The sequence below is a fragment of the Phragmites australis genome, chromosome 21 (genome assembly GCF_958298935.1).
Source record: "Phragmites australis chromosome 21, lpPhrAust1.1, whole genome shotgun sequence".
Classification (NCBI taxonomy): Eukaryota; Viridiplantae; Streptophyta; class Magnoliopsida; order Poales; family Poaceae; genus Phragmites; species Phragmites australis.
The window spans coordinates 15,500,402-15,572,490 of NC_084941.1; the positions used below are offsets into that span (position 1 = coordinate 15,500,402).

The following is a 72,089-nucleotide window of genomic DNA, read 5'->3' on the forward strand; positions in this document are numbered from 1 at the left end:
AGTCGAGGACGACTCCAATTCAAGTGGGGGAGGATGATGAGGACATCACTCCCTCGGATACATACAATGATCCTCCATTGAACTTTCAAGGTCCAATCACAAGAGCTCGCACACGACAATTAAATTTAGAGGTGAGCTCGTTCCTAAGCAACTCTTTATATAATTTTGAGAATAGATTACTACCTAATGATTATGTGTTGTTTAGGAATCATGGAGAGGACAAGGAAACACATAGAGGAAGGCTTGGAGGCGTGGAGGAGCAGCTAGGACGTCCAACAACAGCAGGAGGTCCAGTCCAACTCGAGTCCGAATCAGCCTCGGCCTCTAGGACCAGCGAGCAATAAAACGGACGTCCAGGACGCATCCGGACTCCGTTTTCGACGATTCACATATGGTTGGAAAGATAATTTCATAAGGAAACCAATGGAGTTGGTTTGAGGTCCAAATTCCTTCTGAGTCAACGGGAAACGTCGAAACAAGTCAGCGTCCAGAATCTGTCCCGGTGCTGCGTCACCGTTTTTGGTCCGTTGGGCCATGTATCGTGTTGGAGTCCATTAGGGACGCGTCTAGGGGTCCTTGGCCGACCCTAATCCTTTATATACAGTAGCCGCCGCCCTAATTAGGGTTGGGTTTTGCTTAGATTATTCTGTCAAGAACAGTTTCGCCGTTTCGTCGGTTTGTGAGACCCCAACTCGTGAGATTAATCATTCATCTGCAATTTGGTTGCATTCTTCCTTGTTCTTGCTTGTGTTCTTCGATTCGCAGACAAGGATTTTAGCCTTCTTGGCGAGGTCAACCGTGCAACGCCGGTTGACAACCAGAGGAGACGTGGTGCTGCGATTGCGGGGTTTCGGATCGTGTTGTTCGGAAGCCGGATCGACTTGTGTCTCGTTTCCACCAAATCGAGAGTTACCAAAACCTTTCGGAAGATCGGGAACCCTTGTTCATATTAAATGGGCTCAACGACGATACACGGCCCAACGGACCAAAAACGGTGACGCAGCACCGGGACAGATTCTGGATGCTGACTTGTTTCGACGTTTCCCGTTGACTCAAAAGCAATTTGGACCTCAAACCAATGCCATTGGTTTCCTTATGAAATTATCTTTCCAACCATATGTGAATCGTCGAAAACGGAGTCCGGATGCGTCCTGGGCGTCCGTTTTACTGCTCGCTGGTCCTGGAGGTCGAGACTGATTCGGACTCGAGTTGGACTGGACCTCCTGCTGTTGTTAGACGTCCTAGCTGCTCCTCCACGCCTCCAAGCCTTCCTCTATGTGTCTCCTTGTCCTCTCCATGATTCCTAAGCAACACATAATCATTAGGTAGTAATCTATTCTCAAAATTATATAAAGAGTTGTTTAGGAACGAGCTCACCTCTAAATTTAATTGTCGTGCGCGAGCTCTTGTGATTGGACCTTGAAAGTTCAATGGAGGATCATTGTATGTATCCGAGGGAGTGATGTCCTCATCATCGGGGCTAGGGCTTGGTTAGGGACTTAGTATGATGCTAAAATAGTAGTATAGGAGGAGAAGTAGGGGTCCTCACCTTGCTTTGATGGTGGAAGAAGGAGGATTCGCGAAGAAGACGACGTAGCACATCACGGGCGGCGGCGGCGGCGGCTCCAGCGAACGGTGGTGCTCCGGCGATGCACAGATAGGACAGCAGCGACTTCTAGGGCTTGGGGGCGTGGAATAGGGGTAGAAGACGGCGTGCAACTCATATATATAGGGCTAGGGGCGGCTGGATGAGGTGGAGTCCAAACCGAACACGAATCAGATTCGAGTTCGAGTCGGTTTCTTTTTTCGCAGCTCTCTATTCCGAGGATGATATCTCCATTGTCCGGACACCAAATTGGACATTTCTTGATTCTAAATTGTAGTACTCGAAAAGATATATAACTTTGGTAGTCATTAGAACTTCTGAAAATGCCATATTGAATTCCAAAAATACACCACAAGATAAACTGTTTGAACTCGGACTTCTCTACGCAGCACTGATTTCGGGGGCCATAACTCCTAGCTCTATTATCCAAAAGAGGACTTCCATAGGTTCAAATCGAAGCTCCCGACGCGAACTACAACTTTGGTATTTTCAAGATTTGCATTTGAGGCCGTTTTGAAATCCGAATCATCATGAGAAGATGTGGCTGTCCAGGACTCCGCGAAAATTTACAGATTTCGTGGATCCTGTGTTGGGCCATCTAGAAGACTTGGCTAAGGGTTTGGACTTGAGCAAGATTGAGCCCAAAGATACTTTAGATATATCTAGGGTTTAGAAAAGAAACTTTTGCACAGAAATTTCAATAAGGTTTGAATTTGAATTGAGTTTGGAGTGAATTTGAGAGAAACCAAAAGATAAGGTTGAACAAGAATAGGAGTAGATAAGGAATTTGAATTTGGATTTGGGTAGAATTTGAGAAAGAGGAGAGATTGACTTTAAACAAGGATTTCAATAAGATTTGAATTGAACTAGAGAAGGACCAGGAATGATCAAAGATTGAATAGATGATGAATTCAAAGACTTTGAATTCCAACCATTAAGATCCTTAACTTATTCACTACTGAGTTTTGTAAAAACCTTTTCAATATCTTTTTCACTCAAAACACCAAGGAGAAAGAAAAGAATAAGAACTCTAATGCATTTACCTGGCTTCTAACAAAACTCAGCATGCAATGCACAGAAAATAATAACCTATATTGATTGATTGATTAAGAAAATAGGTTTTAAACCTATACTACTGTTGAAGCTATTCAATAATCTTAGAAAATTTTAGAAATTTGAGAAATATGAAAATCAGGGTGTTACAGTATCCAAAACTATCTACAACCCCAAACCGGGTGCAATGTAGAAGCATACCAGAAACGCATTGGTTAATGATCTCGCGGAAACATTCAATAACCTCAGGAAGTATTGCATGATGCTCAACCCCAAAAGGTGCACGTTCAGTGTGCCATCCGGCAAGCTTCTCAGCTTCCTGGTGTCAAGTCGAGGCATTGAGACCAACACGCGCAAAATTGAGGCTCTCGACCGAATGCGGTCACTTCAAATACTGAAGGAGGTTCAGAAACTGACAGGTTGCATCGCTACTCTTAGTTGGTTCATCTCTAGGATGGGCGAGCGAGGAATGCCTTTCTTCAGGTTGTTGAAGAAACAAGACCGATTCGAGTGGATAGAGGAAGCGGAACGTGCCTTCCAGGACTTAAAAAGGTACCTATCTTCCCCATTGATTCTTACGCCGCCTAACGAAAAAGAGGTCTTTTTGTATATTGCAGCTACACCTCAAGTCGTAAGCACGATACTGGCGGTCGAATGGGGGTGCCCCGAGAAAAAGGCCAAAGTTCAAAAACCTATTTATTACGTAGCGAGATTCTACATGATGCTAAGTTACGATACCCACAAGTACAGAAGCTGATATATGGAATCTTGATGTCTTCCCAGAAATTACGGCACTACTTTCAAGCGCACATGATCATGGTCTTAACAATGTATCTGCTGAGGGATGTAATACATAATCGGGAAGCTACTGGATGAATTGTGCAATGGGCAGTAGAACTAAATGAGTTCGACATACGCTACGCACCATGCACAAGCATGAAATCTAGAGTGTTAGTAGATTTCATCGCTGAATGGACAAGCATTGAGGAAAAAAGGTCAAACATGGTTGAAGATCACTGGATGCTCTTTTTCGATAGATCGCTCACGCTCCAGGGCTTGGGGGCTGGTATTGTGCTCAAATCTCCAACGGGCGACAAACTCAGGTACGTTGTTCAGTTAGACTTTAAAGGCTCTAATAATGTTACAAAATATGAAGGACTGGTAAACAGGCTTCGCATAGCTGCATCACTCGGGATTAAATGACTTCTTGTGAAAGAAGACTCACAGCTAGTCGTACACCAAGTTCAAAAGGAGTACTAGTGCTTGGACGACAACATGGCGACTTACTTACTCGAGGTACGGAAGCTCGAGCAAAAGTTCGAAGGGTTAGAAGTGACGCAGATCAGAAGGAGTGATAACTCTGGTGCGGATGAACTTGCTAGACTCGCTTTTTCTCGAGCACTGGTACCCGTTGGGGTCTTTGTTGAGAAACTACTTAAACCATCTATCTCAATAGTTCAACAAATGGATGTTGCCCAACCCGACCAGCAGTTTGGTCAAGTCAACGAGGCAAAACCCATCGACACGGATGCTGCACTACTCGAATGCAACCCAACTTGGATGACTCTGTACCAAGCCTATCTCGAGGGTTCAGACATCCGTGATGATGATGCGTTTGTAGAGAAAATTGCTCGTAAAACTAAGCTCTACATTTTGGTAGACGACAAGCTCTACTGAAAGGGGAGTAACAAAATCTTGATGAAGTGCATCACTCAGGAAGAGGGCAATAAATATTGCTCAATATCCATGGAGGCACGTGTGGTAATCATGCGTCTTCTTGCACCTTGGTCGGAAAAATTTTCCACCAGGGATTCTATTGGCTGCCTGCCCTCTAGGATGCTTCCGAGCTAGTCAAAATGTGTGAAACCTGCCAATTTTTTGGAAGGCAGACCACTCGACCAGCCCAAACTCGGTAAACAATCCCTCTTTCTTGGCCTTTCTCCGTCTGGGCTTGGATATCCTAGGACCATTCTCAAGGGCCTAAGGTGGCTACAAGTTCCTATTCGTGGCTATCGACACGTTCACAAAGTGGATAGAGGCCGAACTCGTAGGAAAGATAACCGCAGAAGAGGCCAAGAAATTCATGAGGAGTGTAATTACTCAATTCGGCATTCCGCATTGGATAATTACAGATAACTAAAGATAGTTCAGGACCAGAACCTTTATTGCATTCTTTGAAGAATTCAGCATTAAAACTTGTTTCGCCTCAGTAGCTCACCCGCAGAGTAATGGTCAAGTTGAGAATGCTAATGGCATAGTCTTGCAGGGTATCAAAATGCGGGTCTTCGATAGGCTAAAGGCTTACTCGAAATGCTGGGTAAAAGAGCTTCCCTTGGTACTATGGGCCGTTCATACGTCGACCAATAGGGCCACAGGTGAAACTCCTTTCTTCTTGGTTTATGGAGCGGAAGCGGTGCTCCCGACTGAGTTATAGTTTGAATCACCTCGAGTGGAAAGTTACTCTAAAGAAGGGCAGGAGCACTTACGAGTGGACGACATAAATTTTCTCGAGGAGTACCGAGATCGAGCATCTAATCAAGTGGCTAAGTATCAGTAGGCATTTCATAGATATCAAAGCTAGAGAATTCGACCTAGGCAACTCGCTGCTGGAGACCTCGTCTTACAGAAAGTGCAGAAATAGGCCCAGCGCCACCAGTTATCGCCTAAGTGGGAAGGACCATACATAATAGTCGAGGTCACTTGACCTGGGTCGATAAGGCTATCTACTACAAACAGCAAGATACTCAAGCACTCATGGAACATCGACCAACTCTGAAAGTTTTATTCATAGAAAAGATAGGTTACAGGTAAGTTGATTGCATTCGATTCAGTTGGCTACTCGATTACATAGTTTTTCTCATTCACGCTAATCTGTGTGGCTAGTGCAAAATTGACACAAAGGATCAGCTTAGGTCTTTCAAAAGAACCTTATTCACCCTTGAACAAGTCAAGGAACCTTTTATACTCCTCCCTCAAGTGGCAGTTGATCATTCCAGGGACCGGCCGCTGACCAGCATAAGGACCAGGGAATGTGGCCTAGGTGAAGACCTGCTAGAGCTACTGGCCGACGCTGGTGATTCCGAGTGGTCTCCTGCATGATGCGAAGGCGATTTGGTGGTTGTCAACAGAGAAGACGACAGTGCCTTCCTAGCTAGTGATGACCTGAAGGCCCCACCGCTGAAGACCTTGATGGCGGCTTGGTCGATGGTCCAATCAAGATCACCACCATCCTCAATCCTCCTCGTGTGGAGTGTATGCCGTTTGGCTTGAAGCATAGGTCTTGATGTAATGGCGAACACGCTGAGTGAGGGGACAACAATTATCTGCGGTGGGCGCTTCTTCCCTCTCTTTCTTAGGCCTACCACTCGAGTCCTCATCGTCGAAGGAAACGATGATGATTTTGGGAGGGACCATGGCGAGAGGCCAAGGGGAAAGGACTTCTGGGATTCGTTCATGAGGTGGAGATGGAGTGGAGGCCATGGCTTCAAAGCTATACAAATCCTAGAAGGCAACGGGCAAAGAAAACAAAGGGGGCAATATGAAAGACAGACAACTTCGAGTCCCTCTATTTATAGCAGGGGAAACAGGTCTTATTGTATAAACGCAATCGTCAGGATCTGAAACGATGGCATCACCTCGGGCGCGTAGCACGTTCATGAAGTCAAGATGTCATTATGGCTTGTCTCATCTCTGCAAAGAGGGATGGACGGTCATTATGACGCGTCAATTCAAGATTGAGGTGAAAACGAGCACAAACGTGAGTGGGTTTTTAATGCCAACCTACCCAGCGGTTCAAGCTCACTCGATATTCACATCATGGTTAAAACAATAATGCTCGAGATCTTGCACTCTCGAGTATTCAGTTGAGGATGGTGTGTTGATGCATATGCTCTACTCTCCGTATTGATTGCCACATCAAACAGAGAGTCGGGGGCTACATTGCATACCTTCGATGCTGGAACTTTACTCTTTGTTCGACTACATTATTGACCAACAGTACAGGTATGTCCTTTTTTACCCTCCAATCGAGTAATTTCTTCCTCAACCAAAGAGTCAAGGGCTACATCATAATACCATGTTTTTTGCAAAATTTTATCTGGCTCTGCACCGATCACAATAAATAGAACCAACAGAGACATGTGTTGGGACGATGACGGACAATTATACCTCAGGAGGCATAACGGCAAAGAGATTGTCAGACATCTCATGCCTAACAGCCAAAAGGGTTCTGGAATCCTAGTCTGCCTCACGTGTGCTATCTATCGAGTTCATATTTATGTGCTGATTGAATGCGCAAGTTGATAAAAGTTCAAAGAAAATCCGATATGCTCTAAGCTCTGTATTAGTCTTTTTCCTTACTATTACGGTCTTCTCGAGTACTCGAGGGCCGCACATCTAATGACTTTTCTAGCTATGATTTTAGGTATCACAGATATACCATTGATCGATCTCGAGAATAACGATAGCACGTTCTGATCGGTTTTGCATTTATTCATGCTAAACACTATTTCATAGACAAGGAAGTAGTAGTGGTAGCATACTAGACAGGAAAAATATCAGCAATGCCTCTAGTACAATTATCAAACAAGAAGAAACCTATTACATATTTAAGGGAAAAGCTTAGGAGATATCCACCTACAAGAACACCACTTAAAATTCCCTTTAAGGGATTTGACCATCCAGACAACAGTGTTGGGGTGCAAAACCTCGAGCACCAAGTATTCATCCCAGTTGAAAGCTGGACTTGTCCGACGGAAGCCTAGAGTTTGACTAGGGATTGTAATCCCTGGTACTGGAGGGACAACCTCAGAAGTCAAGCCCAACAGAACTTTCCAGTCGAGAGGCTCCCAAATGTCATCATTAAAAGCATGAATGGAAACTGGCGTCTGAGCATTGTGTTCAACAAGATCATCAATTTGGTTGCCCCAAGATTTCAAGAAAAACACGCGAGTCTTGTCCAAGATAAGTCAAGTGCCCCCCAGACCAGGCTGCTAGAGTTTGAACTCCAGCATCGACTATTCCAATGCTACAATGACTCCAGATGGATCCCCTGAAGCAACCCCATCTAGGAAATCAGTAATGCACCACCATAATTTTCTACTAGAGATTTGGAACGAGCACAGTGGACCATCAACAAGAAACACATGCACACCCTCTGTCATCTGAAGATGAAAACATGGCATCCTTGGGCAAACGATGACGAATAGTTTCCCGTCCTTCCGCACCACACATCCCTCCAGGCTTACGCAAAACGCATTACAAGAGAGTGGTGGAAGGTCAGAGAACCATCCTGTCACTAGGTTAATTACTCTACCCTTGATCTGGCACCCTCTCTCGATGATGATCAAGAGCCCGCTTGAGGCCCCGACTATCTCCCAACTGTCACCGACTAAACCACGGAAACGAAGATCGAAAATTGCTTCGCTCCCCAAATGATGCACCCTGATCAAGCCATCATTGTGCACAAATGGTCCTTTCAAGATCCATGGTGCAAACTTTGCCACCCTGTGCACTTCACACAAAGAAGTGCAGACACAGTAGAAGAAAGCGAAATCTTCTGGATGCAGCAGCTTGTTGGAGACGATATCTAGTACTCCCAATGGTAGAGTAGCCCAATCAGGATTCTCGGCCATGAGACTTAGGGAGGGCGACAAAAATCCTTGAACAAAAGTGGATGATGTCGAAAAACTTTGGAGAGGAGACCTAAAGACAAGGTTTGGCAAAGGCGGAAAAGATGAAGGTCTCTGAGTAGAACGTGAACAATGGTGGATGACATCGAAGGGTAGGGTTGCAATGGATGTCACGAGAGTAGGACGATAGAGCTTTCTACTTATATAAATAGGCCCTGCCTCAAGGTATGACATGGAAGACGTTTTGGCTTCAGAAAAGGAAGATTTACCGTCTCTTCGACAACAACACCCTTTTTTACCATGCTTCGAGTGGTGTGAAAAGTGGTATGATGATGATGTGCGAATCTTTGCATGCCCTTCTGCCCGCATTAAATGCGCCTACACCCATCGTTTCAAATTTCGAAAGGTTTTTTTAACTCTACTCGTAGTCGAGTGTTGATCAGTTGAGTTATTTGGTCTTTTCCTTCATGTCTCGAGTGCGGTTAGCCGCAAAGCGCTCATCCCGACTGAGTTTCCACTCGATACTTGAGGAAGGACCCACCTATGCTCAATTTCTTCGATCTTGAGACTGATTCACTTTACTCGACCAAGCTTAAACTTGGCGGTACTCGAGTGAGTACTTATGGGAACCTTTCCTCCTGAGTAGAGTTAGGGGGCTACTATCAAATATCTAACTATGGGGTATATGCGCATAAGGAATATATCATATAGGGACAAGGTATGTACAACACGTATTAAGAAGGTTTCGATTAGTTACCTAACTCGATACGATTAGTACTCCAAATAGATTTATCTACTTGGACGTCAAGGAAGACAACTCCGTATCGACCATGGCTAGATAGGAGTTGGTACCTCACCCCTATATAAGGCAAAAAGGCTTTGGGGGGAGGGGGGAAGAGAACAGGACACAAGGAAAACACAAAAGAGAAAGGGAACTCGAGGCAAGCATCCAGATCCTAGCAGAGAAGACACTCGACGACCTTAGCTTTAGGTTAGATCAGATCTGAGATACTCTCTGTAATAGATCTAGCCCCATTGCTTGTACTCGAGATCATCAATATATGACAGCAACACCACAACAGGACGTAGGGTATTACTCCAATCGGAGGCCCGAACCTGTATACATCGATTGTCCCGTCTCATGATTAATCCCTACAGTCGAAGGTACCCAGTCAATTTATGGACACATTGTCAAGAACTAATCTTCGACAACAGCCTCTTCATCCTCAATAATATCACAACCCAACATAGTAATTTGTAGCCATGAAAGGCTAACTAGACAAAGCAATATGGGCAATAGATTGTCAGATAAACTAAAGTGCCGACCTATTGGTTATATGTATCACCCAACAACACATCAAGGTTGTTATCTCTTGAAAAGGCATGTGAAAAATTTCTTGCTTCTTTCGAGAGAACCAGATAATAGGAACTTAAGTTTTAATTACTGTTTCTTATATTCTCATTGCTGTCTCTTAGGTTTTGATTGGAATTGAAGTTTTGTGTTTATTGAGGAATATGTCTATTTTGTTTTTTGTGTCTAAGACCTATAATTAGTACTATATAAGTTAGATGTATTGTACACATCAGACGAAGCAATGGTTTAACCAACTTAATTCTTAATCTATTTGCGAGTAATTAGTACTATATAAGTTAATAAAAACTTCCTTTACCAGAAAAATATATATGAGATATCAGATTTGTTCTTTCAATTTAGCGTTCGTTGCATGCATGGATGCACCCCTTTCGCTATATGAAGATTTCATACTCAAGAAGCCTATAAATAACCTGACTCAGCTGCGTCCACACATATGGCGACTGTCTGTCTGTGTTTTACCTCTTCTTTCGCTGAGTACTACCGATTCAAATTAACAGATACACCACTCTTTCCCACAGACTAACACTGAGCCTGTGCTTGTGCCTCTATATTCGCTTCTCTCCATTCAGGAGAAACACAAAATGAAGGTTTTCATGGAGAAGCTGATGCTCTCATTGTTGTGGGTAGCTCTGTGTTGTTGTAAAGAGTATAGGGCCCTCCACCGGGATGGTCTGCGACGAACAGTTTTGTCATTATCCGGTTTCATTTTCTAGCCCAGGCCCAACGCGTGACCAGTCGGCGCCAGCGCAACCACGATACTGGCCTTCGTAGGATTTGCTGTGACCAGCTCTTACTGGTCGTGGGGCAGTAGTCGTCTAAGTAAGTCAAACCTCATTTAATGTTGCTACTCATGTCGTTTTCCTTCTCCATGTAGTTCACCCCGGCTGAGGCGGCATGGTCGGTGCAGGGCTACCGTGTCCCATCCAACAACATTAATTGTTACAGGATGGGCTCGCAGACGCAACAGGGGGCGTGGAAGTCGCATGTGGGAAACTAGCGATGTGACTGTGCAGGCCAGATGACCCTGGTGCAGCAAGCAAAGACGTGTCCGATGGATGGTACGGGTATTACAGTGCTCTAGGGCAGGCACAACGCATATGTATCCTGTAATGATGGCCTATGTAGGTCCTGTAGGTAGCATGGGTCTATTTGATGGGCCCACATGTAAAACTCCTTTCCTCCGAGGCCATAAGGGGAAGAGAGTCCGCCTTGGGGAAACGTGCAGAAAAAGACAAAGAAAAAATCATGCTCAATGAGATGAATACACAGGATGTAGGGCTATTACCCTAAGGAGGCCTGAACCTTGATGAACTCTAGTGTTCTTAGATTAGCACAGAACACATCCCCAGTACACAGATCACGCACTCGTCGTCCCCGGAATCACTGTCAGAGATTAACCCTCGACATTTGGCACGCCAGGTAGGGGAGCGCGTTTTCAAGTTCTGGTAAGTGATGTTAATTTATTTTGGGCTACCCATATTTGAATCCCGGACGACCAGCGAGTCCCGCTCTGAGGATCCAAGTCACTACGAGGTATTCTTCATGGGATACGACCCAGACAAAACTGATATGTTCCAGATTCAGGAAATTGGATCAGGATCCGAAGGCTTTGGGATTCGACGAAGAGCAGGAGAGGCATCCATGTTCCTTTCATCAACAGGGGCTCATGGACCACAAACCCTAGGGGAACCGGCCTCATCAACAACACCCCCACCCGGAAGAGCTCTCATCGTGGTTGGACGGCCAACAACCCATCCCTATGGTGCAAAATGAAACCATCGGCTAGGTATGATCCGATCAGGTAAAAGAGTACCCAGAAACTAATCGGGTGTATTGTTTCTTCGAGCAGGTTCAATCCAAGGATGAACAGAAGGGTCCACACTTTGCACTTCTTACATGGGTAACAACCACTTCCCGTTGGATACAAGGATCTCAGAAAGATAACCCTCTCCTTCCCCAGCACAGACCACCCATCGATAGGTAGAGTGAATCCTTGTCCTATCTTGCAGGATTTCAAAACGGTATTGGTTGCTAAGCAAGGCACGATTCCTTCGACCAAGAATGAACAAGCACAGGACCATGCATAGTAAGGTACATGGTTGAATTCTGTTTTTCCAATTATTAAATGCATAGCAGAGTAGGAGGGCCTCTTAACTGGAACTCGAGCATCACCAGCGTGGGGGAAAAAATGCTTACTAGCGATGAGGTACTCGCTACTAGGTGTATCCCTGATACCAAGGGGTTTTTAGTGCTCAGACTAGACAATGGCGACAAACCACGAAGTGAGAAAGCTAGAGCGATGCACCATTGACCAGGAAGTAACGCACGTCCCTCGCAAGGACTACCTCCTTGGCCGATGGGCTGGTCCATCTAGCCTCTTCTTGTGAACCCGCCCCGGTCGAAGCCTTTGAAAAAAGATTCACACGACCACCCACTACGGTCTCGAGCCAACATGGAAGGGATGCTCCATATGGAAACGGAATACCAGAGGTGACACCTTTGGAGGCAACGCCTCCCTCGGTGTCTTTGACCTCGGGTGGCCATCATGTGGTCGCCCTGCTCGATTCAGGTATGACCTGGTTTGATCAGATCTCTAACTAACTTCAGAATCAAGTAACCCCTGGCGATGATGTGTCAGTAGAAAGGGTCATAGATGCACGTTTTCCCGATCTTCCAAAGGTAATACTATAAGTCGATTGGTGGAGTCTTGACGTGATGATCCAAAGGCTCTGACTAGGATAGATCGAGAACCCTCGCAACCACTACACCACTACTTCGTGGTTATCAACCATGTCAAGACGTAGTTGACCTCAACAAGAAGGCTTTTCCTGCAAGCGAATCGAGAAAACAAGAAAGAACAGGTAGATGCAATATGAATATTGCTAATTACTAATAAAGTGCTTGAGTTGGGTTTCCACAAACCGAACAAGCGGTGAAACTGTATAAAACTGAATAATCTAAGTCAAACCCGAGCGTAAACTATGATGGCTACTGTGTATATATAGAGGGACATGAGGAAGTCGACCTAGGGTTGTGCAACCATGAAAAGAGGCGTGCACAACCTGGACTCTGACCTGGACATGATTACAAGACCCAACTAGGTCCAAAATGGTGGCGCATCACCTTATTTGTTTTATTTTGACTAAACTATAAGGAATATTTGGTTGAGTTCTTATCCATTGGAAAGAACTCGTTGTAAGCTTTCTAGAATGTTTAAGATTGCCTAAAACAGACTTCGTATGAGAGACTTATACCTGTTTTACTGACGTGTTGTCCTGGGACTCGATCACAACCACGACTGTGACCTCAACCATAGCCACAACTAGAGCTCAGCCTCAAGTCCGAGTAGACTTGGCCTTCAAAGGATGATGTTTGGGTAAGGTTGTGGTGTTTCTCCCATGTTCCTAAGCAACAAAACAACACAAAACTTAGTAGTATTTTATTCTCTACGAAGAAAATATGAACAAGAAGGAACAAATTTACCATGTGTGTATCCGAGGGAGCCATGGGCTCATCATTCATGCGAGCAGACCGTGAGAATCCTCCTTGGTAGAGGGATGCCTCTATGACCAAGAAAGCAATGACTCTTTACTAAAATACATCGCTCAGGATGGGGGGAGTACATCATTCCGCAACATCCTCCAGGATGCTTTTGATCAGGTGAAACGGTGCGAGTCGTGCCAGTACCACGACCGAAATACCAAGCTACCAGGCCAAGCACTACAACCCATACCACTCTCTCGGCCTTTTGCTATCTGGGGGCTCGACATCATGGGACCGTTCCCTAAAACCCTAGGCATTTCTAAAGTCCTACGCATGGCAATCGACAAAATTCATGAAGTAGATCGAAACCGAGCCCATTAGGGAGATCACCGTCATAGCAGCGATTAAAGTCCATACAAGCACTGGTAGTGTGGCTTGGCACAAATACAAACAATGAAACCCTATTAGCTAATCAGTGGTCGCACACTGGTCAACTCGGATGGCCAGCCAGTGGGCCCGACCAGATGGCCTGGCGAAGACAATGATGAAAACTCGAGCGAAGAGTTTTGTGTGCGTGCTCTGTGGCTCGAGCAGCTAGGTCCTAATAGGGCCTCAGGCATGGTTGCGACCACCAAGCGCCAGGCTGAATGCGGGTCGTTGGTGACCCTCAGTTTCCCAGCCTCACAGGGTCAGATTGTGCCAGGGTGGTCAGCCACAAATTACATAACTCACAAAGAACCAGCTCTATGTATAAGGCTGCTCGGTGATGAGCATGTTTGTCTATTTTTCATGACCTTCTAGATGAGCGTGAAACATGATTTGTAAGTATTTCAAATCCAAAAAACTAAGCTTTTTGTGTTGCAGGACTTCATGGACAAGTACGATATTGCTCCAAATTGTAAGCGTTTCCGTTTCAAGAATTTGACTGCCTGGTCGGCCATTTCTTCCACCGACCAAACAGTGGGGGGCTAAAACTATTAGGATATGTGATTTGTCTTCTTACAGTAAGGCTTAAGGTCTGTTTAGCTCACTCGCTCATATGAATGGGACGTGATCCAAAATTGACTGCTCGCATGCTGCCAGGGGAAAGATGCCCGAGGGTTAATGACCATGATTCCGCAGGCCCTAGCTCAGGTCAAGCACTGGTCGCCATCGAAAGGCTTGTGGTACTAGAGGTCATCCTTAGTGCTCGGAACCTTGCTAAGCGAGCGGGCCGACGCAATCCTCCCTGGGCACTATGAGCACTCTGAGGATACTCGCCGCCCAATCATAGAAAAAATCCACATAAAGATAAGCATCCTTCATTACAAAGCAAAAACCCAGATAAAGCCCGAGGGATATTTCCAAATGACCTTAGGACATTCCTCCTAGTACCCAAAAATACCCATAAGAGGGTCGAACCAGACAGTCCAAAGGAAGAAATGAACGGCATACAAAAATAAGTTGGCATACGCGTCGAGCTCCTCCGTGGCCATCCGAGTACCTTCCAAACCAGCATCGACTACCAGTAAGAGGTCCACATCAGGGAAGTGGTCACAAATGCAGGCAAGGGCAAGGCAGGTGCTGAAAACTCCAACCTCAAAAAAGTGGTCACCGACGGTCTTGCGAATTCTCTACTCAAGGCCACGTGCCTCCTTGGAGGCTAACAGAAACCAATCAGTACGACCGGTCACAATGTTCCCACGTGTCGGGCGAACCTGAACATCGATGGACCGAAGCAATGAGTCAAAGGGAGTAAAGGCCCCGCTGAGTTGGTTATAGAATGTCACTCGCTGCTCGTCACTCTCCTTGGTCATCTGTTCTAGGTCTTTCCGAGCCACGAACAAATCCTCCCAACAACGGCGAAGGCAGTCGTAGAATTCCTCTCTGCAAGACGCTTTCCCTGGTCACCCGCACTAGATCTTTCTGCGCCACGAGTAGTTCCTCCTGGTAGGCTCATCAAGAAACAGGTCATAAGTCACACAGGAGTTAGTTGGTCGAGTCTTTCATGGGTAACTTGGGACCAGCATGTGGCTCAGGTGGTCGGAATAACACACCTTGAAGATCGCTCGACATACTCGCTTTCTCGATCGCAATCCCCAGCTCACATTCGGTTGCCGCCCCTAAAATGCGCTGGTCGGCGGGATCATCCTTGGGGATGGTTGGGGGTCCGCGAAGAGCTTGGGGGCTAGTCGGCGTAAATGGGGGATTGGTACAGGCGGATGGTTCGGACACTCCAGGAACTCTATGACCACAAATGACACAAACTCATCAGAGAGCGAAAAGCGGGACTGGGGGCTTGATTCAAATATATTACAGAACAAAAGATATGATCAAAGTTTTAACTCACCAGTGCCTTCCACCCGGAAGGCAGAAGTCATGTGGTCCACCATCCCTTGACACTCCGGCTATAGTCTCTCCTCAGCTTCAGGTCTGGTGACCATGACTCCCTCCTAGATAAGGTCAAGGTTGATAGGAGCTTGCAACCCCATCATGGAGACAAAAGCCACAACTCCCAATGGCCAGCCCGGACTGCACCCTAGCCGTATAGAAAAACTGGAAGAGCTCAAGGCACGACTCGATCCCATTGAAGTTTTCACACATATGAGCTTCTCAACATGATGATGGAGATGGGTTGAGATGGAGGTGGCAGATATCCTAGAATGAGATGACAGTGCAGAAGAACTCAGAAAAGGAGGGGACGAGATCCGCCAGAAAGAACGAGGTGAAGATTACGATCTCTCCCTGGCGTAGAGTAGGGACCTCCCCCCAGGGTGATATCCCGAAGATATGCACGCGGACGTAGGCAATTATTGTAAATTTGCTTCAGATTCGCGGCGGTGCACATGGACTTGGGGAAGTTAGGCTCCTTTCCAGTGCGTGGCTCCATGGGAGCACAACCATGGTTTTGACAAGAAATACGGGGGGAGATTGAGGGCAATGGGCTTTGGCGCAAGAGCTTTAGAGTGCGAAGGGGTTTCCGGGGGTTCTGCCTTTCGATTTGTAAGATTGACTAGGTTTTGCCACCTCGAATTCCAAGGGCCGCTTGGTGAACCAAAATTCCCTCGAAGTCCTATGGCTGTCAAGGTTTCTCTCTCCCACGATCCTCTCTATGGATGGTTAACCTCCCCTTAGGATACGATTTCCTAAGCTAGCGATGGTGGTGGACCATGTCGCCAACCACTCCCTAGACAAAGCTCTTGTTCACTAGGGACCCAAGTGGTACGACCAGGTCTAACCACGTATTATGAAAAGCAGCTCAGATCACCATATCCGTGAGGGAGCTTGGGGGCTACCGTCGATGTAAAGAGTATAGGGGTCCCCACCGTGGTGGCCCGCGAGGACCGATTTTGTCATAATCCACTTTTGTTCTCTAGCCCATGCCCATCGCGACTAGTCAGTGCCAGTGCGACCACGCCACTGGCCTTCACACGATTTCTCGTGACCAGCCTTTACTGGTCAAGGTGCAGGTACTTGTCTAAGCCAATCAAAACTCATTTAATGTCGCTACTCACATCGTTCGTTCCCCAGGCAGTTGCAAGCACGCGCTGGAAACCGGCGATGGGACTGTGCAGACCGGATGACCCGGGCACGACAAGCGAAGACGTGTCCGATGGATGGGACGAGCATTGCAGTGCTCTAGAGTAGGCACAACGCATACGTATCCTATAATGATAGCATATGTAGATCATCTAGGTAGGCATGGATGTATTTGATAGGCCCACGTGTAAGACTCCTTTTCTCCTAGACTATAAGGGGAATGGAGTCCGTCTTGGGGAAATGGGTGGAAAATACAAAGAAAAAACCATACTCAATGAGAAGAATACACAGGATGTAGGGCTATTACCCCAAGGGGGGTTTGAACCTAGATAAACTCTGGTATTCTTAGATTAGCACAGGAACATCCCCCAAAACATAGATAACACACCTGTCGTCCGATACACCCCGAAATCAATATCAAGGATTAACCCTCGACACTCCGTTTCAAGGTTAGTCTATTTAAGTCGGTTGCTGTTCTGAGCGAATTGTTTCCCAATGGCAGAAGAATTCGTGTTCCCCTCCTATTTTCATTACGTGTAAATTTTCATGAGCAACCTGCTGATGTATGTCTTTCTGATGTAGGTTGCATGGTCCATTCCATAGAATATGACCACACAGCAAGCATAGAGACAAGTGTTGTTTCTTGGAAAAAAAAAAGGTTTTATGGGTCAAGATAGCCCCAATGTCTTTTTTTGCATGTTAATCCCTTTAAGAGTTGTATAGATGTAACTAAATTGCCGATGGGCAACTAAAAAAGGAATACTTATAGTCTTCCCACTGCTTGATAAAAGGGGACATTCCCTCATTTCCAATCCGGAGCATTTTAATCTTAAGTTTTCATGAATGCCCCTCGCCGGCAATAGAAACCATATCTAGCCAAGTTTTAGTAGCTTACCTGTTCATACGTAGCGCCGGTTTCTCATATACCTTGAATGCCAACCAATAATTTGTCGCAAAATTTTATATAACATCTACAAACAAAATATACCAATGTGCATTTTTAAGAATTACATGAAGATCACTTCTGCATCAGAAATTTGAGAAACATTGTATTTGAATTTTTCAGCTGAATCCTTGTATAATTTAAGATTGAATTTTTTTCTTGTAATTTACATGTTTAATTTTTTAGCATAAGCCAGTTAACCATCCAATTTTAGTTTCAGGTCGTTTAGATTTCTGTTTTCAGCCGGTTTAATCCAGTTCCTCTTGACTAAATTTTAGACATCTCAATAGTTTAGTTAGACACATCTACTAGATGAAAGCAAAATTGTCTAATCGGGCAAACATATTTGACCTGAAGTCTTATAGAGCTAAATAATAATGATCTTTCCATCTGTCACTCGAGTGATTTTATCGTTCTCAAGCTCCAGAAGATACAAACAGGAAAACATGACATCAGATAAAATATAAGTACGTGATATGCTGTAAATTTTCACATCAAAGATGCAAAGATAGTGTTCTTATTTTTGCCCCCACACTCTGCAGTGCCTTAGCGACCCAATGAAGCCCCTGTACAACGGTGGCATCATCCAGAACTGTGAGTTCAACAGCGGCCTGGTGGGGTTGTCAACGTACCGGAACATCGAGGCTGGTGTGAGCAGGTCGACGTCAGGCAACAAGTTCGCCGTAGTGCAAGGCGCGGGAGGCTCCCTGTCCAGCAGCGGCAAGGTCGTGCCGTCCCACAGCGTCTACCAGAGGGTCCAGATGCAGAATGACACCCACTACTCGCTATCCGGTACGTGTGGAGAGACCATCCGTGCATCATGCAGGAAGTACATACGATTGATTCACACGCACGCATGCTGCGTGTTCATCTTCTTGATCCGTGGCTCGTCCGTGTGCAGCATGGTTGCAGGTATCGGCCGGCACGGCCCTCGTGAAGGCTACCGTCAAGGCACCCAACCGCAAGCGCATCATTGCCGGCGCCGTCGCTGTCCAGACCGACTGCTAGAGCATGCTCAAGGAGGCATGACAGCCTACGCTTCCGGACCCGGAGAGATCTACATCGAGGTATATATATGTGCATGTCAGCCGAACACAACGCTAATGTCTGTGCATGTTAGTGTCCGTTCTATAATTACGCGTACGCGTCTGTGACAAACAGAGCGACGCCCCAGTGGACATCTGGGTGGACAGCGTCTCGATGCAGCCTTTCACCTTCGACGAGTGGGATGCCCACACCCGCCGCTCCGCCAACATGACCCGGAGGAGCACCGTCAGAGTGGTCGCAAAAAGGGCGCGGACAGCAAGCCGATGGCGAACGCCAACGTGAGCATCGAACTCCTCCGGCTCGGGTTTCCCTTCGGTATAGCACGATGACAAAGGAGATCCTCGACCTCCCGGCCTATGAGAAGTGGTTCACATCGCGGTTCACCTATGCCACATTCGAGAACGAGATGAAGTGGTACAGCACCGAGTGGAGCCAGAACCAGGAGAATTACGACGTCCCGGACGCCATGCTGAAGCTCGCCCAGAAGTAGGCCCGGTCCTGATATTTCGGTGGTCCAGGGAGAGATTAAAAATGAGATCTCATTATTAAATATAAATCATTCAGATCTAATTTTTTCAATTTGTTTTTGAATCGATATACACAATATACATATACATATGGGACCTTTGAATTTTGAGGGCCTAAAGCGGCCGCACCGCTGGACCCCCCTCCGGACCGGCCCTGCCCAGAAGGCATCAAGGTGCGCGGGCACAACGTCTTCTGGGACGACCAGAACTTGCAGATGAAGTGGGTGATGCCCATGAAGCTGGACCAGCTCAAGGCGGCGATGCAGAAGCGGCTCAAGTCCGTCGTGTCGCGGTACGCCGGCAAGGTGATCCACTGGGACGTGGTGAACGAGAACCTCCACTTCAACTTCTTCGAGACCAAACTCAGCCCCAGTGCGTCGCCCCAGATCTATCAGCAGGTCGGGCAGCTCGATCGCAACACAATCTTGTTCATGAACGAGCTCAACGTGCTGGAGCAGCCCTACGACCCAAACGCCATGACAAGCAAGTACATCACCAAGATGAACCAGATCTGCAGCTACCCTGGCAATGGCGTGCTCAAACTTGGAGTCGGCCTCGAGAGCCACTTCTCCACGCCCAACATTCCCTACATGAGGGGCGCACTGGACACGCTCGCCAAGCTTAAGCTGCCCATGTGGCTGACCGAGGTGGACGTTGTCAAGGGCCCCAACCAGGTGAGGTACCTGGAGCAGGTGCTGAGGGAAGGGTACGGACACCTGAACGTCGATGGCATCTTTATGTGGGCGGCGTGGCACACCAAGGGCTGCTACATGAGATGTGCCTCACGGACAACTTCAAGAACCTCCCCGTGGGCCACCTCGTCGACAAGCTCATTGCCTAGTGGAAGACGCACCGCGCGGCCAAGACCATCGGCGAGAATGGGGCAGTGGAGCTCGACCTCCCCCACAGCGAGTACAGGTTCACCGTGACCCACCCGGCACTGAAGGCCGCTGCCATCCACACCATGACGATCGACACATCATCATCAGGTTCGGAGCACACAATCAGCTGTTAGACTACGTCTTGTGATTACCGGTGAACCGAGCCTGTAGCCCGTCCAGCATACCCGCCCAGCAGGCATGCATCACACCCTCATGCATGATCTATCATATTCGGCTGTTAGGCATGCACTTCATTGCCGCACCACCTGTCATATTTGGCTGATCCTATTTCCATAAGTTGGGCCACAGATACGGCAGGTGCATGCGTGAGCTTGCTATTTGTATCACCTGTGATTCATCAATCGATTTATTGCGTAATTCCAATACGCTCTCATGGTATCAGAAGGGTTGCTCCTGCACCCTCGCTTCCACAAACCCTAGGTGACTTCTCCCTCATGGCCACCGAAGCGCCGGCACCTCTACCGCGGCGGTGGCTGCCTCCATCTCCGCCACAGCAGATGCTGCTGCCGCAGCTGTCTGGGAGATGTTTCCTCTTGCTGACGCGTCCAACTCTGACGGCACCCACGACGATGCTCGCGAAGCTACCGCGGCTGCGGCGGCTGTCGCCGTGCGTGCCGCTCTGGGTGCTGCATCTCCCACACCCGGCGCTGTTCCCCTCTCTCTGGCTGTCGTGCCACCACCTTCCTCTGGCATGACCTCGCCCGATGACGACCTTGCAGTGCTTGCTCAAGCCATCGCGTGCCCAACGTCAAGATGATCATTCCCATCACTCTCGACCTCACTGCTTCGAACTACACAAAGTGGTGGGGCCTTTTTCTAATCGCGCTCGGCAAATACGCCCTCACCGAGCATGTCCTCCTGATGCCCTGTTCGCTTGGCCAATGTGGGCACGGATGGACTGCATGGTGCTCTCGTGGCTGTACAGGAGCATCTCCGCCAAACTCCTCAAGCTGGTCATGTCTCCATCGGCCACATCACGTCTTGTCTGGCGCAACCTGGAACATCAGTTCCTTGGGAACATGAAGAGCAGGGCTCTTCATCTCAGGGAGGAATTCCGCTCGTTCACCCAAGGCTCCCTCTCCATCTCTGACTACTGTCGATGACTAAAGAGAATGGCTGACATGCTTGCTGATCTCAGCGAGCCCGTCTGCGACCGCACCCTCGTGCTCACCAGCCTGCGTGGTTTGAATGAATCTTATGCCCACATGCTCACCTTACTTCCCATGCAGAAGCCGTTCCCCACGTTCTTTGAGGCTCACTCCTAGCTCCTCCTCGAAGAACTGAATAGGTCACACCGCTCGCCTCAAACAACCTTTGCCTTCTTCACTGCCTCCTCCGGATCCACTCGAAGCTCTAGTGGGAGCACTGGTGGCAACAAGTGCCGGCAATGGGGGCGGCAATGGTAGTGGCAGCTCTGGCAGTGGTGGCAATGGCGGCCGCCACGGTCGCAAAGGCGGTGCAAGCAACGGTGGCAGGGGCGGCAAGGGCTCCGATGGTGGCAAAAACGCTGCCAACACCCCTTGGCCTTCTTCTCAAACCCATGGCCCAGCTCCATTCAAATGTGGCCCGAGCCTCTGCATCACCCGTCGACACCGGGGCTACTTGGACCACGCCCGGGTGCCACGCCTGCTCCTTTCGCCGGCGCAGCCAGTCTCCTGCATGGTCCCGCCGGCCACTACATCAACGCTCCGGCTCCTTTCCCTGGAGCCGCTGGAGTCTTCACTGGCCCGCCTACCCTACCGCCGGTCCGGGCGCCCGCGGCTCCGATGTTGTAGCACCGTGGACACCCATGTCCAACTCCATCCATTGTGACAAGCAGGCGCTCGCAAATGCCTTCAACACTGTCATGCTTTCTCCACCACCTCCCACTAACGAATGGTATATGGATACGGGTGCCACATCGCACATGACGTTGGACACTGGTATTCTCTCGATTGCTCATCCCCTAGCCCCTCCCCCCTCTCATATTGTTGTCAGTAATGGCTCTTTAATACCCATCACATCTATTGGCGACATGCACTCTATTTTTGTTCTGTTCAATGTCCTTGTTTCTCCTCATGTCATCAAAAATCTTATCTCTGTCCGTCAATTTGTCACTGATAATAAATGTTCTGTTGAATTTGACCCTTTCAGCTTGTTTGTGAAGGATCTTCGCACCCGGAACGTGATCGTCAGGTCCAATAGCGCAGGCAGCTCTACCCCTTTCCGTTGCAGCTAACCACGCTTATTGCCCTCACCACCACCACCACAGACTATACCCTATGGCATCGTCACCTCAGACATCCTGGCCATGAGGCCTTATCACGTCTAGCTGTCTCTTCCAGTATTTCTTACAATAAAATAACTCTAAGTCTCTTTGTCATGCTTGTCAGCTTGGACACCATGTTAGATTGCCTTTTACTTCCTCTATGTCTAGAGCAACCACTACATTTGATCTTATACACTGCGATTTGTGGACTTCTCCCATTGCTAGTGTGTCAGGCTATAAGTACTATCTTGTCATTTTAGCTGAGTTCTCACACTACTTATGGACTTTTCCTCTTCGCTTAAAATTTGACACCTTTGCAACTCTCTCACATTTCTTTTCCTATATCCATACGTAGTTTTCTATCACAATCAAAAGCGTCCAATGTGACAACGACCATGAATTTGACAACGGCACCGCCCGCGCTTTCCTTTCACACATGGCGCCGCACTACGCATGTCGTGCCCACACACCTCCCCACAAAACAGCAAGTCCAAACGCATCATTCGCTCCACTAATAACATCATTCGCTCCCTTCTTTTTCAAGCCAGCCTCCCTGCCTTCTACTGGGTCGAAGCTCTTCAGACTGCCACCTACCTTCTCAATAGACATCCCACAAAACTCTAATTTTCAGACCCCTTTCTATGCTCTTTCGGTATCCAACCCCACTTACTCTCACCTTCATGTCTTCGACTATCGCTGCTACCCCAACCTATGCAGCCACCACCGCACATAAGTTATCTCCTCGTTCCTCTCTTGTGTCTTCTGAGGATACCCCTCTGAGCATAAGTGTTACCGGTGTCTTGATCTTGCGTCCAACCAGATAATTATATCCCAGCATGTGGTGTTTGATGAGCACTGTTTCCATTTGCCAATTATACTCTCGAGATACAGGTGCTACTGACCATGATTTTTTGGATGATGCCTCTACACCAGTGCAGCTTCCCATCGGTCACAGTCGCCCTGTCTCGGGTGGCTTGGGCGTACCACACCCAGCCACCCTCCAGCAGACTTGCCTGCTGCCGGCGCCTCACCTGCCTCGGCAGCATCGACAGCACCCAGCGCGCCAGCCTCAGTGCCACCCAGCACACCGACCACGGTGATGGTGCCCAGCGCACCGGCCACGGTGCCCAACGTGCCCACACTGCCGGCCATGACACCAGCCTCAGCGGTGCCCAATCGAACCGGTCATCCACTCCCATAGCATGGTGACACGCGGGAAGCACGGCTTTCGCCAACCGAAGCAGCCCCTCAACCTCATACAAAGGTCCTCTCCCTGGTGGCCCAAGACCTTTGGGGCTGCTCTCATCGATCCTCATTGGCGGGGAGCCATGGAAGAAGAACATGCTGCCCTCCTCGCCACGACACTTGGGTACTTGTTCCTCGCCTCCAAGTTCCAACATACTGACCGACAAGTGGATTTTTTGTCACAATTCCACTCTGATGAGCTCTCATGATCGATACAAGGCTACGTTGGGTCCTCCGTGGCTTCACCCAACGGTCGGGCATCGACTTCGATGAGACATCAGTACCGTTGTCAAGCCAGCTACTGTTTGGACTGTGCTCAGCCTAGCTCTTTCAGAGATTGGCCTATCCATCAGTGAGATGTGAAGAATGCTTTCTGCATGGCACACTCCAGGAGACCGTCTATTGCAGTCTGCCCTCCGGGTTCATCGACCCTGCTCGACCCAATCATGTCTACCGCTTGCAGAAGTCCCTATACAGTCTCAAGCAAGGCCCTAGAGCTTGGTACAGTCGCTTTGCTCCTATCTCTTGTCTATTGGTTTTACTGAGGCTAAGTCCAACACTTATCTGTTCATATTTCAACGAGGCACCGACATGATTTACCTTCTACTTTATGTTGATGACATCGTCCAGACAGCATCCTCCTCAGCGTTGCTTCAGTGGGCTATTTCATCTGTACAGTTAGCATTTGCTATGAAGGATCTCGGGGAGCTCCATCATTTTTTTGGTGTCAGTGTCTCACGTTGCCCTGCTAGTCTCTTTCTCTCACCGCAGCAGTAAAGTTTGGAGATTCTGGATCATGCGGGTATGTCAGATTGTAAGCCCTGCAATACTCCTATCGACACCCAGTCCAAGCTGTCATCTTCAGCAGATGATCCCGTGGACGACCCCACCCACTTCCGTAGCCTAGCAGGGGCTCTTCAGTACCTGACTTTCACTCGCCCCGACATCTCTTATACGGTACAACAAGTGCGTCTTCATATGCATGATCCACGAACAGCTCACCTTAATGCCATGAAGCGGATTCTTCGCTACCTCCGTGGCACACTTGACTATGGACTCACCTTACACCGCTCGGCATCCTGGGATCTTGTTGTCCATTCTGACGCCGACTGGGCCGGGTGTCCCGACACATGGAAATCTACTTCCGAATATGCAGTTTTCCTTGGTGACAGTCTCATATCCTGGTCTTCGAAGCACCAGAATACGGTCTCGCGCTCTAGTGTTGAGGCCGAATATTGGGCTGTTGCCAATGCTGTGGCCGAGGCGTCATGGCTGTGCCAACTCCTTCTTGAGCTCCACAGTCCTCTTCGGCGTGCTACGGTGGTCTACTGCGACAACATCAACACCGTCTACCTCTCCACCAACCCGGTTCAACATCAACGCACGAAGCATGTCGAGATTGATCTCCATTTCGTGCGTGACCACGTTGGCTTGGGCGATGTGCGCGTTCTCCATGTGCCAACCACATCCCAGTATGCCGACATTTTCACCAAAGAGCTTCCAACCTCCATCTTCACCGAATTTCACTCCAGTCTGAACGTGCGTCCGGTAACCGTTCCGATTGTGGGGATGTGTTAGACTACATCCTGTGATTACCGGTGAACCGGGCCTGTAGCCCGTCCAGCATACCCGCCCAGCAGGCATGCATCACGCCCTCATGCATGATCTGTTAGGCATGCATGGGCATGCACTTCATTGCCGCACCACCTGCCATATTCGGCTGATCCTATTTCCATAAGTCAGGCCACAGATATGGTAGGCGCATGCGTGAGCTTGCTATTTGTATCACCTGTGATTCATCAATCGATTTATTGCGTGATTCCAATACGCTCTCATCAGCGTCAAGGCGTGAGAAATGTGACGCGCAATTCGATCTTTACGGCTTGTTTGTTTGAGCTTCTGCTTTTGGGTTTTTCTGAAAAGCTGTGCTTTTGGCTTGTTTGAATTTTTTTTTTTGAAAATAGGTTGTTGACTTCTACAATAAATTTTTTGTTTTTCAGCACATAGCTTCTAAGAAAAACGTATCTCAGCGAGTTTCTCAGCTTTAATTTATTTTCTTTAGAAGTAGGCTTCTAACTTCTCCAGAAGCCACTTCTCTAAAACTCTGTTCTGACTTCTGACTTCTAGCTTCTGCCAATAGCAAAAAACAATCAGGACCTTAGTTAACGTTTTGTTTTCCTTTCATGTAAATAAACCGAGTGGAGGAAGCCAAATTAACAAGAGATACGGTGGAAGGGCTCTAACCGTTTCGACATGCAGTGTGGCAGTGTGGATGACCATTGCATCAGCTGCTTCTTGCTACATACCTCAATGATACAAATGTAATTGTTTGGTTGTTTTTGGAATTAATGACATTTTTAGTGTGTCCGGTAGAAGGTGAAATAATAAACCAGGGTGGCAACTAGCAATATAAGTTTTGTAAGCAATGATATTTCCTACAAATTAAATTCCGAGCATGCATACCTTTGTTTTGCTATATACACGCTCAGATCGGCCATCGGTTCGCATCGGAGGTTCAGACAGCAGAGTGCCGTTCCGCATAGGTGGTCCACACGGCAGCACAATAGGTAGTTTTCTCCTCTTCTCTCTATCTCTCTCATCAACCACCTCAGATCCACCGAGATACTACTGGAGCTTTCGAGGCTACAACGACGGCGATGCCCTGGATGTCTTTCAGGCATAATCGCCACCCCAGCTCCAGGCCAAAGCGGCAGACTAGCCACATCCCATCCTAAGGCGAAGTACGCTAGGTACTAGCCACGGACTCCTCCGTCGCTGTTGCTATAAAACCCATAGACCACTATAAAAAAATTCAGTATAGACAATTCAAAAACCTATAGAAAGAGGTCTATATAAATCAAATTTATACAAATAAGTTTTAAACCATCTATATAAAATTTTTGTACAGACGGCTCTAATCACTAGCCATCTGTACTATAGAATATCACAGACGGCTTGAAATCATGAGCTGTCTATGATATAGTAATAGTACAGACTGATCTAAACAAGAGCCATCTGTTCTATGTAATATCACAGACGGCTCAAAGTTTCGAGCTGTCTGTGATATAATAATAGTACAGATGGCTCGTTATTGGAGCCGTATTTACTATGGAACAGTACAGACGATTCAAATTTCGAGGCGTATGTACTATATAACAGAGGTCATTATAAAAATCATTTTATAAACAAATTTATTCCTAAAACTGTCTGTACTGTCATATATACAATACATAATCTATATATTACTGAATATAACTGACATATCAATAATTAAATATACACAATAGTATGTCATACACACAGCAGATAGTTGCATTCAAACTCCATACACATTGTAAATGGAACATCTTCATTCAATATCACAAAGTCAATATTACAAAGCCTCGCAACATTACAAAGTCACAAGGTCACAAAGTCACAAATGTATGAGCTATTTTTTAATATACATTAGACTGTCTTCACGAGATTACCTGTAGGAAATTTATACAACAGAAAATTTAAGTAGATAGGCACAACGATGAAAAATACATTTTAATATATTATAATTACACTAACGATAGATATACTGGTGGACTAGAGCCAATAATTTACAATATATATTGGGCAATACAGAACCCACACAGGTTGGTGCCCTGCCGCTGCCAAAATTTATCTGTAACACTAGATTAAAACTACTAATTTATCGTATCACATAATTAAAGCTTCATTTATACTTTGAGCTTTATATATACCTAGAACAACTAATATATTCTAGATCATCATGAAAAAAATCTAAGTCTAGATGTAGATATATTTGATCTCTTAAGACTAAATTAGAACACAAATCTACATTATTTAATAAATAGAACAAAACTACGTTATTATGGAAAAAATCTAAATCTAGATCTAGCTAACTCTCCAAACTAAAATCTAGACCATCTAAACTAAAATAGAACATAATCCTGACCTTGGAGAAACAAATACCAATAAATCTTCAAACTTTCACCGAAATCTAACAAATTTTTTAGTCAAAATCACCCCCTCCTCCAAAAGCTGCGTGCTGTTGTTCGGCACCACTGCTCTGCTTCGATTTGGAGGTAGGGGTTGATGTACTGTTCTAATAGTACATACGCCTTAATGTTTGGAGCCGTCTGTAATGAAGTGTCTCACCTCCCCCGGCTATTTTCTCAGACGACTCTAAATACGAGCTTTCTGTATTAATTATACGGACGATTCTTGTTTGGAGTCGACCATGATAACCTTTTTATTATAGACGGCTCTAAATACGAACCGTCTGTTTTAATATTGCAGACGGCTCTAATTTAGAACCGTCTGTGATATTGATTTTATTACAGATTACTTGTAATTAGAGTTATCTATAATATTAATACGGATAGTTCCCAATAGAAACCGTAAGTACTAAAACATCCCACCACTTTCGGAATGGTCTTGTCATTATCACCGACGGTTCTTGTTTAGAGCCGTCTGTGATAATCTTTGCACAGACGGCTCCACAAAACTATTTGTACAGAGACATGCCATTAAATCATTTCTGTAGTAGTAGAGGATGGAAAAGCAGCCGCAAATGCCGCCATGGCTGCCAAACCCATGGACGACTGAGCACCAGCAGGAGACGCTGCAAAGGTCGTAGAGTAGAGGATGCAGCCATGTCCTCCTCAACCACGTCTGCTCCCTCAACACCGCGGATATCCGGCCGGCTTCACCACGTTCAGCTTTCGTGTGCTGTGTGGCTCCTCCACCGCGCCCTCTGCGATGCATCACACCGACATCCCACGTCGCTTGGGGCATCCTTCCATGTGCCAAACCAAGCAGGCAAGAGGTTGCTGCCTCCAGGAGAGCCACAAGGCGGGGTGATTGATCTGAGTCTTGAGCACCTGCTGGTGCCCTTGTGCTGAGCATCAATGTGGAGATGAAATTTGCTAATGGATTGGTAACAATTTGGCTAACGAATGTCTCAAATTGCCTTTACTTGTTTTCTGGGCTATCCTAATTAATTTGCTTTCCCGAATTGTCCTTCTTGCCAACAAATTTCCTTTTTTGCCTTTTCTTTCATTTTCGAGTTAGCCTATTTGCCTCCCAAAATCATCCTTTTTTCTTAATGATTTTCCTTCTTTAGCTTTTTTTTTATTGTGTTGACTTGCTTTTCTGATAAGGCAGGGGCTGGTTCTGACCTTTCGGTGAGAGAGGACAACTCGATTTGGGGTGGATTCGACATTGGCTGCCCGACTACAACGACCAACAGGGACGCTGCGCCTTAGCGACAGTTACACCAACTCCGATTTGTTGCTGTTCTTGCCGTGCCAAGAACAACCTTGAACATGCTAGCAAATCGAAGAACAAGCAAGATCAAGTTGAGAAGCAAACAGACACAGATCTTGCCAAGGATAAAACCGATACACACAAAGTTGGGATTCTGAATCGAGTAAAACAGGTGGTCTAGCCGACACATGTATTTACAAGGAAGAAGCTGAAGCTATTTTGCATCTAAGCAAAACCCAATCTTGTTCCTGGTGGCTGCTGGTGCTATTTATACATAGGAGGAAGCCAGGAGACGTGGGGGAAAAAACTCTAACTTAGAATGGGCCCCTAGTGGGCTCTACGGGATACAAGGACCAAGGCCCATGGCTGGAGGTCCGAATGTTCTTTCACCGATTCTGTGTAGCTCTGATAGAATCTAATGCTGATGTTGGATCCATATGAAAGTAGATAACGAGATCTTTTCAACAAGTACTCATGGGCCTCAATCACCTTCTGGAGCAAAGAATTATGGACAAATCAAAATGGTGTTGCCTGGAGGTCCGAACGTGCAGTCTGGACGTTTGGTCCGATCATCTTCTTGTTTACACTAGCATCCACCTGATGGTTACCTTGATTATTCTTGTGTCCAGCTGGTTCGTCTCCCAAGTTTCCAATCATAAGAAAATCACCACAAGGCTTTAGTAGTACCCCGTTCGGAGAGGAACTTGTTTGGACAGCAATGAACAACTTTACCTGATAATTGATTCGGCGTGCTCGAGCTCGAGTCATAAGTCCCTGCTGTGCAATAGGCATGGCTGCATCAATGGAAGGGATATCCTCATCATCCTCCCCTTCTTGCATTAGAGTCATCCTCGACTCAAGTTCATCCTCTTCTCCCATGTATGGCTTTAAATCTTCAATGTTAAAGGTGGGGCTAACCCCAAAATCTGTAGGCAGCTCAAGCTTGTATGCATGTTCATCAGCTCTAGGAAGCAACTTAGACTTTCTCAAATTAGGGAACCTGTCCTTTCTCAAATACAACCAAACCAAATCACCCGGTTCAAAAGTGACATGTTTCTTTCCTTTGCTACTAGCAAGTTTATACTTAGCATTCTTGCACTCTATGTTCTTTTTAGAGGTCTCATGCAGTTTTATCATTAATTCAGCATGTTGTTTAGCATCAAAATTCACCTTCACCGAGGTTGGAAGAGGCAAAAGATATATAGGAGCACGAGGCACAAACCCATAAACAATCTCAAAAGGGCATTTCTTAGTAGTAGAATGCTGTGAACTATTATAAGCAAACTCAACATGAGGCAAGCTTCCCACATTTTTATATTCGTTTTCAAAACAGCCCTAAGCATGGTAGACAAAGTTTTATTCACTACCTCGGTTTGCCCATCAATTTGGGGATTACAAGTAATGGAAAATAAAAGCTTAGTCCCCAACTTAGCCCACAAAGTTCTCCAAAAATGACTAAGAAATTTTGCATCATGATCAGAAACAATGGTATTTAGCACACCATGCAAACGAACAATCTCCCGAAAGAATAAATCAGCAACATGTGTAGCATCATCACTCTTATGACATAGTATGAAGTGTGCCATCTTAGAAAATCTGTCCACAACAACAAAGACACTATCCCTCCCTTTCTTTGTTCTAGGCAGTCCTAAAACAAAGTCCATAGAAATATCCTCCCATAGTACACTAGGAACAGGTAGAGGCATATACAAACTGTGAGGATCAAGGCGTGACTTAGCTTTTTGACATGTGGTGCAGCGAGCAACAAACCTCTCCACGTCTCTCCTCATCTTTGGCAAAAAAAAAAATGATCAGCAAGGATGTCGTCTATTTTCTTCACACCAAAGTGTCCCATCAACCCTCCTCCATGCGCTTCCTGCAACAATAACATACGTACGGAGCTAGCCAAAATACAGAGCTTGTTAGCCCTAAACACAAACCCGTCAGTGAGGACGAATTTGTTCCATGTTTTACCCTCCATGCAATTCAGCAACACATCTTTGAAATCGTCATCATGTGCATATTGTTCTTTAATTGTTTCCAAACCAAATATTTTGAAGTCAAGTTGTGAAAGCATGGTGTAACGCCTAGACAAAGCATCGGCAATGACATTTCCCTTTCCCTTTTTTTTGTTTGCTGACATAGGGAAAAGACTCAATAAATTTAACCCACTTTGCATGTCTATGGTTCAGTTTTGCTTGACTTCGGATGTGTTTCAAAGACTCATGATCAAAATGTATAACAAACTCTTTGGGCCATGAATAATGCTATCATGTTTCCAAAGTTCAAACTAGAGCAAACAATTTCTTATCATAAGTAGAATAGTTCAAACTAGGCCCACTCAACTTCTCGCTGAAATATGCTACAGGTTTCCCCTGTTGTAACAACACACCTCCCAAACTAATTCCACTAGCATCACATTCATTCTCAAAAGTTTTATTGAAATTAGGAAGTTTGAGCAAAGGTGCATGTGTTAACTTATCTTTCAACGTGTTGAAGGCATTCTTATGTGCTGCAGCCTAAGTGAAAGGCACACCCTTCTTGGTGAGTTCGTGTAGTGGGACTGCAATGGTGCTGAAATCCTTCATGAAGCAGCGGTAAAATCCAGCAAGTCCAAGAAAGCTTCTCACTTGTGTGATCGTTGTGGGAACCAGCCAGCTGTGTATGGCTTCAACTTTGGCTTGATCAACTTCAATTCCCTGCGGGGTCACAACATAGCCAAGAAAAGAGACTCGATCCGTGCAAAAGGTGCACTTCTCAAGGTTACCAAATAAACGTGCATCACGTAGATCATCGAAAACAGCATGCAAATGATCAAGATGTTCCTCTAGTGATCTGCTATATATGAGAATATCATCAAAATATATCACCATAAATCTGCCAATGAAGGCACGTAAAACTTCATTCATTAATCTCATGAAAGTGCTGGGTACATTAGTGAGACCAAAAGGCATGACTAACCACTCATATAGAACGAATTTAGTTTTAAATGTTGTTTTCCATTCATCTCCTAACTTTATGCGAATCTGGTGGTAACCACTACGCAAATCAATTTCAGAGAACACAATTGAGCCACTTATTTCATTAAGCATATCATCTAGCCTAGGGATAGGGTAACGATATCTGATTGTAATGTTATTAATTGCTCGGTGTTGGGATCGAAGTCCCAAACAAGGCGGGCCTTTGGAAGTGGAGGTATCGAAGGTCCCTTAGAGTGACACGTACTGGAGGTGGAACAGTTTTCAATTACTTCTTATGGTTACACGGTGGCTCTATTTATAGCCCGTACCCAACGATCACGGGTCCTATTTACATATCGGTAATATGGTACAAATGAGCATGATCCCATAATTACAACAGTACCCAGGACAACCGTAGTCAGGCCCACTGTCGAGCTGGCCATCCATTCGAAGGGTGTCGAAGCGCTCTTTGCTCGGCCGCATGACGGGCAGCCTTCGCCCCCTGGCGAAGACCAGGTCGTGCCTTCGCTCGTTCCAAAAGATGCAAGATGCGAACCGAGGCTTTGCTCGACAGTCAAAGTCGATTAGCCTCCGCCTTTCCCAATTCGGGGACCTGAAGGTGCATGGACGTCTGCACCCTTCGACCAACTTCGCTCCCTGATCTCCGCGACTGACGGACGAACTCCTGCAATCAGCACGATAGCTATCACGTAGCATCTCCAGTAAACTTTGCGGTTCCCTTCGAGTCAGGGGTTGGCGGGAGATGATCCCCAACAGTAGCCCCCTACTGGCAAGGTTTATCTTCGATAGGCCAAGCCTGTAGCCTTCAAGATATCTAAACACCGTCCCCCTTCAGCCTGTCGAAGTTTGTTGGATTCAATGCACGCTGTTAATTTTTAGATGTTGTATGTGTTGTTTTAATACTCCTTAGCGGCAACGCAACGATCTCTATAACTGCCTAAATTTAATGTTCATGGTGGATATTTGAGCATGGTTTTCGGTGCCGATACAATTTTCAATGCTGGAAATTGTAACCGCGGCCGTCTCGCCCTATTAATACCAGGCTGCTGTCAAAAATTTTCATTGTACCCTTGCTAAAAGCTGCCGCTCTCGTACGAAGTCAGTTACAGTTTTTCGGACGCCTTAGACGAAGTCCCCGGTTGTCATCGCGCTGTTGAAGGAATTTCTTGGACTAGATGGCTCCGAAGCTTAGATCCTCCCGACCGAAGACCTACTGGATTGGCCAATCCAAAGTGGACGGTGAAGTTCTGGCTGGCCTTGTCAGAGAAGGTTTGATTAGCGATGTCTTGAAGGTCCGGCTTCTCGATAAACAAGAGATACCGGAGCCCGCTGATGATGAGGCTATTGTGTTTGTGCACTATTTTTGGGCTGGCCTTCGGCTTCCTTGTGACGAGATGGTGATCAAAGTATTAAAACTCTTCGAGGTCTATTTGCATCAATTGACCCCTAACGCCATAGTTAGAACGAGTCTCTTCACCTGGGCCGCTCGCTCGGAGGGGGTTAAGGCGTCCGCCAGGGCCTTCTCCGCCGCGCACCGACTGCATCACCAACCTAAGCCGGTCTTCACCCGCGGAGTGCAGAGCGAGGCCCACTATGGGTGTCTGAACTTCGCCTATCGCACTGGCTTGTCTACGTCCACGGTTGTGTACAAGAATAAGTGGCCTAGTGATTGGACTCAGTGGTGGTTCTACCACAAGGTGGAGGCCGAAGAATACCTTGTATCTAAATGCGAAGAAGTGAAGGGAAACCGCGCGCCAGATGTGCGGTTGAAATCATCGCAGCAAACTGCCCTTGAAGCCTTCGCTAGGTGTGCGAAGCATCTTTCTACCTGTGATTTGGTGGAGGAGTTCTTGGCTGACGGAGTCTGGCCTCTTAGCCATGGCTGGGTTATTTCGGAATTCGGGGACAAGGGGCCCGAGGGGCTTTGCCGGCCCCATCCTACTTTGGACGGCTTCGCAGGTGCTCTCTTGTCCACGCATTTTTATATAATTTAAATTTCCTAGCCTAACGGTTATGATTTTTTACAGATTTGTCAGTCGCTGAGGTGGAGGCGAAGGCTATAATGTTAGTTGGCAAGATTACACCTGGCGAAGCGCAGCTGTGCGCCGACCAGGGACTTACCCAAAGACTAAACAGAATCTCTGAGTATCAAGGTCTGTCATATGCTGAATGAATGAAGATTGCCGCCATGCTACAAAGTACCGTGGGGGGCTCCCCAACAGCGGAAGCTGGTGAAGAGCCCGCTGTTGGCCCTTCGACAAAGAGGAAGCACCCAGAGCAGTCGCCGAAGGTGGGCCGCACCAAGAAAGCTGTTGCCCTCCGGAAAAGACCGCGCAAAGCCGTGCCTGAGATTTTTCACACAGAAACGTCTCCGGAGGGCTCTGCTGCTTCGCGCGACATGGCCCGTCGGGAGAGTTCTGAAGGCGCGCAGGAGGTCCAGGTGCCGAAGTCCTTATTTTGCTTGCGCGTCAATCTTCCAACATTAATTCTGAGCGATGATGAGGAATTGACAAAGGCGGGCGCAATAACCGAGACTTCGAGCTCATCTTCCGAGACTGAAGAGTCAACGCTGAGTGCGCCCCGCCGCAGAGGGAAGGGTTTGATGGGTCTCGGTGGGCTGCTTGACGCGAAGGCCATTGAGTCTGAGGCGTTGCGGCTCGCCACTTTTGAACCGAGTATCGGGGAGGTCAGTGATGCGAAGAAGATGTTTGGAACCTTTGTCCTTCCTGAACTCGAGATTTCGCTTGCCCAGAAGTCTACAAGCGAGCTGATCGATGCATCCGATGTGGCTATAGCGAAGGTATATCGTATATTTTCTTACATTAAAAAACTTGGTATTTTGCTGACTTGTATTCGATACTTCAGGTTTTGCTCCTCTCACGAGCTCAACGTAAGCAAGCTGAAAAATCAGAAGCCCAGGCCCGAAGCGCTCAGGCCCAGATTGACTTGTTGCAAAAACAGGCGGAAAAAGCTGAGGGCCAGAAACGCGAGATGTCACGGTGAGCGAAGGATGTAGAATTGCGACTGGAGCAGCTTGAATGGGAGGTTAGCACCTTTTGCTCGGAGAAGGGGATTACGGACAACGAAGTAAGCTGTCTTTGAGGCGCAAGTGTGCGAATTGCAAGCACTTTGCGCGTCGGAGAAAGAGAAAGCTGAGCGGCTGCAGGCTGAATTAAGCAAAGTGAAGGCTTATAACGACGATGCTCTTAATGTCATTGGGAGCTTGAGCCGAAGGCGGTCGCCGCGTGCGAAGCAATCAGTCAAACCTTCGAAGGTATTGGCGCCTCGACGACTCCCCCATCAATCAAACTCGTAGGGCTGGGTGGACTTATTAGTTGGATCAATGAGACCAGTGGTAGCCTCCTTCCTGCCGTACAACTTTACGGCGACTTCTGCGCAATGGTTGCTGCCCGAAGTCTTGTGCAGTCTGTCGAGATGATGGGCTACGACCATCATACTGCTCTCCAAAGCCCTTCCTTCCAGTACCCTTCGGATCTATCAACTTCGCCCGTTACAAAGGCATCGAAGAGCACTGCTCGATCATTCACCACCAATTATTGGTGCAAGCACGGCCACGAGCTCGCTCTTCGAGAAGCCGAAATGAACCGAAGATTATAAAAGGGGGTATGTGTAGTAATACTGAATTTATTATTATTAATTTTTTGTTAGGCCAAGGCGAGGGATGACCCCTCATCGAAACCGACGACCACGACAGCCGAAGATACTGGGAAGGTGGGCTGAATCGGCGCGAAGGGTCATATTGTTTATGCTTTCACTTTTGTAATTGACGATGTAACACATTGGTTGTGTAATATATTTTATGTTTATATCGAAGTGTTATTGACATTTCTGCGCTCCCTGCGTAGGTCCTTCCTTCGGACACTGCGCAGGTAGCCGAAGAAGCTGTGCCTTTTACCATAATGAGGGACAATTTTTATGTGTCTTGGTCCTGCTGGGAATCATTTCACCGACGTCATGCCGATATCGAGCTCGAGCGGTATTGGCATGCGAAGTATAGGTCGTATGATGATATGAACGCTAGGAAAAAAGCATTTTGGAAATCTGTTAGTCCTTCGACGCTAGCTAGTCGACGAACTGAACGGAATCTGCACCGTGCAGCGAAAGGAGACGTTGAAGGCACATCGGTGCTCCTTGAGACGAAGATTGAACCTCAGGACAAAGAGCCGGTTTTGCACAGACCGCAAATTTGCTATCGGCGTGGTCCCTCTTCGCAGGTAGTGAGGCGCAGTGGTAGCGACGATGATATCCCTACGTCACCATCATATTGTACTCAAGTTGGGGCCCATCTGGCCCCAACGTCGCGTTTTCATGCCAACAAAGGCATTGCTTATCAATTTTCTTTCAGTCGTTTGTATAAGGATTTTGTTGATCCAGATGTTGATTCTGATGCGGAATAAATCAGTTTTGTATTATGATTTGTTCTTTTGTTATACTTTTAGTGGCATGGCGCCCGAAGCATTTTCTACGATTCGAGGTGTTTTGAATCTTAGTTGGATCTTCGGGTCAGACGTATTTGGCGGAGCCCTCCCCCCGAATTTCACTGCAATTTCCTGCGATTGCATGGGGCTAATATTTTTATTTTTATATATATATATATATATAATTTTTTAAAAACGCCGTCCCCACCCCCCCCCCCGACTTTTAGTCGCAGGTAACTTCGGCCTGGGGGGGGGGGGCAAGCACTCTTGGCCCCTGACTTCTGGAGAAGTGCGCTGCCGTTTCGTTGGTTCAGCGACACTTCATTTTTTCTCTCGAAGGTATGTTTTTCCCTTCGGTGGGGGGGCAAGCACTCTTAGCCCCCGACTTCTGGTGAAGTGCGCTTCCGTTTTGTTGGTTCAGCGACACTTCGTTTTTTCTCCCGAAGGTATGTTTTTCCCTAAGGTGCGGGAGCAGGCACTCTTAGCCCCCGACTGCTGGCGAAGTGCGCTGCCGTTTCGTTGGTTCAGCGACACTTCATTTTTTCTCCCGAAGGTATGTTTTTCCCTTCGGTGCGGGGGCAGGCACTCTTAGCCCCCGACTTCTGGCGAAGTGCGCTGCCGTTTCGTTGGTTCAGCGACACTTCGTTTTTTCTCCCGGAGGTATGTTTTTTCCTTCGGTGCAGGGGCAGGCACTCTTAGCCCCTAACTTCTGGCGAAGTGCGCTGCCGTTCCGTTGGTTCACCGACACTTCATTTTTTCTCCCGAAGGTATGTTTATCCCTTCGGTGTGGGGGCAGGCACTCTTACACTTGTTTGCTTACACTTCGCACCGCGTTCTAGTCATCGATTGGTGCTCCAATCTATCTTTAGGTTGGCGCACTTCGATGAAAACTACTAGTACTCGAGACAAGCAACATTTTTTTGGGGTTGGCACTATCATTGTTTACATGGGTTTCTGCCTCGTTAAAAACCTCACACCCTGGTGAAGGGGTCCCCCCTGTGAGGAAAAGAGTGCAGTACCCTTACAATGTGATTACAAGAAATACTACGAAATTAAAAATTACATTGGAATCTCGGACTTTAGTTGCCGACCTTCAGGCGTAGAACTTGCGAAAATTGTCTGTGTTCCAGGTGTGCGGAAGCTCCTCACCTTCCATATTAGCTAAATGATATGAGCCAGGTCTCAGAGATCTTTTAACTATGAAAGGGCCATCCCATTTACTCTGAAGTTTTCCAACCGATGCTGTTGTACCGAACCTTCGCAACACCAAGTCTTCGGGGGCGAAGGTCTTTTCGGATACATTCCTATCTCTCCATTTTCTTGTCTCTTTTTGATAACTGGCCAGGTTTTTTGCGGCTTGCAATCTTACTTCTTCAAGGGCATCTTTCGATGATAGTTCTTCGCATTGGTCTAGTTCATTTCCGACCCTGAATGATTTTGTTTTGCATTCCTCTGGAGTCATGGCCTCTTCGCCGAAGAGGAGGCAAAATGGCGTGTATCCCGTTGGTCTTGCAACCGTTGTTCTTAATGACCATAGTACCTTGGGCAGTTCTTCGTCCCACTTTCCTTTTGGCAATCCGTGAAGACGCTTCGCAACCCCCACGAAGATGATGCCATTTGCTCTCTCAACTGCGCCATTAGATTGTGGGTGGTATACTGATGCAAAAATTACTTTTATGCCCAGACCATTACAGAAATCTCTAAAACCCGCGAAGTACCAGGAGTACAGCTTCGTATTCCGCCGTATTTTTTGTGGAGCGGAACTATAACCTGGCGGCGTATCGCAGCTTTGTCCCCGAAGGTGAAAACATTACTGCCAAAACTCCTGCTCCTGTAGCTCCCCAAGCTCCGTCGCAATACGCGGTCCAGATAGGTTCTGGTGCTTCGTCATCTGAGGCTTCGGATGAAGGTGTCCATTCCGCCACGAAATCTGCCAGCGCCTACGATTTTGATGATGTTCGTGCCATGAAAACGATCATGAATGGAGCGATCTCTGTTGCCCACTTCGCTATTCTTCCGATGGCTTCTTTGTTTTCGAACATGTCGCGAAGGGGTAAGGAAGTTGGCACTGTAATCTTGTGAGAAGTGAAATAGTGGCGGAGCTTGCGGGATGCCATTACTAGTGCATACGCTACTTTTTCCAACTTTGTGTATGACTTTTTTGGGCCTGCTAGTGCTTCAGATACATAGTACACCGGTGCTTGGCGCAGCCTATTATCTTCGGGTTTTTCCTGTACAAGTACAGCGCTGACTGCTGAGGGGGATGCCGCTATGTATAAGAGCAAATCTGCACCTGGATCCGGGCTGGTTAGGGCTGTAAGCTTCGTCAAGTAGATTTTTAACTCATCGAAGGATGCCTGCTGCTCGGCACCCCATTTGAAAGGGTCAGAACTTTTTAACACCTTGAAGAATGGTAGACTTCGCTCGGCGGACTTTGCAATGAACCTGTTCAATGCTGCTAGCCTTCCTGCCAAGCGTTGGGCTTGTTTTCTGTTCTACGGTGGTTTCATATCTAAAATTTCTTGTGTCTTCTGAGGATCCACTTTGATGCCTTTTTTCGACACCAGAAACCCTAGTAGTCTTCCGGATTGCACTCCGGAGACGCATTTTTCTGGGTTTAATTTTAAACCTGCCCTTCGCAGATTATCGAAGGTTTCCCAGAGGTCTTCGATGTGTTGGCTCCTCTTGGTACTTTTTACTACTATGTCATCAACATAGGCCAATAAATTTTGTCCCGACTGTGGCTTTAATACAGCCTATACCAACCTTGTAAAGGTTGCTCTAGCATTTCAGAGTCTGAAAGGCATTCTTATGAAGCAGTATATTCCAAAGGAGGTTCTGAAACTCGTTTTGTCTTCATCTTCCTTCACCATCTATATTTGATGGTACCCTGCATAAGCATCTAGGAAGCTTAGCATCTCGCAGCCGGCTGCGGAGTCTACGAGCTGGTCAATTCTAGGCAATGGAAAGTCATCCTTGGGGCAAGCTTTATTTAAGTCTGTGAAGTCAATGCATATTCTCCACTTTCCATTGCTTTTCCTTACTAACACAGGGTTGGTCAGCCACTCCGAGTGCATAACTTCGCGTATGACTCCGGCATCGAGCAGTTTTTCTACTTCTCCCTTTGCTGCTTCGTCTCTTTCTCCCGAAGCTTTTCTAAGCTTCTGCTTCCTTGGCTTCGCTTTGGGGTCCACATTTAGCTTGTGCTAAATGATGTTCCGACTTACTCCTTGCAGGTCTCTGGGGGACCACACGAAGACATCGTTGTTGTCGTGAAGGAACATTACAAGTTGCTGCTGATCCTCTGCTGGGGCCTCTGCTCCTATTGTGATCTTTTTATCTTCTTTTTCATGATTTAGTTGTACTATTCTGGTAGCTCCTTCTGGTGCAGCCATCACACATTTCCCTATATTTGGCTGGTTGTGGCCTGCTTCGCGACCCGTCGAAGGGTCTGCGATGTTGTGGACATTTCTTCTTCCTGGAGCTATTCCCACTTCGATTCGCCTAGCCACTCGCTGATCTCCCAACACCTTTATGACTCCTTCCGGGCCAGGCATCTTCATGCACAAATATGTATGGTGCGGTATTGCTTCGAATGTATTGAGGAACCCCCTCCCAAATATCGCATTGTACAGGTAGCTAATGTTCACCACATCGAAGGTAATTTCTTCTGTGCGGAAATTCATCTGCTCGCCAAACGACACTGGGATTGTTATTTTTCCCAGAGCATTGATTGTGTTTCTGCCGAAGCCTAGTAACGGCGATCCAGCTTGCTTTAAGTCACTTCTTCGCAGCCCCATTTTGTCGAAGGCATCAGCGAAGATAATGTCCGTGGAGCTTCCTCCATCGATCAATATCCTATGTACTTCATTTCCCGAGATGTTCGCGGTAATGACAAAGGCATCTGTGTGCGGATAATCTAATACCCTCATATCCTCTTGCGAGAATGTAATGGGAATGCTGGACCATCTTGAATTGATGTACGTTGGTCCCACTCCGACGTGGTTAACCCTTCGCACGTATTCTTTTCGTTGTCTATTGGATTCTGTTTGCTAGCTGGACCCCCCTGAAATGGCCAGCACCACATTGTACCCATGGTTTATAGTATTAACATGTCGGAGGATTAACTCCTATCGCAGGGATCCCGAGAGACCCCTTTTTAGAGATTCGGTGGGGGGATGATCCTGAATAAGTTCGTCGAAGAAATAAATGGAAGTGGAAGTGAATGCAACGGCTGGTGTGGGGGGGATGATCGACCTAGTGCAAAGAGAAGTAAATGCACCGGAGTTTAGACAGGTTCGGGCCGCACGGGGGCGTAATACCCTACTCCTGTATGGATAAAATAACTGTCCTAAGGGAGGTCCCCCGAGGATGTATCTGGTTACAGGAATATTGTGTCTAACTAAGAGCTTGATGCTCCTTGTTTCTCGGCAGGAGCTCTGCTCAGGCTAGCTCACAATGTCTTCGTCCGTTGGCTTGGTTTGTTGTGGGGTTCGTCTTCTTTGTCTGTTGCGGCACGGTCGACTGCTTGGGCTTGTTGGTCTCTGCTTTTTCTTCCTGTGCGCCGACCCTTTTATGCACTCGCCGGCCGCGACATACCCTGAACTGGAAGGAAGGGGCACAAGTTCCAAGACGTCATGACTGAGAAAGGCGTCATCATTTCCTCTGGGCGAAGTGACTGGACAGTCGAAAAACGCGGCGCACGTCTGGTCACTTGTCACTGTGGACGCCCTGGCAACGGGCGCCGTTGAGAGGGCCCACCGAGCAGCCACAGAGCCACCCGGCGTGCCCACCCTGTCTTGTTCTTCTGCCACGGCAGGGCGGCAAGCGGAACGCCTTGATACTGGCAATGTTATCCCGAGATACACCGGATAATACGGGACGGGACCCGTGCAATTAATAGCCCCACGCCCCTCTGCCAAAGCATGGCAGGAACTGACGCCGCGGCGGGAGCAGTTGGATATGTCAGGCCACGCGCGCTCATTTAATGCGGCCTCGGACCTCTGACGGATGAACACTTCATCTGTGGGCCCCTTGGGGGCCTTTCTGGGTCGTCGGGGCACTGAGTGCTCGGGGGTACTGTTCGCCTCCCCGAGCACTCTCTCCCGAGCACTCTTGCACGAACCTTCGAGGAACCGAGTGCTTGGGGGCTGCCACGTGTAGCCCCGAGCATTCTCTCCCGAGAACTTTTGTACGGATCTTCGGGGAACCAAGCGCTCGGGAGCTGACGCATGCAGCCCCGAGCACTCTCTCCCGGAACTTAGCTCTTTTGATCGTCGGGGGACTAGGGTGCTCGGGGGTGAGCGGACACCTCCCCGAGCACTTTCTTCCCGGTACTTAGACTCCGTGGATCATCGGGGAACTGGGGTGCTCGGGGACCACTGATTGTGGCCCCAAGCACCTTCTCCCGTGACTTGATCTCTTCTCATCCCGCAGGAGGGACCTCGCGGGATGGTGACACGTGGCGGACGGCTGGCCTGGCCTCGGGACTCAGGGACCCCCGGTTACTGATACACCGACAGTAGCCCCCGGGCCCATTGGCAGGTGATGGCAAGGAGACGACGGATGGGCCCTTCGTCGCGGACGAGGCCGAGGCTGGCGTGGACGCCACATGGCAGGCTTTCAAGAGGTGGCCCTTTAGACCCGGGCCTCTGGTATGGCCCAGTGGGGAGACAAGAGGACGCGTGTCCACATGACTGCCGAAGGGCATGACAACGGTACGGGTGGCAGTTGCGTGGACCGAGGAAATCGTCCCACCGAGTGCACCGTTGGCAGGAAACGTTTGAATCCTCTGAGATATAAAAGGGGGAGGGGATCGATCCACCCCCCTCTTTACGATATCTTGCGATCTTGCTCTCGTTTCCTTCATGCTCTGGAGCCCTTAGAACTCCTCTAGGCGATCTGAGCACTTCTCCTCCTTCCTCTCCACCGCCAGACAACCTCCCCTCCCGTCGAGATGCCGAGAGCCAGAGGAGGCCGTCATGACAGGACTCCGGACAGTGTGCTGCCGGAGTCTCACCTGAAGAATGAAGAGGCGGCTGATAGGATCAGGAAGCTGCTGGTCCCCGAGGGCCAGCAGGGAGCCGCGGTGGTGATGCCGGTGAACTTCCCGCCGGTGACGACCGTTCCCGGGCGCATTGTCTTGTTCACGTCTTTCGTGGCGGCGGGACTGGTGCCGCTGTTTTCAACGTTCTTCCTCCAAGTCCTCGACACCTACGGCATCCAACTGGTGCACTTGAGCCCCAACTCCGTCATGGTGCTGGCAGTGTTCGCGCACCTCTGCGAGATGTTCGTGGGGGTGGCGCCTTCGGTGACGCTTCTCTGACATTTCTTCATCCTGCAGCCGGCCGGGAAGAAGAGGGGGTACTCCACGGCGGACGTCGCGGGGTGCTGCAATCTTCGGCTGCGAGACATCTTGGGGGAGCAGTACATCCCCCAGGTGCTGCGCAACAAATGGGAGGAGTGGCGGCGGGATTGGTTCTTCGTCGACGTCGACCCCCATGATCGTCTCGCTCTACCGGAAGTGACGGTGGAGCCCCGAAAGTCGACGTGGGAGGTGCCGCCACCAGAGGGCGTGAGGTTGGAGCCGGTGTTCGAGCGCATCAGATTCCTACGCGACTCCAGGCTGACCTCGGTAATGGTGGTGGTGGACTTCTTGTGTCGTCGCCTGGCGCTCCAGCGGGAGCGGGCCTGGCCGTGCTGGCTCTACACCGGGTCCGAAGATATCACCCGGACCCAAATCGGCACAAGCTGGGACCTGGGCCCAGCGGAGCTGAGGGGCATGACCCGAGTGGTGACCGGCGTGGAAGACATGGGCCGGGCGGAGCTCCCGTGGCCGGAAATGGCTCTCTGCGCTAACCCCGAGCATGCGGCGATCTTGGCGAAGTTGCTGGAGTTCGACGCCCAGGGGCTCGTTGACCGGCCGAGGAGTCGAAGCCCCGAGGTCCCCGAGCTCCCTGGGTTGGATGAGGTGGCCAGCGAGAAGACCACGAGCAGCCCGGTGCGGGCCGGTGGCCCGGGCGCCGCGTGCAGCGGGCCGTAGGCCGGTGGTGGAGCCGCTGCGGGCAGCAGCCGCCGCATCGGAGAAGAGGGCACCACCGATAGCGAATTGGTGGCGGCGCCGGGAGACCGGGGGAAACGCCCCCGAATCTATATCCCCGTGCCGGAGTCCCCGTCGTCGCCATCAGCGGCGGCGGCGTTCCCGGCCCTGGAGCCACGCCTCGTGAGGATGGGGCCTGACTCGGCATCTAGTGACCGCGTGATGGCCCCGCCGAGCCCCTGGTGGAAGAGGAGACGGGAGGATTCCGGGCCGGCAATGCCGGACCCGGAGTTCAGGCTCCCGGCGGCGAAATGGCAGTACCGGGGGAACTACGACCGCGTAAGTTTCATTCTTCTCTTTTTCTTGGGCACCTTTCGCCCGAACTAGACTTCGGTTTTGACCTTCACCTATCTCCTGCAGGCCACCCACGGGCGCCGCCGAGGGCGAAGGAACGCCAGCGCCCGAGCCAAGCCTACCGGCCGAGCCGAGGAAGGCGGACGCAGCGATGGCGGGGGGTCAGTGGACGCGGCGGCCGAGGGGAGGACGGTGGAAGCGGTGGCCGAGGGGAGGACGGAGCCGTCGCCCGAACCCTCGGCGCCGGTGGAACCTACCCCGGGCGTGCAGAGCCCGGGGCGGATGATGGCGGAAGCAGCGGCCTTGCCGGGGCCGGCGGATGCGGCGGCTGAGGCGGGAACGCGGTCGTCGCCCAAGCTCCCGGCGCCGGTTGAACCTACCCCAGGCATGCCGAGCCCGGGGCGGATGATCGTTTGGCGACCCTTGGGGACCCGGAACCCCCCGGAGGCGGATCGCGGGGAAACTAGCGCTCCACCGGCGCCCGGTCGGCCTGCCGACCCCTTCCTGGCCGCGATCAAGAGCGTCCAGGCGGCGGTCGAGCGGCTGGGCGCGGCAGTGGACACAAAGGAGGGGCAGCTTGAAGCGGAGCGCGCCCAGCTGGACTTGGAGAGGGCGCAGCTTGCGAACGCCCGGGAAGAGGCCCGTGCGGCGGCTGCGCGAGAGCAGAAGCTTTTGGACGATACGGCGGGAGTGAGAAGACGCCGCCCGCCTGGCTGAGGCGTCGCGGCAGCAGGCTGCCAAGGCCCTTGCCAGGGAGGCGCAGGCGCGGGAACGGGAGGAGGCGGTCGCCGGCCGCGAGAAGGCGGCGGAGGACCTCAGGGCTGAGCTAACCCGTCGAGAGGGTGAGGCCGATCGGATGCGCGCCAGCCTCCAACGTTGGAAGGATGAGCTCCAGAGAACGGACGGAGATGTCCAACGGTGGGAGGAGGACGTCTCCATCCGGGAGGTCAACAACGAGATTACGGCAGCGGAGCTGGGCGCCCGGGAAGACTCGCTGACCCACCGAGAGGGGGAGGCTGCCGTGGCGGCAGCGGCCGTTGCCGCCAGGGAGGAGGAGAACGCTAAACACGAGGCGGAGCTGACTGCTCGTGAGCGCGCTTTGTTCGAACTGGTGGCGCGGACGAAGCAAGCCGCCGGCCCGGCAACCGACGCTGGCTCTTCTGGCGCGGCCGAGGGCCAGGGACTCGAGGCGGCCTTTGTCTCGAGGGTCAACTTGCAGCAGATGTTGGAGGACGTACTCCGGCGGACGCCGTGGAGAGGGCCGGCCTTGGCCGACTCGTCGCGGACAAGAAGAGCGATGGCCCCGGACGACAAGTCCTAGGGCTTCAACAAGTCTGCGAGCGCCTCGAGGCGCTGCCCTGGGTCGTCCAGGAGCTCGCCGCCCGGGAAGGACGCGACTTGGCCCAAGCGGTGGCCGAGCACGTCCTGGCCTGCTACCGGAGCAGAGACTCAAACTTCCCGCTGGAGCCAGCGCGGGAAGGAGTGGTCGAAGCCGAGGGAGAGTCCGCCCGGGAAGCAGTTCGGAGCACCGCTGCCGAGGTGGCGGCAGGCTTCAGGTGGCAAGTGCCGCCGCCGCCAGCCCCCGGGGATGGCCAAGACGACTCCGACACCGACTCTGCCTCCGATTAGGCTTTTGTAGTAGTTTCCTCTTCTTTTATTTTTGTCTTGGCTGGATGTAAATATGGGATCGATCCCTTAGAAATGCTTGTATTTTCCTTGTGAATATAATGGAAGCTTTTCTTTGGGCTCGCAGCTCCGGTGTTCTTGAGTATTTAGCGTTTCTTCTGATGTTTTTCCTTGAAGCCCCGGGGAGTGCTCAGTCGGGCCGTTCCCGACCTTTCCGTCCCCGGGAACGAAGTTGTCCCGATTATCTTCCTCGGCGTGTTCAGCCCTCGAGCCCTCGCGAATCCGTATTGGCTAAGTCAAGAGACAAAGACACGAGCTTCCTTGCTCGGGAGATGGATCGATCCAGCACGGAACACGCCATGACCGGTGAATACTTTTTCACCTTGTGACCACTCAGTCAACAGACCGGAGACACGCACGGGCGGGAATGCGACCAAGAGTCCCCATGGTCCGGTGGTGCCCGGGCTTAAGACAGACCGAACCGAGCACCGACAGCCCGCCCCTAAGCCCTAGGCTCTGGACTACTCGAGTGGCTCGAGCGATAGGATTACCCAGGGCACCCTGGGACTCGGTAGTGCTTGGGGCCCTTAAAAGCGGACCAAACACCACGACCACCACAAAGGACTTCGATCGGACATTACCGCACGCACGGTGCACCCTTCTACGGACCGTTCTGTCGTTCTAGGAAAAAATAGACACGCGGTAGGGTTTTGTGCGCGAGGAGATCATCTCACCGGGCAGATTAGAATACGAGGGCCCCCGAGGATGACTCGGGAACAAAATACTATTGAACAAAAATTCATCTGAATTTAATCACTCACCGGACAGCCGTCGGCCCTTCGGCCGGCCGATCCAGGAGGAACGTGCATTCCGAGCTTGGGGTGCCCGGGGGCTTGGTTCCTTCAGCCGGGGCGCCCGAGCATCAAGGGGCACACGAGGAGCCCGGGGTTGGGTGATTTCGTCCACTTATGCCCAAGCGGTAGGACCACCCGAGGACACTTGGGGTCGAGCAGCGACCTGGGCATCGAGGCCCTCGCGGTCGAGCTGCTTTTGCTTTGATTGTCGACCTGTGACTTAAGAGAGAATAGGGAATTTCTTTGCTTGGTGCGCTCTGGTAGTGCGGTACTTGTTATAGACTGCTCTCGTTTTCGACCCGAGCTTGTTATAGACTGCTCTCGTTTTCGACCCGAGACCTCTTGAATACCCAGACCGGCGGACAAGAGCAGGCAGAGGCATAACCCAGAGGTCCTATGGTTCGGTGGCGCCCGGGTATGACGGACTAGACCGAGCACCGACAGCCCGCCCCTGGGGCCTGAGCTCCGGACTACTCGAGCGGCTCGAGCGATAGGATTACCGAGAGCACCCAGGGACTCGGCAGTGCCCGGAGATCAGCCATGATACCGAACACCACAGTCTACCACGTCGGACGTAAGTCAACGGCAGCTGCTCGCGCGCATACCGATCGGGATTCTTTTATCAGCGGGGAAAATGAGAGAGCAAACTTTTCTCGCACAATCGAGCATCTCACCAGACAGGTTAAACATCTGGAAACCAGAAAAAAGAAATTGACATACGATTGCACATTAATATTTACATTGAATTGACAAATTTTATAAGGTTGGGTGACTTACCCAGCTAGTGGTAGCCCCCGGTCAACTGGGGCGGGGGGGGGGGGGGAAGCCCTCGGCCTAGTTGAACTGAGCCGCGAGCATGGGCACCTACGGGTAGAACTTGCGCAGGTGCTTGATATTCCACGGGTTGGGGAGCGGCTGCACATCTTCTGCCGCCAGCCTGAAAGAACCTTCTCGCGGGACCCCGATCACGGTGAAGGGACCCTCCCACATAGGGGACAGCTTATTCCTTCCTTCGCGCGACTGGACGCGTCGGAGAACTAGATCCCCGACCTCAAAGGACCGTGCCCGAACGTGGCGTTGGTGGTAGAGCCGCAAACTTTGCTGGTACCGAGCCACTCGGACAGCGGCACGCCGCCGGCGCTCCTCCAGGTAATCGACGTCGTCGCGTCTCTGCTGATCTTGCTCGCCCTCAGAGTATGCATGCACCCGAGGGGAGCCTAGACTGAGCTCGGAGGGGAGGACCGCCTCAGCGCCGTATACAAGGAAGAATGGAGTCTCTCCGGTAGCGCGGCTTGGCGTGGTCCGATTAGCCCATAGCACGGCGGGCAGCTCATCCACCCATCCCTTCCCGTGCTTTGCGAGCACGTCATAGGTCCGGGTTTTGAGGCCCTTTAGTATCTCTGCGTTGGCACGCTCGACTGGCCCGTTACTCCGAGGGTGAGCGACGGAGGCAAAGCAGAGCTTGATGCCGAGGTCTTCGCAGTAGTCTCCGAACAGGACACTCATGAACTGGGTGCCATTGTCGGTGATGATCCGGTTCGGGACGCCAAAGCGACTGGTGATGCCGCGGATAAACTAGAGCACCGTGTTCTTGGTCACCTTGATGACTGGGACCGCCTCCGGCCACTTGGTGAACTTGTGGATGGCGACGTAGAGGTACTCATAGCCCCCGATTGCTCAGGGGAATGGACCCAGAATGTCCAACCCCCAGACCACGAAAGGCCATGACAGGGGGATGGTGTGCAGAGCCTGAGCTGGCTGGTGAATCTGCTTTGCGTGGAACTGGCACGCCCTGTAGCGCCGAACCAACTCGGAAGCATCCTGGAGAGCCGTAGACCAGTAGAAACCTTGCCGGAAGGCCTTCCTGACCAGCGTGCGGAACGATGAATGGCCACCGCACTCGCCCTCGTGGATCTCAGTGAGAAGCTCGCCGCCTTTTTCCCGGGAGATGCATCTCAGGAGGACGCCTCCTGCGCTACACCGGTAGAGATCCCCATCTACCATGGCATAGTGTTTGGACTGCGGAGCAACTCTTTTGGCAGACACCTCATCCACGGGAAGGGACTTTTCCTTCAAGTACCCTCGGATGTCGTCCATCCACGAGGCATCTTGAGAACAGGAGAGCTCGTCGGCCAGAGCATTGTCATGGTGAGGGATGTACCGCAACTCAAGGCCATCGAAGCGCCTCTCCAGCTTCCTGACTGCTGCCACGTACGGCGCCATTTGAGGATCCGTGCACTGGTACTCTTTGGACACCTGGTTGACCACCAGCTGGGAGTCTCCCTGGACCAGGAGGCGACGAATCCCGAAGCCCACCGCGGCTCGGAGGCCGGCGATGAGACCTTCATATTCCGCCATGTTGTTGGATGCGCGGAACTGCAGCTGCACAACGTACCGGAGTTCTTCACCCGTTGGGGAGGTGAGAACCACTCTGGCCCCCGCGCCTTTCAGCGTGAGGGAACTGTCGAAGTCCAAGACCCAGTATCCGGGCGCGTCGTGCCCGGGATATGCAGAGATCTCTTCTGGGGCGACCTCGGGGACGGGCGTCCACTCTGCCACGAAGTCAGAGAGTGCCTAGCTTTTGATCGCCTGGCGACTGACAAAGTGCAGGTCGAACTCTGTCAGCTCCACCGCCCACTTGACAACTCGCCCGGTGCCTTCTCGATTCCGGAGGATGGGTCCTAGTGGATACGTGGTAACCACCGAGACCTTGTGCGCTTGAAAGTAGTGGCGCAGCTTCCGGAAGCGATGAGCACGGCGTAGAGCAGCTTCTGAGCCTGGGGATACCTTGCCTTGGCCTCCCGGAGGACTTCACTGACGAAGTACACCGGTCGCTGGACTCGGTGGGCCCGGACCGCAGCCTCACCCAAGGGGCTGTCACAGCCCCCAGGCTCGGCGGCGTGGTCGGGGCTGGCCTGGTGCTCGGGCTCGACTCCTTGGTCGGGAGGAGCCAAGTGCTCGGGCTCGTCCCCTTGCTCGAGGGGAACCAAGTGCTCGGGCTCGACCCCCTGCTCGGGGCGATCCGCGAGGACGGGTGAGTGCTCGGGGGCCATCGGGACCTGGGACCCAGCACCTGGCCCCGCGCACTAATCACGCTCCACCACCAGCACCATGCTCACGACCTGAGGAGTGGCCGAGATATAGAGCAGTAGGGGCTCACCTTCGGAGGGAGCCACCAGCACGGGTGGTGAGGTGAGCTACTTCTTCAGATCGCGGAAGGCCCGCCCGGCCTCCGGCGTCCAGTTGAAACGACCGGTCTTCTTCAGAAGCTTGAAGAGGGGGAGCCCTCGCTCCCCGAGCTTGGAGATGAAGCGCCCGAGGGCCGCCATGCAGCCGGCAAGACGCTGGACCTCCTTGAGTCGAGCCGGGGATCGCATCTGCTCGATGGCCCAGATCTTCTCTGGGTTGGCCTCGATTCCTCGGCTGGAAACCAAGAAACCGAGGAGCTTGCCCGTGGGTACCCCGAAGACACACTTCTCGGGGTTGAGCTTTAGGCGGGTAGTGCGGAGACTATTGAAAGTCTCAGCAAGGTCCTCGAGCAGGGTGGCGCGGTCTCGGGACTTGACCACGAGATCGTCGATGTAGGCCTCGACGTTGCGGCCAACCTGTGAATCAAGGGTAATGCGGATGGCGTGCTAGAAAGAAGACCCAGCATTGCGCAAACCAAAAGGCATTGACGTATAACAGTAAGTCCCCACCGGTGTGGTAAAAGCAGTTTTTTCTTCGTCCTCAACGGCCATGCGGATCTGGTGATACCCAGAGTTTGCATCTAAAAAACATAAAAGATCGCATCCTGCGGTTGCATCTATAATTTGATCAATGCGAGGAAAGGGAAAAGGATCTTTAGGCAAGCCTTATTTAGGTCGGTGTAGTCCACACACATGCGGAGCTTACCGTTGGCCTTCGGGACGATGACTGGATTTGCCAGCCAATTGGGGTGGAGGACCTCTCGGATAAATCTGGCGTCAAGGAGCTTGCTGACCTGCTCCCAGATGAACTCCTGGCGCTCAGGCGCCTGCCGCCAGACCTTTTGCTTCACCGGGCGGGCGTCCGGCCGCACCGCCAAGTGATGCTCGATCACCTCCCTGGGGATCCCGGGCATGTCGGACGGTTGCCATGCAAACACGTCTGCGTTAGCCCGGAGGAAGGCGACGAGCGTGCTTTCCTATTTGCTGCCCAGGTCACCGCCGATCCGGACGACCTGGGTAGCACCTTCGCCCACCACGACCTCCTTCGTAGGAACAGAGGCGTCGGCGGCGAGTCGGGGTTTGGATGAAGAGGGTCCCGGGCCCCCTGTGCAGCCTTCGACTTCGGCCTGGGCTGAGACCAAAGCCATGTACGTCTGCTCGGCACAGGAAATGGCGCTGCCAGAATCGGCAGTCACGGAGATGGAGCCTGCTGGGCCCGGCATCTTAACCGTGAGATATGCATAATGGGCGGCCATCATGAATTTGGCGAGCGCCGGGTGCCCGAGGATGGCGTTGTAGGGGAGGGGGATCTCTGCGACGTCGAAGAGGACGTTTTCCGTGCGGAAGTTGTCCCAACTCCCGAAGGTCACAGGTAGCTCGACCTGCCTGAGGGGCAGGGAGTGCCCGGGCGTCACTCCGCAGAATGGAAGTGACGGCTTTAGGCGCCGGGAGGGCACCTGCAACTTTTCGAAGGCCTCCTTGGATAGGAGGTTGAGGCCTGCACCCCCATCGATCAGCACTCTGCCGACCTTGACATTGCAGATGGTTGGGGACACTACCAGGGGTAGTCGCCCCACGGCTGCAGTACTCGCAGGGTGATCGGCCATGCTGAACGTGATCGGGGCGTCCGACCACCTCAGGGGCCTGGCGGCCTCCTCGCTCGGGGTTGCCGAGCACACCTCGCGCCGCATGACCTTGATGCCACGGCGCGAGGAAGGTGTGTAGGCGCCTCCGTCGATGAAGGCGACGGTATGCTCGGGCTCCTGGAAGCCGAGCTCGGTGTTGCCGGGGGCAGCCTCTGCATTGCCTCTCCTGCGGGACTCGTCGCGCTCCCTCTAGCGTTGCTCGACGAGACCTTTGATCGTACGACACTCTGTGAGATTGTGCCATCTGGTCTGGTGTATGGGGCACCATTTGCCTGCCTCGGGACCCGCGGGAGCGGGGACCCTCGCTGGAGTAGGAGCCCGGCCGGGTGCCAGGGCTCTTGTGGGAGCCGGTGCCCTAGCTGGTACCGGGGCCTTTGCGGGGGCCAGGGCCCGAGGAGGGGCCCTGGCCGGGGCCCTTGCGGGCGCGGGCCGTCTGTCGGCGGCCGCCCGGCGTTCTTGCCGGCGGTCGGGCTCTTGGGCCGGCCTATGGGCGGGGCCCTGGGCCGGTTCGACAGGAGCAGCCTCGCGCCTTCTTCTCTTCTTCTTTTCCTGCCTGTCGGAACGGGAAGAACTTGGCTGGTAGGCGGTGGGGCGCGGGGCATGCCACACCCGGGCCTCCGCCGCCTTGGCGCACTTATCGGCCAGTGCGAAGAGCTCCGCAGTGGTTTCGATTTCGTGCGTACCTAGCTTTTCGAGCATCCATTCATCGCGGACGCCCTGCCGGAAGGCGACGATGACAGCGTGGGGCGCTATCCGCGGGATGGTGTTGACCTGGCTGAAGCGCTGAATAAAGCACCGCAGCGTCTCCCCCTCCTGTTGCTTGACGGCGTGGAGGTCGCACTCCAAACGGGGGCGCATGAATGTGCCCTGAAAATTAGCCAGAAACTGGTGGCAGAGGTCATCCCAGGAGCTAATAGATCCTAGGGGTAAGTTCATGAGCCAAGAACGGGTAGAGCCCCTCAAGGCAACATAGAAATAATTCGCCATCACCTTTTCACTGCCCCCGGCCGCTTGGACGGCCGTAGTGTAGATCTGGAGGAACTCGACGGGGTCGATGGACCCGTCGTACTTCTCCGGCAGCTTAGGGCGGAACTTGGAGGAACATTTGACCCGACGGAGCTCAGTGGTGAAGGCACGGCAACCGGTGTCGTACCCCATGGCGCGGGTGGCAGTCCTTGGCGGCGAACGCCGGCGAGCCGGGGATTCCTGGCGATCGTGAGCTGGGAAAGAGGAGGCCTGATCCTCTGCCTCGGCCTCCTGCCGAGTTTCCCGTTGGCGCTCGAGGGTGACACATGCATCCTCGTGGCCCCTCTGCTCGTTGAGGCGCAAGCGGAGGTCCTGGGCTTCGGACGCGACCAGGGGGGTGGCGTTTCGCCTGGAGGCCCCCCGGCCCGTGCGAACGTTGCCCGTTGATGAGCCAGTTCTGGCAGCGCCACGCTGGGTGGTGGCGCTAGAACTCCCGGCCAGCACCTGGCGGCGAGCAGTGCTGACCAGGGAGGTGACGTCTTGGATCCAGCGGTCTTCCGGAGTGTTTGGCGTTGCCTGGATAGGCGGATGCCTGAGGAGAGTGTGCGCCGCAAGTAGCGCACTTCCGGGGCTAGCCTCGCCGAAGGCGAGCCTACTCCTTAGAGGCACCCGGCGCTGTCCAGAGGCGGACCTGGCAGCCGGGGTTTTGACCACCTGCTGGGGGTCGTACGGCGCACCGGTGACGGCGGCGGTGGCCCTGCTGGGCCCAATGCCCTGGTCCCCTTGGGAGGGGAAAGCCGCGCGGGCAGATAGTGGCTGCTGCTGGAACGCAGCAGCGACTGGGGCCTCCTAAACGTCGGGCAGCATTTCCTCACTGGAAGTGAAGCCGGAACGCTGGAGACGGTGTCCTCCGGCCATTTTTTCCTGCGGAAGAAAATAAACGAATAGATTTAGGGACGTTCCCCCCTACCTGGCGCGCCAGCTGTCGGAGGATTAACTCCTGTCGCAGGGATCCCGAGAGACCCCTTTTTAGAGATTCGGCCAAGGGGATGATCCTGAATAAGTTCGTCGGGGAAATAAATGGAAGTGGAAGTGAATGCAACGGCCGGTGGTGGGGGATGATCGACCTAGTGCAAAGAGAAGTAAATGCACCGGAGTTTAGACAGGTTCGGGCCGCACAGGGGCGTAATACCCTACTCCTGTATGGATGAAATAACTGTCCTGAGGGAGGTCCCCCGAGGATGTATCTGGTTACAGGAATATTGTGTCTAACTAAGAGCTTGATGCTCTTTGTTTCTCGGCAGGAGCTCTACTCAGGCTAGCTCACAATGTCTTCGTCCGTTGGCTTGGTTCATTGTGGGGTTCGTCTTCTTCGTCTGTTGCGGCACGGTCGACTGCTTGGGCTTGTTGGTCTCTGCTTTTTCTTCCTGTGCGCCGACCCTTTTATGCACTCGCCGGCCGCGACATACCCCGAACGGGAAGTTAGGGGCACAAGTTCCAAGACGTCATGACTGAGAAAGGCGTCATCATTTCCTCTGGGCAAAGTGACTGGGGCGGTCGAAAAATGTGGCGCGCGTCTGGTCATTTGTCACTGTGGACGCCCTGGCAAGGGGCGCCGTTGAGAGGGCCCACCGAGCAGCCACAAAGCCACCCGGCGTGCCCGCCCTGTCTTGTTCCTCTGCCACGGCAGGGCGGCAGGCGGAACGCCTTGATACTGGCAATGTTATCCCGAGATACACCAAATAATACGGGACGGGACCCGTGCAATTAATAGCCCCACGCCCCTCTGCCAGAGCATGGCAGGAACTGACGCCGCGGCAGGAGCAGTTGGATATGTCAGGCCACGCGCGCTCATTTAATGCGGCCTCGGACCTCTGACGGGCGGACACTTCATCTGTGGGCCCCTTGGGGGCCTTTCTGGGTTGTCGGAGCACCGAGTGCTAGGGGGTACTGTTCGCCTCCCCGAGCACTCTCTCCCGAGCACTCTCTCCCAAGCACTCTCTCCCGAGCACTCTCTCCCGAGCACTCTTGCACGAACCTTCAGGGAACCGAGTGCTCGGAGGCTGCCACGTGCAGCCCTGAGCATTCTCTCCCGAGTACTTTTGTATGGATCTTCGGGGAACCGAGCGCTCGGGAGCTGACGCACGCAGCCCCGAGCACTCCCTCCCGGAACTTGGCTCTTTTGATCGTCGGGGGACTAGGGTGCTTGGGGGTGAGCGGACACCTCCCCGAGCACTTTCTTCCTGGTACTTAGACTCCGTGGATCATCGGGGAACTGGGGTGCTCAGGGACCACTGATTGTGGCCCCAAGCACCTTCTCTCGTGACTTGATCTCTTCTCATCCCGCAGGAGGGACCTCGCGGGATGGTGAAACGTGGCGGACGGCTGGCCTGGCCTCGGGACTCAGGGACCCCCGGTTCCTGATACACCGACATAAGTGATTTTCTACTTTCTGGTGGTGCCTCGATTGCGGGTCTTGGCGGTGGCGGGGGTAGGTCGCCCCGAATGTTCATTTGCCTAGTTTGATCAAATTGAGCTGAAGGTGCGGGTGCATACTGTGGTGCTGGAATTTGCTACCATTGGTTTCGAAACACCACGTGCTGGAATTTGCTACCATTGGTTTGGAAACACCACGTGCTGAAATTGAGCTTGTTGCATGGTGAACTGTCCTTCCGTTATCGGCCGACTGCTTCGCTAAACTTTCTTTCATAGCCACGACCTATGGGCAATGTTTAGTCCGGTGGCCGGCTCCTTCGCCATGCAGCTCGCAGTAGAAGGTTGTTAGGTCGTGCGGAGCTCGTCCTCTTCTACCTCCATGGCCTCTTCCCTTGCCTGCTCGGCCTCCTCTATTGGACAAATTGTAGGCTTCGCACGATCCTTGGACTGCTTCGGGCGGGCCGGGGTTGATCTGATTGACTTCTTTTTGGCTTGGATAATCAGAACCTTTGGGTTTTCTTGGACAGTGAAGTTTGTCTCTGTGACTGCCACCACCTGCCTCTTTAGGTGGTGCATGTTTTACTTTGGAGGCTGTTAATTCATTTTTCCTTCGGAGATGATCGAGCTCAGACCTTGAGTATTCTTCCATCTTGTTGAGCAGCTCATGGACGCTTGCGGGTCTTTTTCTGGTGAGCTTTCCTGCCAACAGGCCCCCTCTAATGCCCTGTATTGCGGCATTAATGATCGTGTCTTCACTCAACCCCTTCGCCTGACAACGTATGTGTACGAATCGGCGCATATAGCTCTATAAAGTTTCTGTTGGTTGCTGCTTCAGCGCAAAGAGGTCGGTTGCGGTGATGTTGTCTGCCCGGTTCCCCTGGAAGTTGCTGTACAGCACAGTGCACAGCTGTTCCCATGAATATATGGATCCTAGGGGTAGGGTGGAGTACCATGACCTTGCTATTCCCTTTATCGCCAATACGAAGGCCTTCGCCAAGGTTACACCGTCCCCACCGGCTGACTCTATAGCTGCCTCAAAACTCATGACAAACTCTCTCGGATCTGATTCTCCATCAAACATAACCACTCTAGGCATCTTGAATCCTAGCGGCCATGGATGATTTTGTAGGTCCATTGCTAGGGGTGACTCAGGATCTCCCGTGGAAGGTCTTCGCTGAACTTCTTGCGAAGCTCGTATCAAATCTCCCAGTGGCGTCGGCCGGCGAGACATGCCCTCTGCTTGGAGTATATCGATTTCCTCTTGGATCTTTTCCAATGTTTTTCTTGCTTCGTCTGCCTGCCTGCGGTACTCTGCGTCTTTCCGGCTCGCTACTAGGCCATCCAACATGCGCTTCTTATGCGCAAGCTGCCTTTCCAACTCCTCGGCTTCTAGCCTCACATTTCTTTCTTTATTTGTTTGTTCCTCATGTTCAAACTCCGCGAAATCGCCGAGTTCCTCCCATTCTTCGTTCTGCCCCCTTTCACTTCTTTTTCTGGAAGATCGAAGCGAGTGCGATCCATTGGTTCCATGACCGGCATTTGCTCCGTGTCCACCCGAAGTGCGTCGTCATGTTGGCCATCGGTAGGTTGTTGTGGCCCTGTATCAACTTCGCAATGCCGCTCTCGTCCAGCCGAAGCCCCCTCGGCTGAAGCATTACTTGATCCTGGTACGGCAAGAGTGGTTCTGTCGGCCGAAGGTCCGACCGCGGCTGGGGGTTCCAGTAATGCCTCCGCTGCTCCGGATGGCTTCGCTTTCTTCTTGGGTGGCATGCCTTCGTGGGTTCAATCCCCCGAACGGCGCCAACTATTGGGATCGAAGTCCCAGACAAGGCAGGCCTTCGAAAGTGGAGGTATCGAAGGTCCCTTAGAGTGACACGTATTGGAAGTGGAACCGTTTTCAATTACCTCTTACGGTTACACTGTGGCTCTATTTATAACCCGTACCCGGCGATCACGGGTCCCGTTTACATATCTTACCCCCTAACCTGCTACATTCCCGGAATATCCGGGGGTAATATGGTACAAATGAGCATGATCCCATAATTACAACCGTACCCAGGACAACCGTAGTCGGGCCCACTGTCGAGCTGGCCATTCATTTGAAGGGTGTCGAAGCCCTCTTCGCCCGACCGCATGACGGGCAGCCTTCGCCCCCCGGCGAAGACCAGGTCGTGCCTTTGCTCGTTCCAAAAGATGCAGGATGCGAACCGAGGCTTTGCTCGACAGTCGAAGTCGATTAGCCTCCGCCTTCGCCGATTGGGGGACCTGAAGGTGCGTGGACGTCCGCACCCTTCGACCAACTTTGCTCCCTGATCTCCGCGACTAACGGACGAACTCCTGCAATCAGCACGATAGCTATCACGTAGCTTCTCCAGTAAACTTCGCGGTTCCCTTCGAGTTAGGGGTGGCGGGAGATGATCCCCAACACTCGGCAATCTACACACATGCACCATGATCCATCTTTCTTAGTTACTAAAAGCACGGGAACAACACAGGGGCTAAGAGACTCACGCACATAACCTTTGTCAAGCAATTCTTGCACTTGAAGCAGAATCTCTTTAGTTTCTTATGGGTTAGTCCTATATGGTGCACAATTGGGCAAGGAGGCCCTGGGAATGAGGTCAATCTGGTGCTCAATCCCTCGAATTGGTGGCAGTCCTGGTGGCACCTACTTTGGAAAAACATCAGCGTACTCTTGCAAAAGGTTAGTTATAGTAGGTGACAAAGAAGTAGAGATATCTTCGAGTGGAAACAATGTTTCTTTGCACACCAAAGCATAGCAAACAACAGTGCTAGCATCAATTTCCTCCAAATCAGATTTAGTAGCAATGAAACAATATCTTTTCAGCTTAATCTCATTCTTATTACCATGAACAGATTTGGTGTTTTTCTTTTTATGTTTCTCAAGTTTAGTTGCCACAATCTGATTTTCACTCTTAGCATGCTCAAGATTAATCAGGTTGCTCGCTCTAGTAATTTCATCTTTCAAAATGGCCTCAGGCGACATAGGATGCAACACAAGTTTCTTGCCATTATGCACAAATGAGTACTGATTTGATTTGCCAAAATGCAAGGAATCTTTATCATGTTGCCATGGTCTACCTAACAACATAGAGCATGTTTGCATAGGCACAATATCACAGTCAATATAATCATGATAAGAAACAATGGTAAAGCTAACTCTTACCAACAGTGTTACCTTCACCTTGCCGTTGCTGTTGAGCCACTGAATGTAGTAAGGCTGCGGGTGTGGCCGTGTGTCCAATGCAAGCTTCTCCACCATTTCAGCAATTCCCAAGTTGTTGCAACTCCCTCCATCAATGATCATGCGGCAAGAACGCTCCTGGATCACACACTTGGTCTGAAACAAGGTTTGTCGTTGATTTTGTTCAGCCTTGTCCATTTGTGCGCTTTGCACTCGCTGCACTACAAGGCTTTCATAGCGCTCTGCATCTTCGGCCCCAAGTGTTCTACATCTTGGTGGTGCACATCATCTTCCCCTGCATTGTTAGCTGCAAGCAAAGCATATATTTCTTCATCTAAATCACTAGCAGAGGAATACCCACCATCCACTCGCACCACCAGAACACATGTGCTTGGGCAGTCCTTGCGCACATGACCATAGCCCTTGCAGCGTAGGCACTGAATGTCCCTTGTGCGTCCCAATGATGCCACTGAGGATGAACTCTTAGCAGGTGTGGTTGTTGCCCCTCTTGTTGGTTCAGTTGGACATGGTGCAGAATTTGATGCGGAGGGACGCGGCTTGCTGCTCGAGGAGGATGGTGCAGCTGCTCGGGTCGATGTTGTAGCAGCGATGGAAGGTGTCCAAGAGCTAGCACGACCTGCAGGAATGTTAGTTCTCATGCTAGCTCATTGTCCCTGCACTTCTCTTTCAGTGTTGCAAGCAAGATGAAACAAACAAGTGACTGAATTATATTCTTTATAAGCTAAAATGTCCTGAATCTCCCGATTTAGCCCAACCATAAATCTGGCCTTAGCAGTGTCCTCATTCTCCTCTAAACCACAACGAAGCATGCCCATTTGCAACTCTTGATAATACTCTTCTACAGATTTAGTGCCTTGTCTTAGTTGCTGCAATTTATGTAATAAATCACATACATGATATGAAGGAACAAATCTGGCCCGCATGACTCGTTTCAAGGCTTCCCAAGTTTGTGGAATATTATTTGGGTTCTTACGATGGTACTCACTCCACCAAATAGAAGCGAAATCAGTAAACTCACTAGTGGTAGCCCTAACACGTTTCTCCTCAGAAAATTCATGGCAAGTAAATTTTTTATCAATAGCTAATTCCCAAGTGAGGTATGTGTCAGGATTATAATTTCCATCAAAAGAGGGTATGGTAAACTTGATCTTGCTGAAAGAGCCATCAGCACATACCTCTCGTCGTGGTGGGTGAGCACCTGTACCATGACGGTTGCGACGTTGTTGCCTGTGTTGATTACCATTTACCTCTTCATCAAGCTTGGTGTCCGCAGAATATTTTACGTCATCCTCACCCGCGACGCTGCCTATGGTGTTGTGGTTGTTGCTGTTGCGTGGTCCCGAACCATCGTGACCATTCTGGTCCATCCTCTCCAATTGATTCATGATACCTGCAAGAGAAATGTTGACAGCCCCAAGAGAGCTCTCCAACGAGGCCAGCTTGGTGTTGGTGTCAATCTGAGCTGTCTCCAATTGGCCAAGGCGTTCATTGGTGACCCGAACATCCTCATTAAGGTGGCATTCAAAGTGTTGTATGATGCCTCTCGTACGCGGTGAATGTTGAGATGTATCATCCGCATCTCCTGACATGGTTAGTATGCAGCAAAGAATTCACAAGAAATTAAGCCTACCAACTTGTGAACTAGGTGACATCACTCCATCTCTCCCTCAGACTTGTATAACCAAGTTCTTATATGTTCTTACCATGCTTTTGCAGATTGTTTTGGCAGTCGGCAAGAACAACAACAAAAAGGTGGCAGCAAGCACAAATCTGTGACGTTGTAGATAAATTTGTGGAGCTATAGGTGGCTGCAAGAAAATTCAAGGTACAGCTGGAACCACGTTAGTCCATGCAAATTGAATAAACGTTCAACGATGGTACCGTGCTGGTCCTAGGCTAACCCGTGCTAGAGACACGAGCCTGAACACAAGCGTTGTCACAAATAAAACTAACCAAGGAGTACAAGGAAAATAGCAGCAAGAACCCCTTCTTTCTTTTCTCCTCTTTTTCTTTTGCTTTTCTCTTTTTTCTGATTTTTTTTCTTTCTTTTCTTTTGTTTTTGTGCAACTAGCTCAAATCTGAAAACTTTTCACAAGTATTTTAGAAAGTCATTACATACATACACTTTTTCCCTCTCTCTCTCTCACTTGAAAGTAAGAATACTCAGCACTGAACAAAGAGGGAGTGTTTGGTTTGGTGTCTTGGTATGTTTGGACATGTCCACAAGTTAGAACAACCAAAAGAGTAGCCCAATGGATCTGCTATTTGGGTGGTTGTTCGGACTGATCTAAAAAACTAAGAACGAATAGGTGTTTGCGGTGGCAGCGAAGGTGTATATGGGGGAAAAGATGGCGGCAGTTCTGGTGGTGGTGGTGGTGGTGGTGTTGAAGGTGGATCTGGTGGTAACGATGGTGACCAAAACGTGAGCAGAACTCGAAACTCTAATGGATTATAAGAACCAGCAACTCAACCAATCGGTGGAACCGAAAACTCAACAAGAAAGAACTAAGCAGAATAGCAAAGGCTTAAATTTGTTTTTGGGATTTCGGTTCTAACCTATTTTTGGGATTTTTGGACTGTAGTTAAAGTAAAGAATGGGTAAAACTCTCATCGATTAACCTTGCTCTGATTACCACATGATAAGGCAAGGGCTAGTCCTGACCTTTCGATGAGAGGGGATAACTCGATTTGGGGTGGATTCGACGTTGTGCTGCCCGACTACAACGACCAATAGGGGCGTTGTGCCTTAGCGACAATTACACCGACTCTGATTTGTTGCTGTGCTTGCCATGCCAAGAACAACCTTGAACCTTCTAGCAAATCGAAGAACAAGCAAGAACAAGTTGACAAGCAAACAATGCACAGACCTTGCCAAGGATAAAACTGATACACACAAAGTTGGGGTTTTGAATCGAGTAAAACAGGTGGTCTAGCCGACACATGCGTTTACAAGGAAGAAGCTGAAGCTATCTTGCATCTAAACAAAACCCAACCTTGTTCTTAGCGGCTTCTGGTGCTATTTATACATAGGAGGCAGCCAGGAGGCGTGGGGGGAAGAAACCCTAACTTAGAATGGGCCCCTAGTGGCCTCTACAGGATACAAGGACCAAGGCCCATGGCTGGAGGTTCGAATGTTCTTTCGCTGATTCTGAGCAGCTCTGATGGAATCTGATGGTGGTGTTAGATCCATATGAAAGTAGATGACGAGATCTTTCCAACAAGTACTCAATGGCCCCAATCACCTTCCGGAGCATAAAATTATGGACAAATCAAAATAGTGTTGCCTGGAGGTCCAAACGTGCAGTCTGGACATTTGGTCTGATCATCTTCTTATTTACACTAGCATCCACCTTGGTTACTCTTATGTCCAGCTGATTCATCTCCCAAGTTTCTAAGCGTAAGAAAATCATCACAAGGCTTTAGTAGTACCCCATTCGGAGAGGAACTTGTTTGGACAGCAATGAACGACTTTACCTGATAATTGATTCGGCATGCTCGAGTTCGAGTCATTGGTCCCTGCTGTGCAATAGGCATGGTTGCATCAATGGAAGGGATGTCCTCATTATTTTCAATCTTAAATTCCTAACCCCAGTTACCGAGATTTTGGCTCCAAAATTTGCAATGTTTTTTTCTATTGAATTTGTGATGGTATGCTTCGGAATTGTCTGGTTTTATTATTTTTTGGACCTTTTGGTTTGCTTTCGAAATGTGTCTACTTTGCTTTCATGTCTACCAATTTTTGCTTTTTCACATAATGTTAATTTGGCCTGCAAATGGAAGGGTTTATTTTGAGGATTTGCATTATCTGACTTCAATGAAGAAAACCATAGAAGAATATAGAAAGGAAGAGACAAGAAGCAAGTGTGACCGTGTGAGGCGTGCTAGGGGTGCATGGCGAAACGCGGAGGTTGGAAGTGGAGAGCGCTGATTGTCATTGCTTTTCTTAATTTGGGTGAGCGCGCTGGATGACTAACGCATGCATGGTCCGAGTGTAGTCACGTCCATGATATTTTGCCCCCTTCGTCTGCTTATTGTCATTAATGCTGTCTGTGGGCGCGCGCGCCAAGTTAAGCTCCGGCAACGTAATATCGTTGCTAACAACGTAACCTATTAAATTGAACATATGAAAGTGATGAAGTACTTTCATCATAATAATATTGCTTGCAACGTAATATCGTTGCTAACATTATTTTTTAGTATGACGTGTAATACATTATACTTGAGTATTTGAACCTACTAATAGCGGAACTTACTGCTGTGCCATTTGTTTTTGTTTCAAGATTTCCTCTTTTCCAAATTATACTGGTGGTACTTAGTTGTGTTACTAAAGTATATGTCCTAACTTTCCCACTTTTATTTTCATATCATTGTCCTGTTTTTGTCTTTCAAGTTACGCTTTGGTAGAAAATGAAAGAACGAAGAATCGAATTGTGTTGTTTGCATTGTTAAGTGTCAGCTATATAAAGCTATTACAAGAGCTCTTCAGCGCTTGACAAAACGATAAGGTTGTTGGAGATCGTGTGATCATGGGATGCATGACGACGGTTGAGGAGTTGTGCGCCTTGCCTCGTTGAGATAAGCTGAGGTGCCGAGTTGTTACAGTTCAATAGGATTCTGCGGTTTTGAGTAGTTGTAGCGTGGCAACAGAACCGGCCACCCTAACATCCTCAGAAGTAAATTCTATAAGAACTGATCCTACGAAAAACCCTTTCCCCTTAATGACACGTGTTCACTCACTCTGTCTCCTCTTCAGCCCAACCACTAGATCACGGGATAGATAGTATAGATGAGGTCTCATGAGGATCTTTCTGGACAGAGTCTTATAGAATTTGTTTCCCCCCTCCCCTAGTCTGAACAGGGAGAAGAACTTGCAGACTAGATCTAAGGTCATGGAACAGCACCGTCGGTATACCCTTGGAAAAAATTTCTGCTAACTGCGAAGCCGATGGTACAAGAAGCACTTCAACTTCCCTAAGTGAAACCTTTTCTCGAACAAAGTATAAATCGATCTCAATATGCTTTGTTCTCTGGTGTTGTACGGGGTTGGAGGACAGGTATGTCGTACTAACATTGTCACAATAGACAATGGTAGTGCCAGACAAAAGTTGTCGAAGCTCTTGAAGAAGTCGTCTTAGCTAACAACACTCTACAACAGCATTTGCAACCGCTCTATACTTGGCTTCGATGCTCAACCCGGAAATTGTGACTTGCCATTTGGATGACCAAGAAGCAAGATTAGCACCAAGGAAGACACAGTAGCCGAAAGTCGATTGTCTTGTATCTGGACAGCCGGCCCAGTCCGAGTCTGAGTAGGCTACAAGTTTCTTGCGATGAAGATCAGAAAAGTTGTAGGCCAGATGTACGGAAGTATGCATTTCAAGAGAAGGAAATGTGGTTCTTTGGGAGCATGCATGAAGATACATGCCTGTTGGACAACATAACTTATATCGGGCTTGGTGATGGTTAAATATTGGAGTTCACCTGCAAGTAAGTGATAGGAGCACCTACCACACCTGAAATTTTGTTTTTGGTGTCAATAGGAGTGACGCAAGGATTGCAATTTGAGATGTTGGCTCGACTGAGAAGATCAGGACCATATTGTTCTTGGGAGAGAAATATGCCATTGGAATTTTTGTGGACAGTTATGCCATGAAAATGATGTAGCGGTCCCAAATCAGACATATATAGAGAACTCTCCACGGAATTTGGAGATTAGATGCTGAAGAAAGTAAGAGGAATTTTCTGTTAGACTATCCCCAACCATATTCCCTTCATTTCGTTCCCTTCCCGATTCCCTTCCCTGTTCTCATTCCCTTTATTTCCTCTCATCTCCAATAGCTTCCCTTCGAAGGGAATCGCGAAGGGAAAGGAGAGAGAATCCCGTCCTGAAGGGAATGACCCTGGGAATCCCGTCGTGAAGGGAACCGTGAAGGGAAACTGTTGGGAGCACTGAAGGGAACGGGAATCCCTTCACGACGGGAATCTGGCCGTGAAGGGAATCCGTTGGGGGTAGTCTTAGGATAATGTGGTCCACATAAAGTAAAAGATAGGCAACATGGTCACTTTTCTTGTAGATAAACAGTGATGAGTCTGATTTGCATGAAGTAAAGCCAAGAGATTTCAGAAAAGAAGCAAAATAAAGAAACATGTTCGTGGGGCTTGTTTCAAGTCGTATAGGGACTTGTTTAGTTTGCTTACATGGGAAAGATGGGAAGAATCAACAAAACCAGATGGCTATGGACAATAGACAGTTTCGGATAGGTTACAGTGGAGGAAAGCGTTCTTCACATCCAACTCATGGATTGGATAGGTTACAGTGGAGGAAAGCGTTCTTCACATTCAACTCATGGATTGGCCAGGACATGGATGTGGAGATGCTCAAGATGGTGTGTGTAGCTGGTCTGATGATGAGGTTGAACGTCTCATCATAGTCGACCCCAGCTTGAGAAGCCCCTCACAAACCCGCCATGCTTTGTAGCAGGAGAGACAAATCAAGATGAAATTTGTGGCGAAAGATCCACTTTGTAGTAACAATCACTACTGCAGAAAATGTTATTACTGTCAGTTCAAAAATGGCATCACTGCCGGTGCAAAAACCGGTAGTGAGTAAGCGATAGTGATATTCAGTATTATCATTACCGGTTTGGGAATAGGCAGTAAAAGAGTTATCATTATCAGTTGGTGTTACGAACTAATAGTGATAATCTGTCCTAGATCCTACGCTTTTGGGATCAATTTTTTCGCACTCGACGAACGACCCCTCCCCCCCAGCTTTTCTAACTTGTGACGGCACCGCATGGCCCTTGTGGTCGCTCTCACTCGAGCCGTGTAAATTATGTGCCCGTGCATTTTCTAGGATTCGAACCGGTGACCTGTCCCTCGCGTGAAGCATCCGTACCATCTCATCTCATACTTTTACCTGATGAATATGTCAAAATTTGTTCTTTTGATCTTTTCTACTCAAATGTTTGGATGATTATTTGGGCATCTATATGACTTTACCTTTTATCATAGGTGTTTGAGTTACGTGGGACATACCTCTTCATACGGGGAGGGGGATCTATACCCCTTTGATTTGTTGGCTGTGCCTCTCGGAGGCTAGTGGGTTTCATACTTCTCTAGCACAGAGGCGTTTGCCTTTAAGATGCTGGGGGGTTTTGCTTGATTGGTCTTTTCAGAACATCTCTATTTGGCGGAGGTTTTTTGGAAGATATCCCCATTCGCGGGGGTTTTTTGAAGACTCTTCATTTGCAGAGGTTTTTACAAGGCTCTCCGTCCTACGGAGGTTTTGGAAGTTTCCTTTGTTTTGGCGGAGGTTTGGTAAGGCTCTCCGTTTGGTGGAGGTTTTCGTAAGACGCTCTATCTCACAGAGGTTTTTGAAAGTCTCTCTATTTTTGCCGGAGACTTTGTAAGACTCCGTTTTTGCCAAAGCTTTTATAGGACACTCCGTTTTTTCCAGAGGTTTTGCAAGTTTCTCCGTCTTTGACGGAGGTTTTGTAGGGCTCTCCATTTTTTGTCGGAGGTTTTATAGGACTCTCCGTTTTTGCCAGAGGTTTTGTAGGACTCTTTGTTTTTTTGGGAGGTTTGGTAAGATTCTCCATTTTTGCTGGAGGTTTTGTTAGACTCTCTGTTTTTGCTAGAGGTTTTGTAGGAATCTCCATTTTTGCTGAAGGTTTTGTAAGAGTCTCCGTTTTTGCCTGAGATTTTCTAGTTCTCTCCGTTTTTTTGAGAGGTTTTGTAAGTCTCTCCATTTTTGCCGGATGTTTGGTAGGTCTCTCTATTTTTGCCGGAGGTTTTGTAAGTCTCTCCATTTTTTCCAAAGGTTTGGTAGGTCTCTTCATTTTTACTAGAGGTTTTGTAAGTCTCTCCGTTTTTGCCAGAGGTTTAGTAGGTCTCTCCGTTTTTACAAGAGGTTTTGTGTCCCCTTTGACATGTATTAATGCTGAAGGCTCTACAAACTATCGGAGCTATGCAATACCTTCTAGGAAACCTAGGCAGTCTTGCCTTTCAGGTGACCTAGGCAAGCTACGCCCGTGGTGTGTAGGCTTGTCGTGCTCCCGAGGAAACGCCCCGAGTGCACCGCAACACTATCCACTAAGGGTGTGCCTTGGCGCATTGCATTTATACGACCGAAGCTATGCAATACCTTCTAGAAAACCTAGGCTTGATGCCTTCGCAGTGCCCTAGGCTTGCTGTGCTCGCGGTATATAAGCATGTCATGCAATGAGGATTCCTTGCGACAGCATTGCTCAGAGCAGTGCATCCTCACATCAAGGTCATCCCTTGATATGTGGCGTCCACACTACGGATGCTACGCAATGCCTTCTAGGACACCCTGGCATAATCTGCCTTCTGGGTGACCTAGATACGTTGTGCTGCTATAGGTGTGTCGGCTCCACTACCTACCAGGGCAAAGCCTAACCTTCGGGAAACCTTTTCAGGTGACTTTAGGTTTAGGCAAGCAATGCTTACAGGTGTGTGAGCGTGCCACACCTCCCGAAGAAATCCTTCGGGGGTGCCGCAAGTACATTACCAAGGAAGTACCTTCATAACTGGCATTTACACACTATCAAGGCTATGCAACGCCTTCCAGAAAACCTAGGCTCAATGCCTTCACGGTGACCTAGACTTGTTGTGCCCGCGGTGTGTAGGCATGTCATGCAACGAGAATTCCTTGCGACAGCATTTCTCAGAGCACCGCATCTCTGCCTCCGAGGAGATCCCCCAGGGGTTGGCTTCAACACTACCAAGGCTATGCAATGCCTTTCAGGACACCTTGGCATACTCTGCCCTTTGGGTGACCTAGGCATGTGGCACGACTGCACACGTGGGTTTTTGCATGGTTATGTACTAGTTAAGTTTTGCAGTCTACTGTTGGCAATAAGCAGCTAATTGCAGTGCAAGACATAGCTAGGTCAGACGACTATTCAAAACTCATGTCTAATGAAGATTTAACTTAAGTTCTAATCCTTACAGCCAAACAGGAACGTAATCTAGATCTACCATTTCTGCCTAATGGTTATCTGTTGTAAATACTTCTAGTAGTAAGGTTGGAGGCTTCCAACATATTTTGAACGTATTGTACGAAAGGTAGATCAGCTAGGTAAACTATTGATAGGTAGTAGTGGGCATACCTTTGCCAGAATAAGGCCTCTATTATAAGGCTTAAAGGCCTCGAAGGCTACGGCTATGCCGGGAGAGGTGGTCCTCGACCCCCTCGGCCCTTAGCCATTGCTTGGCTCCGGAGGTAATCCATCCGGAGCCTGGCGATGGCGTATGTCAGAGGCAAAGCCGAAGGCTAATCGGGAAAGGTGGTCCTCGACCCCCTCAGCCCTTAGTCATTCCCCAGCTCTGGAAGTAATTCGTCCGGAGCCTAGCGACAGCGTTCTCTGGCACAGTCCTTGTCGCTAGGATATTGCATCGTTGGTGGTGATGAAGCGGGGTCGGAGGGCTAGGGATTTTCCTGGGAGTTTGTCTAGGCTTCTGACCCCTGTGCCATCCTTCGCCTATTCCCTGTTTTGCCAGGTATCCTGCTTGTCTTCCGAGGTACTCCTCCTGGAAGGTCATAAGGGTTCGGCAGTCGTTGGTGTTGTGGTCGTGATCTGGTCCATGCAGGATACACATGTATGCCTTCGGGGGTACCGGAGCTTGTGGTTGACGTTGAGGTTGCTGTCGAGGGCCACGTGCCCCAGAGCCTGTGGTTTCCCTAGGGTCTCCTTTCCTTTGGGGAGACCGTCGAGGTTCTTTGGTGAATTGGTTTTCGGAGTCGGAGTGGCTCCGACTATGCCTCCCTGTACGAGGTGGACTTGGGGTTCCCTGCATGCAGTTGGCGTCATGAGGGCTGCGTCGGGGGCGCTGCCGGGGTCAGCGCACTCCGGAGCCTTATGCCTCCTCGGAACCCTCTTTCGCCAGAGGGGCTTGAGGAGGATGTTGGGTAGATAGATTCTTCGAAGATGTTTGCTCTCCTAGGTGCTATCAAAGGAGATACCTTGGGACCAAGTCCTGGCAGGAACATTGCTGGTTTTGACAGGCCAGAACCACTCGAAAGCGACCTACCTGGCTGCGACCTCGACTGCGACCTCTCCTGGTGCTACGAGGATGTCGCTGTGCAGAGGCTGGAAGGGCTCTGTGCAATCTGGAGTTTCTGTACCGACTCAAGGTTCTGGGTCAATCAAGGCCGGAGGAACACTGTCCCATACGGTATCGGGGCTGGAGGGTACACGTGGTGTGCATGGTTGAGACAGCCACGCATATGGTTGCATGGTTGCAACGGTGTATATGGCAGCTAGCACGTTGGTATTTTTTCTGGTGGATTTCTACCTCTCTTTAGCACTTTTGTTCGATATCCCAACAGATGGCGTGCTATTGGTGCAAGAGTTCGTCTTGCCCCAACAAGTACGTCAAGAGTTTCTTCTAAGGAGGAGACTCAAGTTTGAGATGAAGTTTGAGAGGAAGGAACACCACAAATGTATTGATAGTAGAAAAAAGGATCAGTTTGGGGGGAATATCACAGCGTGGTTTAGCTCTTGGGCACCTTTCTGTACTATGTGTTGCCTTGAGCGTTCTCCTTCTGACCTCCCTTGCCAGATGACCACTACCCCCTATTTATAGGGTGGTACGTAGCTTAGTGTGCAAGTTATCATGATGTATAAATATCTAGGACCTGACCGAATTACTGGGCCTTATCCCGGATAACTACTTTTTACCCTGCATAGAGGATAAATATCTATCATAGTAACTATTGTGGTGCCTGCCCCCTGAGGGGTGAGCCGGTTGCCAATTGCGGCCCAGCGTCGCACTACCGGGGCTGTCAGGATGACTTTCATTGCGCTAGGGTATCAGGATAAGCACCACTTGCACTGCATTAATTGCCTGTCACCTCGCGTCGGGTTGGCTACACAAGGGTGAGCTTTTCTTCCCTGATATTATCTCCAGAGTCCGGCTGCATCTTTAGGTTTCTGATGGGCACGTATGTGCTAGAGAGGTGGTCCGAAGGGGTCCATAGCTTATGAGGGCCATGCCTCCTGTTGAGAGTCCGGAGGCCGAAGGCTCTGGAGGGACGTGTTGTAGCTCCATGTCTTCGGAAGGCCACGTATGTGCCGTAGAGGTGGTCCGAAGGGGTCCGCAGCTTCTGAAGGCCAGGCCTCCTGCTGAGAGTCTGGAGGCTGAAGGCTCTAGAGGGACTTGCTATAGTTCTGAGTCTTTGGAAGGCCACGTATGTGCCAGAGAGGTGGTCTGAAAGGGCCCACAGCTTCTGAGGGCCAGGCCTCCTGCTGAGAGTCCAGAGGCCGAAGGCTCCAGAGGGACCTTTAATAGCGATCGTCAACCATTATCCAAGGCTAGTCTATTTTCCCCCAACACTATCTTAATTCTCGAGGAAAGGGTACTTGTTCTTGATAGTCACTTCTAGGATCGAAATGTAGCTTCTGAGTACTCTCTTTGCTTTGGCACACCTTATTACTTCTTTACTCTTGCTAACTAGCCTCTTCCAAGAATAACATCTGGGTCTTTAGATTCCAGAACCAATAGATTGGCTCAAAAGTCTACCCCACTTAAAAAGGTTTGAACTAAAGCATACACATCTTACTCTTGTTTCTTTCCGAAAACTTTATCATTGACATTGATAAGGTGTTACTTAAATTAGAATTTGAGTCTATGAAGGAAAATATAATCAATTTTGGAGACTATATTACAGAGTTGATCAAAGAATGCATCACAAGGGATGTTCTTATGCCTTCTAAGCTTCTTTGGTCTCAACAATATCCTATTGAGCTTGACTATCTTGGGTTTTTTCTTGAACGTCGTGACGGCCTAAATGCTGAACTAAGGTTTTCATCTGGGGTTGAGGGTTGATCTGGTTCTGGGCTGAAAGCTGCTTAGGGTATCTGTAGACATAACATCCTTCTCCTCCAGAGTGGAAACACACTACTTTCTTGTTGTGCCAAGCATGGTACCTCTTGGAGCACTTGTTGACGAAGTGTCCTTCATCTCCATAGTGTAAACACACTTTCTTAGCATCACGAACAAGAATCCTCAAGGTACATTGGTTGGCATAATATCTTTCTTTCCCAAAACAAAAACATGCCTTCCTTGCAGGTGCATCATAGGGATTGTTTCCGTCCAGATTTCTAGAATGGGGAACCTGTATGTTGGGGCATGGGAGGAGAGATTTTTCTATTGTATTATTCTTTTCTTGACTGACGGGATTGCCTTGTTGCACTGAACCAGCTTGGTTTTCACACTTCTTGAAACATTTGGCCCTGTTCATTGAAATTCATTGTAGGTGATCATCCAATCGCTGATGCTAAGATCTTGAGGACCGCTTTGCGTCCTGATGTTCTGTTGCCCACAATTGTTCTGAGAGGGCATCTGACTTCAATTACAAGGTTGGGTTGAGAGTGAGTAGGCTTCAAAGTGTTGGTGTTGACCTGATTTGGAGACTTCTTAGGACACCTATTCACATAGTGTTCTTCATCTCCACAATAGAAACATCCTTTGCTTGAAGAGTATCTAGGCTATTCTTGGCTTGAGGAGTGGCAAGCAGAGTAGAACAGGGTGTCTAATAATTGGAGTGTTGAACAGGTGCTTGGGGTTCAGGCCTATACTGATTGTTGGGATGGAGCATAGGCCCTTACTGAGGAGTTTGAGTTGACACACGGGAACATGCATTACTTCCCTAATTGGAATGGTATCTTCCTCTTTTTCCTATTGTCCTGCTGACTATGTTTGTCTTCTTCACTCAGAGCTTTAGTGATCTATAGCAATCTTTCCATATTTTGAGCCATATTTTGGAGGATCTGAGTCTCTGTTGCTAAAATTTGCTCCTTGTTGAACTATTGCGGTGTATGCTCGTTGTTGCCAATGTTGTTGGGGTTTGTGTCCTCACCATACTGGTCTTTCTTTGTGCTCACCATCTGGTAAGGATTGAAGAGGAAGGTTGGGGCAAGAAGAGAAAGGACTAGATGGAGAAAACCTAGCTATACTATTACTATAGAGATATATAAGAAATGTCACTATTACCAGATGCTAAAGCAACCCACATCGCACTCCAGCACTCAAATAGAAAATCCAAATCACTCATGGCACACCACACAAACACACTACTCACTACTCACATCATTCTAACATTTATGAGGAATAGGGAAAGTCCTCCTATAACTCGAAAAACTAAAGCTAGGAGCGGCACAGAGGTAGATCCTCATGTCTTCAGTGTTGTGGTAGATAATTCTTCCTTGTAGTGAAGGGTCTTCACTTAATCATCTGAATCTTCATTCAAGGTAGACGCGTCAAGTGAGATGTTCATAAGCATCCTTCTCAATCAGAGTAATTGGGATTGGTTCAACAACTAAAAGTTTTGAAAAAGAGAACGTTGGAATTTCACTTTATTCAATGGATTGAAATAACCATGTAGAGAAAGTAGAACTAGAGAGACTAGAAAAGCAAGGAGATAGCTTTTCAAAATAGGTTCTAAATAATAATTCTTTATATCACAACCATTCTATCTAGGCTTGCATCCTACGGTCGATACGGCTCTGATGCCACCTCTATCACACCTGGTTTTATAAATGGACAAAACCATATGTAAACCACATGCATGCCAAGATCAAGTTTCATACATACAGTGACTTCATTAGTGCATCACAAACAGTACCAATATTACAACGTTAACTTAAACAAATAGAAAGACCTCAAAGTCTTTAACTAAAGCACACTAGCAAAACATAGCGAAGCTCCCATCCTCCACAGACAATCAACCGGGGGTCCACCAGTCTAGCAATCTTCATCTTCGTCGGCGAAGTAGTCTAGTTCTTCCTCATTGTACAAGCAGTGATTGATGTACATTTTGATGGAAATAGCAAGTGTGAGTATATGTCGTACTCTGCAAGTGTCGAAAGTAAATGACATGCCAGCTTAAATAAAGGAATATGCTATAACAGGTTAAATTTGCATAAATACCAACTAAGCTAATGTAGAGTTATAAAAGCATCCTATTTAATTATGTGATTTATCACCAAACTTCCAATTCCTAGAAACATCTTTGTATGTTTCTCAACTTCATGAAAATCACTTCAGATTCCCAAAGCATCCGACTTGATACCCTCCACAGGTAACAAAGAACCATCCAACCAAACCAACTAATCATGTGAGGATCCAAGTCTCTCATGATCATGAGCACGACTGATATATCAGATTTTACACTTTGCATAGGTTGTCTAGCTTTCACAAGGAGTCCTGATTTCCTTGTTGCCGTGCCGGCCAAGCAGTTAACACATGCCTATGGTGTGTCGCACGAAAAGTTACTACAAGGCCGTCACAAAGTTTCATCAGTATGTGCACACCTGCTAGGTTTCACCACCGTCAAAGTGGCTTTTACACCACCTAGAAGCTCCCTTTTACGCGTTGTAGCTCCAGAAAGATTTCACTATTCCCTTCCACCACACAACTTATACCATTAACCAAATGGTTCTAGCCTTATTTGTTTCCACACATCCACACT

General features: G+C 49.5%; 1 pseudogene; it reads left to right on the forward strand.

Annotated features, from left to right (window-relative positions):
- Positions 1-10,245: 10,245 nt before the first annotated feature.
- Positions 10,246-20,198, forward strand: LOC133903182 (endo-1,4-beta-xylanase 4-like; annotated as a pseudogene).
- Positions 20,199-72,089: the final 51,891 nt, after the last annotated feature.